The following is a 72089-nucleotide window of genomic DNA, read 5'->3' as shown; positions in this document are numbered from 1 at the left end:
GACAATGCAACTATAACCCGCGACTCGGCGAAGGACCGCCAGCCCACAGTGGCTACCAGTACAACTGCAAGGGCCAAGCGGAGACAGCTGACCTACGAAGAAGTTGCGAGAAGTGTTGGAATTGAAATGCTTCATGAAGAATATAAATGTCCTCCGCAGAACAGTTGAATGCTCCTTATTCAAGGGGAAATATTGGAACACAACTTCAATCAGAGGGATCGATGCTTAAAGGATGGCTTGTACTAGTCTGCCAGGACCAGGATGCAGACTGGCTCAAGGCATAGATCGGTAACATGTCTTTCCCCAATCTGCCAAAACATCGGCTAAGAAGGTTCTGGGTTACATCGAAGGCCAGAACTTCGGGCTGTGGACCAGTGTAGGGCTACTAGAAAAGATGCTGTGGGGATGGGTGTTTTCAAAAATTTTTTTTTTTTTTTTCAATGGTTGATAATTTTTCCGAAATATAATTTTTTGTTTTTTTTTATTGGTGTGAAAAGAAAACTTCCTTTTATTCGGAATAAAATACTTTTTATTTTTCGCTAATATATTTCGTGCGCTACATACGCACTATATCAAAGCTGATTTTCTTCTAATTAAGACAACAAACAATAAAAATTGAAATCTTTTGGGTGTTTTACCGACAATCTCAGTCGATCTTTCGTTCAACAGATTACGGGAGTTGGACCAGACTATAGGCTTCCGCTTTGTGTTGGCTAAACTCCGCCAACAAAGGAGCGGAACGAATTTGCAGCGACGATACAAGGATGAAACTCCTGTAGCTGACATTACAGGTGCACCGAAGGAAGCAGCGGGTTGACTTCCGGTGGCAAGCCTTACGGCGGAGGCTCTTATACCTTCCGAGTCATCGCATGTCACTAAACCCAATGCATGGGCTAAGATGCATCCAGGTAAACCTCATGTGAAAAAAGCTAAAGCAGCATCTAGTAGGAGGTTCACCAAAGACATCCACATCTTTTTCGAGAAAATCAAGGGCCTGTAAGATTTAAAAAGGTAAGTTGGTTTTCTCACATCGATCTGAAATACCGACAATCGCATTGTGGCTTAATAAGTCTATTAAATTTTTCACAATTCCAGAGTTCATTACAAGAGATCTAGTGCCAGTTAAAGTCGATGCTCAGCAAGCCGATGGAAATCAGAGGCTAATCTGTGCCGCAGCGTATTTTCCCGGAGAGCTGAGCCATGCTGAGAGCTAAGCTAAGGATCACGCGATTGGCATTGGAATGTTGAGAAAAAATGATGGTTCTTTTACTGACAATTCTGAAGAGCCGGCAGTGCTTCTCCTTCAGACGCACTGTTCAGACTGCGAGTTGACACAAATGGGATCCCACGGGTGCTGCGAGCTCAGCTCCAAGGGCGGATGAGTGCCGTGCAGCTTGGCTAGGAGCCGAGAAATATCTTTGACAGGCAGAGGATTAGGTGGGCTGTAAGGCTTTTTCAGTCCTACAAGTCTCCGGGTGGTGGTGGTATTCATACTGAAGGCCAATCGCCCTGATATTCACCCGAAGTCATACCAGCCAATGAGCCTGATAGCGTTTCTTTTGAAAGCAATGGAGAAAGTTCTGGAAGTGCACGTGAGGGCCACATTCGAGGGGACCCACAACTGCACAAAAAGCAATTCGCCTTTTGGGTGGGAATGTTTACCGAGATTGCTTTGCATCGCCTAACTCACGATATAGAGAGGATGCTGCAGGCCAACCGAATAGCCTTTGCGGCCCTCCTCGATGTAAAGGGAGCCTTCGAAAATAACTCTTTTGGACCGATAATGAAGCGAGCAAGGGGATTGAGGCGCCCATCTTGAAGTGGAACGAGGCCGTGCTGAGTTCCCAAATCACCACGGCCAAAATCCAATGGCAATCCGGTCATCCTTCTAACCAAATTCAGGGCACCATGAATATCATTGGGGACTGGACGCAGGTTGAGTGCCTTCGCATTAACCCTGGAAGGCAGTCATTGTACCATTTAGTAAGCAGCGGAAGTGTAATTTGCGCCCAGTGTTCCTGGGCCACTAAATAATCGACGTGTAATGCTAAGTGTTTTCTTAAATGGTAGTGGTCAATAATCGGTCATGAATATTTTGTTTTCAAAACAGGGGCAGTTTATACGGTCCCTGATGGCTTTCTGTTTATAATAGGTTAACGCCTATCTATCCAGTTATGGCAGTTATGCCTTTTTGGAAAATCGACGTCTAGAGATCAAATAAACCGAAAAAACTGTTTTGTTTAAATTCAAGGTTAAGATACAACTATTGAGCCTTCCAGGGAGGATTATATGCCTTGGAACAATCCTGGATTAGCGACTTATGGTATATCGCTCAATTTCCTCCTTCATAGCGTAGATGGCCCTGGGCTTGTTGACATAAACCTTAGACTTCAAAAAACCCCAAAAAAAACATCCAACGGCTTTAAATCCCGTTTTTCGATAAGAATGGTCCGATGATGCCTCCAACCCAAAATCCACGCCAAATAGTGACACGTTATATATGCATTTGTTTTTCAACAATTACTTGTGAATTTTCTTAACCCCAAAAGCGAAAATATTTTCGATTAGCAAAACCATCAAGCTGAAAATGAGTCCCATCGCTGAGAATGATTTTTTGAAAAGCATACACTTTTTGCTGTTTCATAATACATTCAACGAACTCTCTTCGCTGTGCGTAGGTTTCAATTCTTGACTTGTAAGACTGTAGAGAGCTTCTCTAAATGTCCAATTCTTAACTACGGTGCCGAATTGATGTTGCTCCACTATATTATGAATTATGTTATTCATATTGTAGAATGAAAGTTAATAAATTGTTGCGAGTGGCAACTGAGCTTTTTAGATTTAGAATATTTGATAGATCAATTTCATATTCATCAATTTCTTAGTTTTCGTAACAACTTTAAAAAAAAAAACTTTGTTTTTATATGTTCTTCGAAAAAATTAATTGGAATACAAATGTTATTTCAATAAAAATTTTGTTCTTTGTTTTAATTCTTCAATAAAAATTCTTTAAATTTGTTTTATATTTGTTTTATTTTCGCATATCTCAATTTTGTTTCAAACGTTTCATAAAAAAATAAGGAACAATTTGATTTTATAAAATTATAATGCATATTATTCATTTATCTTTGAATAAGAAATTCTAATATTTTCTAACTCAAACATTAAATTTTTATTATAAAAAATAATTTCCTTGAAAATATTTATATATTTTTACCTTTTATATGGTAAAAATTTTACATTTATAAAATATTTTTTATTAATCACAACTACTGCCTTGACGAGAATTCAACGAAAGAATTTTATTCTTTTTCTAAAAATTTGAACATGAAAGCTTTGAAAAATCACCGTGAGACCTTCAACTGACCCTCAATTCCACCTCATTCTCACAATTCTATATAATGTGGCAATAACAAATTAAAACTTTTAACGAAAAGTCACTATGACATAAAAGGTACTTTCCTCCAAACTCCAAAATTCCCACACAAAAAAAAAGAAATTGACAAGTGTTAGTGATCATGTTGTAAAATAAAAAAAATTAATATTAATAAAATTAATTAAAATACATAAGGTAAGTTGCTTATTTTTTCTTTTAATATTAATCTAAATTTTATTCGACAATTGAAGAAAAGCCAAGAGCCGCATTGTGGCTTAATAAATCTATAAAATTTCTTCCAGTTCCAGAGTTCATCACAAAAGACCTGGTGGCAGTGGAACTCGAGGCTCAGCAAACAGGTGGGAATCAGAGGCTAATATGTACCACAGCGTACTTTCCTGGAGAGCAGAACAATACCGCCCCCCAGAGGACATACAGAAAATCGTTGCATACTGCAAACGGAAGATCAAGAGGCCCTTCATGGGTACTGGCACGTGTCTGAATGGGTTTCCCTCTCAGATCACAGGCATATTATGTTTGACTTGGCGACCTTCGGGGAGGGCCCTGGGGAATCTAAAAGGAAGACATGGCGAGCCTTCTGTGGGGACATTCAAGAGGTCGTCCCTACAGCCTCTCGTCTGCTTAAAGCGCTTTCTAAAGAACAAACGAATGGCATTGGCATGTTCCAGAAGGACGATAGTTCTTTCATTGACAATGTGGAGGAGACCGCGATGCTTCTCTTTAAAACGCACTTTCCGGACTGCGAGTTGGGGCAAACAGGGAAAAATATTCAAATATTCAGGGCCAACTATTGCTATGGTCACATTCCACAGACTTGGAGAAACAAGACTTAGAAAATAATCTATCTGATATTTTAAGAAGATAAGCCAGGTAAAATAGGAATTTATAGTGTTTTATCTGATAATCAATATAACATTTTACAACAGAAAATAAAGGAACTATTTAATGATATTAAAGGAATTAAATTTGTCAAATGTTCATTTCATGCAAAAGATATGAAAACAGAAGAAGAAGCTTATAAACAAATAAATAAATATCATAGATTAGAAACCGGACATACAGGAATTTTAGAAAATTACGATTTTAGAAAATTTAGAATTTAATATTTAGAAATATTAAATTCACTGAAACTCAAGAAAATATTAAACAAATTGTACATATGGATGTATACACTTATTCCAAATCAAACTTTCTAACTTTCTAAGATAAAATTTCCGAATTCACAACAGCTTACTATTTTAAGGATAAAAATAATCAAACAATAATTGAAAAATTCAGAGAGTATAAATCACAAAGAGGACATTTTAAAAAATTAATGACAGATAACGAATTCCGTAGTATAAATACTTTTTAGGAAATGAAAATATTGAGCTTCATTTAGTCAAACCAAATTCACATATCGGTAATTCTGACATCAAACGATTACATAGTACTCTTAGTGAGAAAATTAGAATGTTAGGAATCGAAAATAAAGACCTTAGTATTAAAGAAAATAAATTTATGAAGCTATAGAATGGTATAATAATATTAATAATAATCAGGAAGATTATGTAGATGCGATGTAAATGTAATTTTTAATAACATTGTTAAAGAAAAACTAGATCTTTAAATAAAAATAATATAGAAAGAAAAGACTACCAAGATCCCTATCATCTTGGCTATATAAAAAATATAAAAGTGTTAGACACAAGGAGCAACCTAAATTCATTATACATAAATTAGATAATATTCATTCCGCCAATATTAAACGAAAAACTAAATTTTCAGGTAAAATTAATATTCAAAATGTTACTGCTGACGATAGTACTAACTTACTGCCAGGGACATCTTACAGTAGAACAGATTAATGCAGACCTTGTTTATTCAGAAATAAAATTAAATAACGTTAAACTAGTTAAAACTTACGACACCATAGTACGTATAATTAATATTAAAGAAATTTTGAGCACTCTAGACACTTTAGAACAAATATAAAATACGCTAATTTAGATGGAAAAGAAAATACTCTACAATTTCAAATAGTAACAATCCGTACAAAAATACAAACATTAATTCCGCATAGACAAAAACGAGGTTTAATCAATTTTGTAGGCACAGTACATAAATGGCTTTATGGGACAACGGACAACACTGACAGATTAGAAATCGAAAATCATCTAAAGTTACAACACAAAATAACCATATGGCAATAACAAACATTAATAAACAAGTAAAAATTAATCAAAATTTTAATGAATCCTTTGTAAAACTTAAGCAAACTATTGAAAAGGACAAAGACATAATTTCAAGAAAATTCAATATGATTAGAGAACACGACAAACAGTTATTTACACAAACTATTTACACTGAATATGCTTTAAAATTGAAAATTCTACAAGACAATATAACAGATCAGAAACATCTAACAAATGAAGAAATTATTGAATACGACATTGACTTTGATAAGCTCCAATACATATAATTAGGAACTTTAACAGATGAGAAAAACAATTTAATTTGCGATATAAATATACCAAAAGAATTTGTAAAATTAACAGATTCACTACTAGTACCAATATACAAATAGAGAATTAAAATTTGCCCCAGAAAATATTATTAAATTCAATAGTAAAACATTTACTTATAGAAGAAATACAGATTTTAAAAATTTAAAACTATCAAGCCATTGCCAAGTTAAAAGAAATTGCAATAAGTCGTTTAACAATGTTTCAGAAATATTTCAAATTCAAGAAGGTTTAGTAATTGCAAAAAACCAATTAAACATAATTTTTTATTACCAAATTTTAAAGACAACATAACAAACATTACAAAATTGAAAACTTCAATAAAATTATAAAAATTAAGTGCAAAAGAAAACCTTATTATACAGGGTGATTCAGAAAGGTATACAATAACATGTACCTTTGGTTAGAGGGTCGAAAATGGGTAAAACTTTTCCGGAGTAGCTGCGAAATCTCAAGGGTTCTCAAGATACAGGGATTTTAACGAATTTTCACGAAATTTCTAGTTATCTAAGTTTTTTTGATCATAACTTCCGTTCCGAAAAAGATAGATTGAAGCCCCTATCCTGAAAAAACAGTTCCTGAAAGGTCTAGTAAAGAGCTTAAAATAAACCCTTTATTTGACTATGTATTTTGTGTACTTTCGGAATACCAATCATTCGAACTTTAGCAAAATTCAATTTTTTCTCTTTTTTATTTTTTTAGTTTTTTCTAACCAGGTAATTTTGTTCGAAATTTTTTTTACAGAATTTTGGCCACTTTCTCAAACCTTAATTTTAGTCACTAAATGTGGAAAAATATTTTATGGTACAGAAGATATAGCACGAAAACCATTTCTATGTCAAGATTTTAAGGGCCCCAGTAAAATGTAAAAAACCAAAAAATTGTCATTATTTTTGATTTTTATTGATTTCAAAAGCTGTATTTATCACCTACTATTGATTTATGACATTTATTTTTGCAATTACTATTTTAATTATAATTGCAATATTTGCCTGGAAACATAAAATTTTTAAAATTAAGATTATTATGGCGACTTAGGATTGTTTTCACACAAGGGAAGGAGGTTAACTTAAATGAAGTTAAATCGAAGGACGATACTTCATTTCCGTCGTCTTTCTTTTATAAAGCTTAATAAAATTTTTGGTTAATAAAATTATTTCCCATAAATTTCGAAATTCTAAATTTTTTTCTTTGTATTTTTTTTTTCATACTAAAATACAATAACAAATAACTCAAAATAAACAGATCGTATCAATGCAATTTAATACTTAAAATAATTACTGCTGACTAAATAACTTTATGTTTCTAAGTAATTGATATTAATAAAATAATTTCAAGTTCAATACATATATGATTATTATTAAGTTTGCTTTCAAAAAAAAGAAAAGTTCATTTACTGTTACTCTTAAGATTAAAGTAAATTGAAATAAATAAAATAACTAACTTAATACTAAGATTAAAGAAAGTTTGAATAAATAAGTAACTAAAATTTGAATTTTGGTGTTTTTTTTTTATTACGGAAAAATAAAATGAACGTAATTCACGCATCTCTATTGTATTCATTACACTACTTGTTTTAGCTGTATCAACCCTTGTTTCTATCGCTAACGTTAATGTCGGTCTGACACATGTTTATAAATGCGGACTTTGCTATTGATGCTCGTTGTTCTGTTTCTCCATATCACATCTTTTAGATACCCAGATATATAGGCGGCTTTCCTGGCTTGCGGTGTCACTTCTTAGTTTAGGTCCCGAGATGATGTTATTGTCGAACCTAAGTAATTAAACTCCGTTACTTGATCAAAACTTTTATTGTAAACAGCAAGGTTGCATCAAAGTTGAGTTTTTGAGAAAGTCATTGATTTTGTTTTTTCTACAGAGATTTTCGTATTAAATTTTCGTGCTACTTTTTCAAATGCATAAAGCATTCGCTGTAGGTTGTTTTCCTCATTAACAATAAGTACTGTAATAATCAGCGAAATATATAATTTTATATCTTCGTTGCCTATGTAACCACTACCAGCGTCCTTGACAGTTTTAATTATTTCGTCCATAACGATGTTGAATAATATTGGACTGAGATTGTCACCTTGTCTGATACCATTAGTTATTGTTACCGGAGAAACTACGTCATTGGCTTTAACAGAAGTTTTGTTGTTGCTGTTTAATTCTTCTATTACATCCACTATGTTGTATTGCACATTTCTTCTCCTTAAAAGGTTGATCATATCATGCAATTCGACTCTGTCAAAAGCTTTTGTTAAATCGGCAAAGCACATGATGGCAAGCGAGTTGTATTCGATTGATTTTTCTGATATTTGTCCCAATATGAAAATAGCGTCTGAGATTAGTTCTTTGAGAATTTTAGTTCTTTGAGATTTGTTGGTGGTTTAATTTTTTTGATGGCTTCGACCTGTTGATCAGGTTTCCCAAGAACTCTAATTCTGTCTTGAAAAAATTTGTTTTTCCAAATTAACTCTGAGATTTGCCTTCCTCAGAGGTTCTCCCTCTGTTTCTCCGAAAATGATAACATCATCTACGTAAACGTAACAGTGCCTCCAGATGTGTTTGTTTAGCACGCCACCTAATGGAACCCGGATGTGAGATCAATAGTTGTAAAATATCTAACTTTTCCCAAACTTGAAAGCGTGTTTGTAATGTCGGGAATCGGATAAGTGTCTGGAATAGTCACAGCGTTTAACTTTTTTAAATCAATCACGATTCTATCTTTCTTTTCTTCCGAGGCATGTGGTTTCTTTGGAACAAATAGGAGAGTTACACGGACTCTTTGAAGGCCGAATGATTCCATCTTTTAATAAGTTCCTTATTTGCTTTTCGACCTCCCTTCTCATATTGACCGGACACGGGTATTGTTAAGCGTAAATTGATTCTTTGTTGGTTGTTTTAATTTCCAATCCTACTTTCGTGTCTATAATTTCCCTGTCATTGATCAGTCCAAACTTTGTTGTTTTTCTGACACCTCTGAGTTTAGCTTTCTTCCTGTTGTAAGTTAAATATCCGTTGCTTTGATTCAGCGCCGTTGTTTTTCGCCGTTGTTTGTTCATGTAGCTGACCTTTTTGCTGTGTAATGTTGGGTCCACATCCATTGGTGTAGGTGGTTTGGGATATAACGGTCTTAGGGGTCCATTTTACACTTTGAGGTTTACAATTTTTAAACCTTTAAATTTAATGATCTTTTTTGCTAAGGTGGTAGCCTTTTTTGGGTTTTAAATCTTAAGTTTTAATTTAGGCTTTGTTTTTTTATCTCATTTTTTTCTTTTTGAAATGTTCTTCCAATCTAAGATTGACATCTCCGAAACCGTTCTTAGGTATTTTTCTGTACCTTACGTTGGTATTTTAGCACAAATTCAAATTTAATTTTTTGTTTGAGAAATTTACATGCTTCTTGTAATTTTTTGTCGATTCTTCAAAATTAGGTCCTACTGCCAATATTACTGTACCGTCGCCAAATGCAGCCACAGTTACATTCTCCAACTCTGAAAAATCAATTGCAAAAAGTACGTATAATATAGGTAAAGTACATAAAAGTACGTATAATAACCTAAATACTCCCCTACACCTCGACCTCTTAAATTCTAAAAAGTCTTTCAGTTAAATATGATTTAAGTAGCTACAGAAATTTTAAAGATATCAATCTCTTAAGTTTAAATAACAAGCTTTCGAAATAAACTTTATCAAATACCTGGATCACGTTCAGAAATATTGTTGAACATTTTTTGCCTTTCTTCTAACACTTTGTTTATAATTTCTAACACTTTTTGTCTAAAACGAAACTGATGATTTGGAGTTATTTTTGATTTTCTGTTATCGACATAACAGAAAATCAAAGGGTTTCTACTCGTACCACAATAATTTGCACTACATCAATACCTTTCTCTCTTACTATCTTAGCAATTATGAGATCAAAACCTGGGGCCTTATTTGATTTAAACGGTTTTACTGATTGGCAAATTTTCCTTTGTGTAAATGAAACTGTAGTCCTCCCATCCATTACAAGATCGCCTACTACACAAGTATCAGAAATCATTTCATTTGGCTGAAAATTTTTTTAAATAGTCTGTAAAAAACTCAGCCTTACCTTAATTTTCTGTTTTTTTTTTAAAAAGAGAGATTCGTTTTATGGGCTTCTTAGTACACTTGCTCGCTTTCCACAACAAATAATTATTTTTGCTGGTTACCCCATGTAACATAAATACGATGCCGATTCAAATATTTCAATTTTTCTTTTTAGTGTTTATGAAAACCTATTTACAATAGTTTTATGGCCTGTATGACGTGACTCTTGCAATTTTCGTCTCGCCCTCCTTTTTTGTACTAATAAATCAATTATTATAGGATAATTATTTAGTACAGGCTTGAATATAGAGGATCTAGTATTTTTCCAGACGCCGTCCTGTATCAATGTAATAAAACCTTTCACTTTGGAGTTTAATTGATCTGTAGTCTATTACCCATTCAATTTTAAATTTCTAGTAATATCATGTTTGAAGCACACCATTCGTTTTTTTATCCTCGGGGCCAATGGAAACCATGTTCTGCTGTCTCAATAATCTTAAAAAATATTAAATTTTCTGCCTAAAGATTATAGATTTCATTCCTCAGGTTTTTTCACAAGTTTTCCAAATCGGTTATACGCGAAAAACCATTGGTTTACTTCTCTATGTAACGGACTTTTTATATTATCTTTAGAGATTTTAGTTTTGTTGTATTCTTTAGACTTTCTGTCTTTATAACCTTTTCTTTTAACCTTTTAAAGGTTTTCTTTATTGGAAACCTTGTAACCCTTCAGCTCTTGCCAAGTCGGTTCATTACTTTCGCTAAGTTTTCTTTTTGTTACTGCCTTACTCAACCAAGCCCTCACCGACAGCCGACAAGGTCTCACCTTGTCATTCATCCGAGGTCTCACCGGCACTTTGGTAGATATCCCCACCGCATTTATATTCGAAATTATTGGAAATTTCATTTTTTTGTTTACAATATATATACATATGATTATTAACCAAGCCAAGTTTCGTTATGGCAGTGCAATATCTGAATCAAATGCGCCTGAATTTTTCTACTCTCAACTCACTTAGAAATTTTCAGAGGAACTTGATGCATTTTTTTGTTATAGAGGAGGTGCTAGTAATCCTGATTGACTGATTTACCTACATAATATTTTAATGACCTACGTACGTACATATCGATTTATAAACATAATATTTTCTGTATATTTTCTTAAACATAATTCTGTATAATATTTTCTTTATGTTCGTTTGTGTAATATAATTTAAAACGCATCTTTATAATAATTATAAAATTATAAAAGCAATATAATAATTACAAAACTTAAAATCTGACAAATGTCGTCATTAATCAAATTTTGTGACGCCTGGAGGAGGAGGGCTACAAGATGATGACGCTTATGCTGACGACCAGGTGGTGGCTGTCTCAGACCTAATGCGAATTACCGATCAATCCTCAGAAGACGAAACTGGTCGTTTACAGTAGGAAGTACAAAGTGGCAAATGTGGTTCCACCAACACTTGGTGAGGTGAGGCTTAGCTTGAGAATTCCTGAGTCTTATTTTAGATTCTAAGCTAAACTCTAAGCCCGACATTGCAGAAAAAGTATGAAAGGCAATCGCTGCACTTTGCTCGTGTAGCAGCGCCCTCGGCAGGCGGTGTGGTTTGGAACCACGCATTTTTCACTGGCTTTGAGCTGCGTTGGTCACTCCCGTGCTTCTGAACGGAGTTTTGGAGTGTTGGCCTGCACTAAATACGTCCGCCAATTTAAAACTGATAAGCAAAGTTCAAAAGATGGCAATGATGTACGTGGGGGAGGTTGTTGCAATAGGCGAAGTTATGCGTTGGCTGGTCGTGAACGTGATATCTTGAAGGGGAAAACGTGACCGATAGCCAGGCAGCAACAAGAGCTTTGGAATCAGAAACATCTACTTCTAGAACGGTCCCAGACTGCAGGTTCGACGAGTTGGCGGATCAGTTCGAGGTTAACATACAGGAATCCAAAGAAACTGCAATGCAGGGAAGCTCGCGAGGCATAGGACCACTCTTGAGGTTCTACCTAGAAAGGAGAACATTAGGAAGCCTCTGCTAGGCTGCGGTTACGCAACACGGCAATTGAGCCAGCCAACTAAAGATGTACCTGCGGAACCACGTGCAACGCAACCAGGAAACTGTGGCCAAGACTGCATCGCACCAAAAATCTGATATCTCTGCGCCGGAGAAATTTTGTTTCTGCGATAGGATAGGGCCGACCTGCGAACGATCTCTGCAGGAGCTGCCGTGAGAAGGAGGAGGAGGAGATGGTGGGCCATCTCCTTTGCTCATGTCCGGATTCAACAGGAAGGAGGCGGAGATTCCTTGGGTCATTTTTCTTTTTGCGGACTAGGGTCCTTAGCCCGTTTCTGAAAAGGTTGGTCTGGTTCTGGTGAAGGTGGGAGATTTTGTGGATCCGGCGGTATCACAACGAACCTTACTGGAATATGTGTACCTTGCGGTAGCCATGTCGACCTAACCTAACCAAAAAAAGGAAGATTCATGCATTAATATTTTTGTTATGTCAAGACCTTGAAATAACAAAAATATTGTTTCAGTCTTGACATAACAAAAATATGAACATTTATGTTTCAGCCTCCACATAAAAAAATTCAGGCCTAAACCCATACAGATAGTGACAGTTTACAGCTAACGATAAATGAATTTACAAGTATTCTTATGGAAGCTATACAAGGCCCTTTTTAAGATCATAATATTCCCACAAGATCAACTTTTTTCATTTTTAGTTTAAAATAGTTAAAATTCAATATTTTTTCTATTTTACTGTCGCTAACATTTCTATAATTCTGCTCATATAAAAAGATTGGATATCTTTAGGATAACTGCATTGGGTAACAACGTGTTTAAAGTAAACACTGAAAGTCCATCCAGTTACCGCAGCTTAGTCAAAAAGTTAGAGGAAGACAAGATTCAGTGGTTTTCCTATGAAGACAAAAAAGATAGACCGATAAAAGATATGGCCAGAGGATTACTTTAGTCATCCCAAAAAGCTGACATAATCAACGATCTCCAACACCAAGGCTTCGAAATAAAAGATGCCACTAATATAATGAAAAAAGAAAGGACACAAAAGAATAGAGGAGACATCGTCGTCCACAACAAAAACTTATCCATGTTTGTGCTAACATTTGATAAAAAATCCGGACACTCAAAAAAATATAACATCCAATCGATCCTAAACCTAAGTCAAAATTGAGACAGTAAAGAAAAAAGACAAAAGTTATACCACAGTGTACATGATGGCAGGAATTCAACCATACTAAGTCATATTCAAAAAGGATCCAAGGTGCGTAAAATGTGGCGCACATCATTTCACTTCTGCTTGCAATAAAAGTCGAAACGTTCCTCCAAAATGTTCTAACTGTAATGGAGCTCACCCTACCAATTATAGGGGATGCGAGGTTGCGAGGCAACCTCAACGTAGAAGGAACATGGCAATAAGTGAACGGCACAAAACTACAGCTCCTTCAAGAGTTCCATTGGTGACTCAGGTTCAAGAGGAGGTGTCGGGGCGCCCTTGACACCCAAAATAATTGAGAGAATGGCAGTTCCAATGGCAAAATCAAAGACTGACGCTCAAGTTGCTGCAAAACCTACAACAGACGAAATTCTAGAGCTTATACTAAAAAAACTTGACGACCAAAAAACTGCTGAAAAACAATTCAATGATAGATTTGCTAGACTAGAAAATAAAATAAATAAAGGACTAAATAAAAGATGACACAAACTCTTAGAATTATGACATGGAATGCTGATGGTTTTCCGCAACATATGCATGAACTTGAAATCTTTCTCAACAGAGAAAAAATTGACGCTTGCTTGGTTACAGAAACCCATTTTGCCAAAGAAAGTAACCTAAAAGTCAATGGTTATAAATGCTACAGTGCAATACATCCTAATAATAAAGCTAAAGGCGGCTCGTCAATCTTTATCAAAATAACATTAAGCATCAATGACAGGTTAGTGTTGAAAAACAAACAATGCAAATTGCTTCGGTCAAAGTTAACGATAAAAATAAGGAACTAGTGATTGCTTCAATTTACTATCCCCCACGCTATAATTTAAAAGTAGCTGATTATAAATGAATGCTTGATCATATGGGTAAAGACTTCCTGATCGGTGGCGACTTCAATGCAAAAAATACTTTCTGGGGGTCCAGACTCACGACTCCGAAAGCTAGGGCTCTTTACGAAGCAGCAGCTGAAATCTGTTGTAAATTTCACTCCACCAGAAAGCCAACTTATTGGCCAACAGAATTCCAGACCTATTGGACTTTTTCATAACTAGAGGAATTTCCGACAATTATGCATATATAACCGAAAATTACGATTTAAACTCTGACCACTGTCCAATTATATTAACGGTCTCGGAAGCAGTGATACTCAAAAGTGACATCTGCAAACTAACCAACCGGACAGCCCAATGAGGCTTATTTAAAAACATACTTGAGAACAACACAGTGTTAAATGTACCACTAAGAGCTAAATACCAACTTGAAGATGAGCTTGATCTATTCATAACAAATGTACAGGGCGCAGCCTGGAGTAGTTGCTCGGAAGTTAAAAAAAGGGAAAAACAAATGTGACGTATCCTCTAGAAGTAAGGAACCTGATCGCTGAGAAAAGGATAGCACGCAAAGTATGGCAAATTTCGCGGTTCTCACAGGATAAAACGCGTGTGAATCAACTGGGGAATAAACTAAAGAAACTTCTAAAAGAGATAAAAAATACATCTATAGCCAACTATTTAGATAACTTATCGGCTGACAAGGACCACAATTACTCCTTGTGGAAAGCTGTTAAAAATATTACGAAACCTAAGTATTAAGTTCCCTCTATTAGAAAGGATGATGGTTCCTGGATAGAAAGCGATGCAGAAAAGGCGAACAACTTTGCAGACTATCTCGAGGGTATCTTTTTAATACTCCCAAGACAAACCTCAAAAGAAAATTTAACTTCAGCGAACAGAATTGACGCAGTACGAATTCCGAAAATTAAAATGACTGAACTCAAGGCTGTAATCAAGCTCGTAAAAAATAACAAGGCCCCTAGGTTACGACTTGATAACAGCTGAAATAGTGAAAAAGCTGCCAGAAATTGCTGTAAAAAAGGTGTTTTTTCTGTTCAATGCGTCTCTGAGGCTTGATCATGTCCCAGCTCAGTGGAAAGTCGCAGAAATCATCATGGTACCCAAGCCTGAAAAACCTGCCAATGAGATGAAGTCGTATAGACCTATATCACTCCTACCGGTCTTGTCGAAGCTATTTGAAAGGGTTTTATTGAATCGCCTGAAACCAATAATAGAAAATAGAGGTCTCATCCCCGACTACCAGTTTGGGTTTCGGTCTAGATATTCCACTATCGACCAAGTACACAGGTTAACGAACGTCATTGAAAATTTTTTTTTTTTTTTTTTTTTTTTTTGTATATTATAAAACTGAAACTGGTCTTTACAGACCAACCATCAATATAATTCTAAAAATCCTAAATCTAGATTCGCCTAAACTTTTGGTCTCCCAGTGGATCCCCAAAATCAAATCTGTTGGGTAGGTATTGTTGTAGGTAATCGCTCATAATTTGATGTCTGCTAGATTAACTGCTGACCAGGTCCAACGGTTTTTTACGCTTCAACCTCCTTGTACTAGGAGCAACATTTAGAAGACGTTGAGCCTCTTCATTAACATGATTCTGCAGTCTAGTTTTGTGCTTGTTGGCGGCTAACACAATTTCGTCCTTAACAAGATTTATCCCCAAATCCCTATGTATGTCGTAGTTACGAACATACCAAGGTGCATTTACCATGTTCCTTAATACTTTATTTTGAAAACGCTGTATTTTCTGAATGTGGCTTTGACTAGCGCATCCCCAAATTTGGATGCCGTATAACCATATCGGTTTTAATATTTGGTTGTAAATTAGAATTTTGTTCTTAAGTGAAACTTTCGATGTTCTGCCCAATAACCAGTAAAGCTTGTTATATTTCAGATTTAGCTCAACCACCTTTATTTTCACGTGCTCTTTCCACCTCAGCTTAGTGTCAAGCGTCATCCCCAGATATTTAGCCGTTGATTCTATTGGTACAATCGTGTTGTTTAAATATATGGGCTGAAACTGTCCAACATGTCTATTTGTAAAATTGATGTGTGTCGATTTGAGTTCATTTAGTTTAATATTCCACTCTTTTGTCCAATCGTGCACAATATTACTGGCTCTTTGAAGCCCGCTCACTGCTTCGGCTGGGTCGGATTCAACGACCAGTAGCGCTGTGTCATCAGCGAAGGTTGCTGTAACAACATTTTCCACTACAGGTAAGTCGCTCGTATATAGCAAGTAGAGGACAGGTCCCAATATGCTACCCTGAGGAACCCCAGCTTCTATAACCTTCAACTCCGAGAATTCGTCCTCCACCTTTATTCTGAAGAGCCTGTCGGTAAGATATGAAGCCAACAGCTCGACATACCGCCTTGGTAAGATCGTATTAAGTTTTTGCAACAGGCCCTCGTGCCACACTTTGTCAAAGGCCTGAGATACATCTAGGAATAAAGCAGAGCAAACTTTCTTTTCTTCCAGGCACTGCTCGATTACGTCAGTGATACGATGAATCTGGTCAATTGTAGAATGCTTATCCCTGAAGCCAAACTGGTGGCTAGGGATGACCCCTTTGTCTTCAATAATCGGCTTCAATCTCCTTAATAAGATCCTTTCAAATAATTTACCGATAATTGGTAAAAGTGAAATTGGCCTGTATGAATTTGCCTCGTTTGGCGGCTTACCTGGTTTTTGCAGCATTATTACTTCTGCAACCTTCCACATACCCGGGACATGTTTTAAGCGGAAGGCAGCATTAATCAGGAAAGTCAACAATGTTATGGCTTTTTTGGGCAGGTTTTTTAATATTTCATTGGTTACAAGGTCAAATCCAGGAGCTTTTTTTGTGTTACAGCTGATTTTTATTTCTCTGCTGACTTCTGCTTGCGAAACTATAGTAATTTCTTGATTTTCCGAACTTGTATCAGTTATAGTTACGTGATTTGTGTTGAAATTATTTGGCCTGAAAGTTTCAGCTAGGTGTTCAGCAAATACGTTAGCCTTTTCCACACTATCTCTTGCCCAGGACCCATCGTTTTTCCTGATAGGAGGAATCTGTGATACTGGTTTTTTCAAGAATTTCGTAGCCTTCCATAAAGAGTATTCATTTTTGTCATTTGGAGATAATTTTTCAAGGTAACTCTGAGTAGATATTTCTTTCCATTTAAGTATTTCCCTTTTCAGTTGTTGCGTTTTTCGGTTGAGAGTATTTTTGTCTATCGGGTCTCGAGATTGTTGCCACCGTTTCCTTGCTCTTCTTTTTTCAGCGACTAAAATTCTGATTTCAGCTGGGTAGTTAACACCTACAGTCTTTGTGGATAATTCTTTACTGCTATTCCAAGCAGCAAGTTGGATCGCATTAGTAAAGTTTTCTACTTCCTCCTCAAGCTGTTGTACAGTGCGAAGTTTGATTTTCAAATTAATAGAATTTGTTAACTCCTCCTTGAATCTACACCAGTCCGTTGTTCTATTCGTCAGCATAGGTTTTAATGGCTTTGAGATCATGTTTTCGCTAAGCGTGAGAATGACTGCTGAATGATCCGAGCTTAGATCATAACTATCCTTTAAGTTGACGAAATTTGCACAAATTCTTTTTGATATGAAAAAATCCAATAAATCTGGAATTTTGTTTGGATCGGATGGCCAGTATGTTGGTTTACCTGTGCTGTGAAAGTTACAGCCAAGCTCTAGTGTTGCATCCCTTAGCTCTTTGCCCTTTGTTGTGGTTAATCTGGAGCCCCAGTCAACATGTTTGGCATTGAAGTCGCCGCCGATTAAAAATCTGTCACCCATCATTTCCAGAATTTTTTTGTAGTCCGGTTTCTTGAGGTTAAATTTAGGTGGACAATAGATCGCGCCGATAGAAAGTTTTTGCTGCATACTTTTAACCTGTATTATTGTTAATTGTGTTTCTTCACTTTTGATGTAATTTTCTTTGAGAATTTTGATGTTATTTTTTATTACAATTGCGCTTCCTGCCTTAGCCTGGTTATTTGGATGGTTTGCATAAAACGTTTCATAGCCCTTGAATTTCTGGATGTTATCAGTTGTCCAGTGAGTTTCTGATAGCAAGCAGATATCAATGTTTTGTGTATTTAAAAATAATTCCAATTCGTGACATTTTTCCTTAATTCCGTTTGCATTCCAGGTAGCTATTCTGACGTCCCTGCTGGTCATAAGGCTGGTTGGCGGGATAATAACTTTGTCGGATTTGCTTCGATGGCACCAAGCCTAATTGATAAATTATTTATCATGCTCACGAGATTATTGAACATGGCAGGAATGTTCATGTCATGATTCTGGCTTGTTTGACTATGTGATGCAACATCGGCGAAAGATTTTTCCCGTGACACTTTCTCTGTTGTGTACGATCTAGGCTGGTTGTAATGCTCTGTTGTGTACGATCTAGGCTGATTAATTTTATCTCTATTGTACATTTTATTTAGCCTCCTTTTTTGAAGCTCCTTGGCAACTATGCAACCCCTATAGTTAGCTGGGTGAGGTTGACCGCAATTTGCGCATTTTGGTGGAGTATTTTTGGGCTTATCGCACTTAATTGTTGGATGGTTACCAGCGCATCTAACGCAAATGTGGTTTCTTTGGCAGTATCTTTGTGTGTGTCCATGTCTTTGGCAACGTTTGCATTGCGGAATTTGTTTGTTAGACCTAACGGCTTCGATCCTGACCCTCAAACGATTTAAATACTGAATGCTGTAGATTTTTTTTATGTCTTCAGTATTTTCGAAGGTTAACATGAACAAAGGCAGTTTGACCATTTCTACACTCCCATCCTCGAGCCTCTTCTTCATGAATTTATTGGTGACCTCAATAACCTTGAAACCCTCGCTTAAAAGCTCACTTTTTATGTTTTCAGGGTCACAAGATTGGTGTAAATTTCTTGCCATGACTCTAATTGGTCTTGTTTGCTTATTTTCATAAGTGTGCCATTCAATTTTTTCATCGTTTGCAAATTTGGTCAGACTCCTGTAATCATCTGAGGAATTTACATTAATTTTGATTTGATTATTGTTCATAAGGCTGGCCTGGAACTTAATGCCCCTTGCTTTTAAAGTTTCTTTCATTTCCCCATAGTTATTTAAATTACTAATGATTACAGGGGGTGGTTTTAATTCTTTGGCTGTGACTTGGTTTGTTTCCGTGTTTTTAAGAACGCTTTCCTGCGACGTTAAATTTGGTGTTGAAGTTTTAGTTTTCTTTTTAAGCTGTTGAGGAGTTGCTGGGTTACCTTTCACCTTTATATTTGAAGACACGGTAACTCTCTTTTTATTCTTTTGGAGTATCCAGGCAGTTTCCTTTGCTACAAGGTTTTCTTCAGTATTGTTGTTTTCATCTACCTCAATTATAGGCATCCTTTCTTTAGTTGGTTCTCTAATTGCTTGATTTTTAAGCATATTTATAGTGCGTTTGAGCTCCTCTATTTCAGCCATGGCGTTACTAAGCTGAGTTTGTAATAGCTCTATTGTCATATTTTTAGCCTCTTGATTGTTTCTGATAGGTGAGCTGAACCCTTCGAAAACCCCATCCGGGCTTATTGGTGGTGAAATCCCTCTTTTCTTACTCGGAGGTTGCTGCCCCTTTGGTTGTGAGGAATGGCTCCTTAAGTCAGCCAAAGATTGACTTCTTATTTTTATAGGCGATCGAAGTAGTTTGTTGCCCGACTTAAACGGATTAGCCTCCGTTCCTGAACGTGCCGCGGTTGATCCAGTAACTTTATCCAGCATCCCGGCCTGGTGATCCACCAAGGATGCAGAGCGGTCGCATGATGACGGTCCGTGGGAGCCCACTCGTTCGCCCCCTACACGTACCGGTTCTGGGGCTCCGAACCCCTGTCCCGTAACTATTTTATTTTTGTTTAATGACATTTTTGTTGTTGTTTGTTGCATTTTATACCTACTGCCAGGTAAAATAAAACTGCCACCCCTCTGGGGTCAGACGCAGACCAGAAAGCCGCCCATTCTGGGACAGACGCTTCTGGATTTTTGGCAGTTGCTTCGAAGTGCGGAAATGGACGCAGAAGTCTAGATAGCTATGCTATCGGTTCTACTGAACATGACCACACCCTACTCCCTGCACGGACTACCCATTAGCCTGATAACAGTTACCAAGGAGAACCACTGGGAGGTTGGTAGAGCCGATTTACTCTCCTCCTCCTAGTCATTGAAAATGCACTTGAAAACAAATATTGCTCAACTGTCTTCTTGGACTTAGCCCAGGCATTTGATAGGGTTTGGCACAAGGGCCTCAACTTCAAAATAAGGGAGTTTCTGCCGGAGTCATTTTCAAAAATATTGAAGTCCTACCTCTCTGACAGAATATTCAGGGTAAAATTTGAGAAAGAGTACTCCATCTTTAAAAATTTGAGGGCTGGTGTGCCTCAGGGAAGTTGACTGGGATCTCTTTTGTACTTGCTTTAGACCAGAGATATCCCGCAAAGCGAAGAAACTTTCTTAGCAACTTTTGCAGACGATATGGCAATATTAGCGACCGGTAAAACTGTTGAGGAAGCTACGAATAAATTGCAAGTCTCATTGAACGAAGTGCCTACTTGGACGAAAAAGTGGAGGTTCAAACTCAACGAAGCTAAATCAGTACACGTAACCTACACCAACAGAAGGGGCGATCCAATTGGTGTCTTACTTAATGGGGCAACTAAATACGACACTGGATGCTAAATTAAAATCGAAAGAGCATGTTAAAAAAAAAAAAAATGAGCTGAACATTAAATTGAGAAACATGTATTGGCTTCTTGGAAGACATTCTGAGCTTAATACACACTGTGGGGCTGTACCAATGAATCCAATTTGAGAATTATCCAAACTTTCCAAAACAAGGTCATCCGAATCATTGTAAATGCACCATGGTACGTAAGTAATGATAGTCTACCTCGAGATCTAAACGTGGCGACAGTCAGGGATGAAATAAAGAAGTATGCAATCAATCATCAATCAAGGTTACTCCAGTATGACAAGCCCAAGATGCTGCAACTTTTGGATGTTGATCAAGAACATAGATGACTAAAAAGGGTTAGACCGCTTGAACTCATTGGCTAGACAAATATAATGTACAGGGAACTCATCAGTGGATGGTACACCCATAACCCCCATATAGAGCCAGAATATTTGCTAGATAGGAATTATTTTCTTAGTTGCAATATCGCTTAAAAAAAAAAAAACCATACATACTTCATAATTCGTATGTGTGGCGTATTTTACCGAAAATGATGCAGTCTTGATAACAAATAAATCGGTTGAAACTTATGAGAGCAAAAAAATTCACAAGAAAAAGTCAGTCGAGCAACTGACCTAGAGAATGACAATTTACGGCAACTGTCACGCGTCTATTTAAAAAAAATAAAGAAAACCTAGTTTGGCACTATCTCGAAAGCAATTGCAACCTCGATCTATTGCATGCTAATTTAACCTTCTACACTTTCTTGTTTTGTTTTCTGACCTTTTTTGATTATTTTTATTTCACTGCACATTGTATTAATAAAATAAGCATTTGTATTATTTTAGTTATGGTTTTTTATTATAAATTAAATAAAATGTTAAAATATGTACATTAATTAATTTTATTTTTATTCTTTCTCATTAACTTTAAAAATTTCTTGCTTTTAAAAGCGGTAAATATATTTTGATGTAACATATTCTAACAATCTTAATTAATAAATTATTTCTGCAATTTCACAATAAAAAAAATCGATTGGAGAACTTTGTGTACATAACTTAATTATGTTAGATGTATTAATGTGTATTAGAAAATCTTCAAAATATTAAAGAATTCAAAATACCTCTACAAAACTTCAAGAAATGAAAAGTATATTCTCGTTTTAATATTTTGTAACACATTTAAATTTTTATTACTTTCTTTCTGTCTTAAAAATAAATTAAGACTTGTTAAATGACATTAATGCTATTGTAAAAGGTAATAGTCAAGTACTTATTTTTGCTAAATTTAAACTAAGGCTTAAAATCAATTCAAGAGTTAATGTTATTTAAATTTTTTGCAAATGTTATCATAAAGCTCTATTCGTTAGCAACCATTAACATCTTTTCGAATTTTATTTTAGAATTCATTCTTTAGGTATTCGTGACCGATGTGAACAAGTTGATAAATTACGAAAAATTAAATTTCAACTAAAAGCCGCTTCACACTTTATCACTTACTCACATTCTCTTAAACGCATCACATAATAATATCATAGTTCGTTTCAAATAATAGTTCGTTTAGTCGATACGTCTAAGATAATATGGGTGTTTAGTTATAATAAACAATTATAATTTCTATACAAATTTACATTATTTTTTATAAGAAAAAAATATAAGCAATTTTTCTTATCCTAACTAAAAATCCCAAATAAAATTACTAATCGAAAAATAATAAAAATGTAAAAATTTAAAATAGCTAAAGTATAACTCAATATATTATAAGTCTGATATTGCAAAAATTATTAAAGATGCAACAAAAAAAAATAACAATACAAAAACTTACATAATTTTATCAACCAATCCACAATCCTTTAAAATTTAATCAGATTGTCGTTTCCTTTACTGATTGAGTATCAATAAAAGAAGTGACAATTGTAATACAATATGACGTCTGTAATTGTTCTTTTGGTAGTTTCTTTTTTACACTAAGATATAAAGCCAAGAAAATTTATATATCCAAATAGTTTTATAATACTTTTTGAAATATTTTTATACATTTATGTTTTAATGATAATGTACCTCATTAAATATTTGAAAATAAAAATATTTGCATAAGTTTTACAAATATATATTACATTATATACATTATTTCAACTATATGCATTTTATTTCAAACCAAATTATAATGTTGATTTAATTGAATTCCTAAATTGTATCTAAAAACCGTCGTTTTTAAAGTTATTGAACTGATAAGAAATATTTGAAAATTAATATTAAAGTTTTTTTTGTTACATATTTAAAATTTGATTCTGTTAGCAATTAAAATATTTATTCTTAAATTTTTGAAGCTTGCTTAGTGGTTTTACAAATCTGCAGTCTTTTGTTCATCTTTAGATTCGTTTATATGATTTTCACTTGGTGGTTGATCAAAGTTTTTTATTTTATCTTCTCTAAAAAGACGAGCATAAGGAAATCGGTTTCGACATACTTTTTTATATGATATTAAAATATCATCAATATCGTGCCCAAAGTGTCCATCACGTACGCTTTCAAAAACCTTTGTACAGTCCTTAAAGTTGAAATACAGAAAAAAGTGCATTAATTGTTTTAATAAATAAAAAAAAAGTAAAAATAAAAGTGTAAAAAAAAACTTAAGTCAAATAACACAGAGCATTTAAATAACCACCAAACATACCTGCAAACTCATTTTATTAGTATCAAAATTTGTTAATAACTTAATCGCTTCCTCTTTTTTACTAGGCTGTAAAGCATACATGATTTTAGCACCTTCAATTAAATGCAATATAGAGGTTCGATTTTTTTCAATAAATGCTTGATTAATTATTGCAGGCGTGCTATCACCAATCAATTCCTTGCTTGATTTGTCAACAACAACTTTGACACTGGGATTTAAATCAGTGAATAGTTGTAAAGCTTTTGTTAGTTTCATTATACAACCATGTACAATCGGATGGTTAGCATCAATTTTGCGAGCACGATTTATTGATTGAATCATCAGCAAAATTTTTTGCTTTCTCAAATAAACTTCAAATGCTAATAAATATGTCTCAATTCGATCTTTGGCTAGCAGTTGCAATGGTTTTAAAAATTCTATCGCTTTTTCCAAAGGATCATCAGGCCTCTCTAATTTTTCTGGTATTAATTCATCTAACTGCGGCGCATCGGGATCTGTGTCTTGGGGATTTTGTTGTTTTGATTTCTGATGTTGTTCTTTTTTGACCGCTGCTTGAGCAGCCTGTGCACTTTCAAGTTCGGCCTTCTTTTTCGCCTTCCTTTGTTTATTTCGCAACTTTTTCAACTCTGAGGGTGGTAAGTTTTCTAATAAAATTAAAACAAGATAATTTCATTCACTAGCACTTTTAAGCAAATTTTTACAAACCTAGATCTATTTCTTCTACCGCTACCTCATTTTTTAAAGGTTTGTCATGCAGTCTTATATACACCTAAAAACAAAATACAAATTTGAAAAATAAAAAAGTTTCGTACTCCAAATTTAATAATGGAAGAAAAATAATGATCGAAGGTAAATATTAGTAAATATCTTAATTTGTTTTTAATTTTTTGTGACCTAAATTATATATTTACCTCAATCGCGCACTTAGCTGCTTTGAAATAAAATGGATGTTTCCTTAAAATATCTTCTAAACGCAGCAAACCTACATATGCTCTTAACGTCATCTTTCTCATGCAATAAGTGTGAAAATCGAATTGATCCTCAATTATTTCAGCAAAATGTCTATCGACTTCATGACATTTTTTTAGTGCTTCGCCCCATTTTCCAAGACGCTGATATGCCAAAGCACATTCTGTTTGAAACCACATACACTGCATTTCGTTAAGATTTTCCATGGCAGAAACACCTTCTCTAGTGAATTTTGAACAAACTGTTTCAGCTTCTTTTACCATATTAGCTCGCAACATGTATTTTGCACATTTGGAGTTTATATAACGATCAGCAGTATCTAAACTTTGTGCTTCATCTAACCAGATATACGCTTCGATCGTATCACCAGCATGTTTATAAATTCGACCTTTGGCCACAAAAAGTTCTATCAATGTAGGCGTATGTTCTATAGCTATATTAATATAATTAAGTGCCTTCTCAGTATCTCTTAAGTAGTCATAGTGTTGGGCCAAAAATAAAGTAGTCCATAACAAAGCTGAAACAGGCTCTTTAGGCTTATTATGTTCGAAATCAATTCGTGAAAAGTGCCCCGACATATTTAAATTTTTAAAGTACTCCTCAACTAGCGCCGCTATTATATTAATTTTTACATCATCTTTATATAAGGAACGTACATTATTAAAAAGTGGTGGCACACCTTTTCGTAAACCTTTACGTAAATATCGATCAACAATTTCGCGAAAATTATCACCATTAGCCATATCTAATGGAAGACGCTTAGGGCACAATGCATACGGATAAGTTTCTTGGAATTTGTCATATCGCTCAAGAATTTTGTCCACATCTGTCATATTGGTTGCTTCGAAGTATTTTTTATAATATTCAACGTTCTCAGGATTTCGTTTTATTAATTCTTCATAAATAGTAATTGCTTTATTGTTTTTCCCTAATTTTATATAGAGATTCCCTATAGTTTCTTTAACAGCTAATTTATCAACTATTTGATTTTCAAAAGCCAGTAAATGTTGAAGAGCCTTATCATAATTTCCAGATTCAATTAATATTTGATTTTGATACAGTAAAAGTTCACTATGACGATAATCATGGGTTTCCTACGAAAAAAGTAGAAAAATTAATTTCTCTCAATAAAAAGTTTCTACAAACAAACTATCAATGCTTGTGATTGCCTGAATGTCTCCAAAATACTATTCGCAGTTTCAAAGTCTCCCAACAAATGATAACTCATTGCAAATCCAATCCAAGAAGCATGTTGAGACGGTCGAAGTTTAAATAATTGATGCCGGGTTTCTTTATATCCCTCAAGATCTCTCATTTGTATTTGTAAAAGAGAAAGATCTTTGAGAATTTGTAAGTTATCCTTTTCCCACTTCAAAGCATTTCTATAACATTTGATAGCTTCATCATACTTTTTATCAGAACGCTGCAACAAACCATAAACATGCCAGCACACATGGGATTTTAAATCATTCCTTAAACCTTGTCGTACGTATTTGTATGCTTCTTCTCGACGCCCTAAACCATTCAGTGTCAATCCTTTCATAGCTAATGTTTCCCCATGTTCAGTATACTTCGGATTTGAGAGAATCTGTTTGGCCAATTTCAAACCATTCTTATATTGTTTCATTTCATAACATTTCTGAAAAGGAAGTATTGAAAAATGGTAGATTTATTTGAATCGTACAAAAGCCATTTTGAGGTTAAAATGGATTTAAGATAAATATTCGGATAGTGAAAAAATTATAAGCAAACTTCTTACAAATTTTGAAGATTGTATATTTTAAAACAGCACATTTTAATTTATTTTTTATGAGTTATTATGTTTTTTATTTTAATTATACTATTTTACCAGAAGTTTTCGAAAAAGAGCACTTTCTTTTGGCGGCAATGGATCGCTGGAAGGCATCTTGGTAAATCTCTGTATTTATCTAAACTTACTAAATACAATTTAAAGCAAATTTCAAAATCTCCTTTTAAAGTTTAGTAAATTATATTTGTAAAAAATTTAGATCGCGGAATTTAAACCACGAGCAGCAATTTTAACACGGGCGCACGAATTTAATTGACAATAAATGACATTCAATTGGTATAACAAATGACTTTTATCCTATTTATTGGGACAAGAACATAACTTACATAACCATGAAACTAACCGTGAAATTCTCTTCACTCAAAAAAAAAAAACATAACCATTGACAGAACAATGAGATATTTAGACAATGAGATATTAAGACAAACTTTTTCTGATTCGAAAGTATGCTCAGCATTTACTTTGTACTCACTAGTGCAGCGAATTAGAAATACTAAAGGAAGAAGCATCTTGAAAAAATAATGAAGCCAAATATCTCTTGTTGTTTTTTTCTTTGCTCCGAGTATTGTCCAGGTCGTAACAGCAGCTCTACTATAAAATATGTATTATATATTATATTCTTGTTTGGCATCTACTTTAAAATATGTGTAATTTGTAAGAAGGATAGTTAAAAAAAAAATTTTTAAAGTAAAAATTAAAAAACATTTCAAAATATTTTTTCATTTAGATATCTGTGAAAAAAAATTTATATTGATGCAAATATTTATAAGTATTTTAATATCATAATATTTTATGACCCTCGAAAATGAACATACATATTTTGTTAAAGAATTTCTTATATTATCAGTTTTGTTTGACAATTTCACTGAACAACTCCAAACAATATTAATAACAATAAAAACAAATACATATAAACTTTAATAAGACAGTATAATTTTTAACAAATTTTAATTAATATGGTGGTTATTACTCACTGAAGTAGATGATATCTTGTCATATTCGTCTTTAACCATTAATTGAGCTTTACATACTAATTCATTCTAAACCAAAATATTTTATAAATAATTCACCCTAATATTTTATTTTACTCACTGAATTCAACGGGATCGGGTCGTCTTCATATATTTTTGTGGTGACCAAATCTTCATTTTATAAAGGGAAATACTTTTCATTTCATCATTTCATTTCATAATTTAAAATATTTGTTTCTATGCTTCATTTAATCTAACACAAACTCATTTGTTTAAAAAAATCCGGTCCTGGTAAAATTATGTCACCCGAAGTAATTTTAATTTAAAACAAAAGGAAAATAAATGATATCTTTGCAAAATTAAAAATTTAATAAAATTACAAATAAGCACTTTCGAATATTTCGTTTAATTGTAGGTTTGTAGACTTAAAGGGAACCGAGTGGGGCAGGAGTAACCCCCCAAGCCACCGCAACCATTCTTGACTTATAGCCTCCCCACGTTCCCACCTATAATACCCCCGTCCCACCCACAAAGCCGGAGCTTAGGGATCTTCTTAGGAAGTTGGACAACAGTTCCCGAACACTTAGGAACCCATGTCCAAGACAATTGCGGCGCCGAACAGCCAGTGCCGGACAGTCGCAGAGAATGTGCACGGCGGTCTCATCACCGCCCCAACAAAATCTGCACAGGAAGGAGCCCGACTTCCCCAGCCTATGCAGGTGGTACTTCACTGGGCAGTGCTCCGTGAAGAAATTCACAATAGTGCGAACCCGGCTCCTGTTCATCTCCAGCAACTCTGCGGTAAAAACGCTGGAGCACGCCGAAAGAAACACTTTCGCATGACGGTACCCTGTCGTGTCCCGCAAGCCTGGCCCCCACGGCGGAAGAAGGCAGACCGCAGAAAGGCAGCGGCTGCACAAAGTCAGCCCCAGATCCCCTCCACGTCAGCTCATCTGCAATTTCGTTGCCCACAATGCCAATTCCACAAGTGCAGCAAGGCAGCTTGGATGTAACCTGAGCTGAATGAAGCGCCAAGAGTGCAGCCGTGCTGTCCGAGAACACATAGATGGTGTGGTTTCTGTACCCCATTTCTAAATTGATTCTCAGACTGATCTCTATTTCATATATTTCGGCTTGGAACACCGTGCAATATGGGTCAAGGGTTGCATATATATGCGTATCCGGGCGGACACCGTATACACCCGAACTCACACCCGACTCCGTCTTGAATCCGTCTGCATACCACACGTTCGAACCCGACTCAAATACTGGGCCAACTCAATCCCACGTCCATCGCTCGGGAAACAGAACCCTCTACTTGCGGTCGAAGTTGTACAGCGACAGACAGGCATCCGACATGGTTATTCTTAGAAACGGATCGCTCTCAATGAAGTCTCTGTGAGGCCTGTGGGCCAACTTTAGCCCCACCCTGTCCTCGCCAGAGAGAAATCGGTAAGTCATTAGCCGAGCTTCCTTCAATATATAGAGGTGCAGTGGCGACAACTCGATCATCACCTCCAATGCAGCGGTAGAAGCCGTCTGCATTGCTTTCATTTAATTATTGAAATAAATAATATTCACATATATGTATATGGTATGATAAAAGTATTTGTTGTTTTCAAACGGGAATAACAATTTAGAACTACATTTAAGTCTTTTTTTATGCGGTAGATGTGTTCCCAAGAAAAACGTATTAAAAAAAATCGTTCTTTAATATGAAAAAAACCCCGTATAACTAGAAAACAGCGTTAAAATTTTTTCAAAATTTGCATAAAAAATCGTAAAACTGCTATGTACATAGTATACCTATAGAATTTATATACTAAATAGAATTTTTTTGAATGTTTTTTAAACTTTTTATTGTTTATAAAAATTTATTCAAATTTCATTTCATTGTTTTTAATCATCATCACTTGAAAGTAGTGTGTCTATCATATCCTTAATATCATCTTCATTATTAGAAAAATCACAAAATCGTGGAATTAGTATCAATTTCTGTAGAAAAATCACAATCAGAGGAACTAGTAACAATTTCTGCCTCGTTATTTGCTGTATTCTTGCTGTTTTGCTGAATCTTTATGAAGTTCACGATATCCAGACATACATTTTTGTAGTTCTCTTTGAAACTTATATGCTCTTTGAGAATTTGGATCATTAGTTAGAAAATGATTTTCTAATTGATCACAAAGTAGAAGATTTTCTTTAATAATTTTTGAAGTAAAATTTCCAGATCCTGTTTCAGAATTATCATTCTGTATGTTTTCTAAATTTTTAACAGGATCCAAAATAATGTCAATAACGTCGGCATCATTTAAAGGTTCATCAATAAGCAACTCTTCGGTATCATTTTCATTAAAAGTATCAAAACCTTCTCCACCAATATTCTGAGCCAAAGTAAAACTTTCATTTGATAATTGTGATACTTGAATAGCTTCATTTCTGCAAGGCTACTATGCCAAAAATAGAAAACTGTTTCCAGGCCTCAATTAAAGTTAATGATTTATGTTCTAGTTTTTCTAACATAAATTTAAAAATGCGCTAGATATAATATTTTTTAAAAGTGGAAATTATTCCCTGGTAAAACGGTTGAATAATTTTTGTCGTATTAGGTGGGAAATGTTTGCTTTTATATTTTCGTGTTCTAAACGGAGATGTCCTGGCGTATTGTTCAGGCACAAAACAATTATTGAATCAATTAGTAAATATTACTGCTATAGCCCAAACTTTTGAGTTAGCTATCCAGTGCACAGGCAGTCCCTGATTTGGCTATATAAGTTCGATCAAGCATTTTTTTTTTAAAATAGTCCGGTCTTATCGGCCTTAAACACTTGGTCAGATAAATCACCACAGTCTTCGATGATTTTGGCTGAGCCCCCAGAGAAATCTTTTACAGCTTCTGTATCTGCCGATGCAACTTCGCCCGTTATTTTTACGTTGTGCGGCGCACTTCTTAAAAATCCAGTCGGCCATCCTTTGCTGGCTGAAAAATTTTTGTCTATCTGAGAAGAAGAACTAGAACGCTCCAATTTCTTTATGCTTTCATAATATTGAAGAGCTTTACGTTGGATTAAAAATCCGCTTAAAAGAATTCTTCTTCGCGATAACTCCTCGATCCAGACTAAAAGTGTTTTTTCCATTTTTTGCTAGTAAATTATTTCTTGAATATCTTGACAGTTTTTTTATTTACTTCTGTATAAGTATTGCTGATTTTGGTATGACCTCATTAGTTTTAATTCCTCTTACTGTAAATCATATATTTTTCCAATACCCGTTATTTTTTTACTTATCCAAAATTTTATTCCAAAAGAAAAGCCGTTTCTTGAACCGTTTTTGCTCCATTACGATACTTCTATATTCGTACATATGTATGTATAATAATTTAAATAAGATTTTATTATAAAACTAGCCGTGTTTTTAAAAAATCGGGGTATCGTATGTATGTATATATGTATGCCGTGCTATCGTACTTACGTTGTTGTCAAAATGAATATCAAAACCACTTTATTAAAGTTTTTATATAAAACAAAATTTTTAAACACTATTATCATAAAAATTTGCGAACAATAATTTTATTTTAAACAAATTTCAAGAAGTAATTTTTCATATACATACTTACATACATACGTTAATGTGTGTAACAGAAAAACTTTAAGTATGTGTGTAATTGAAATAAAATTGGAAATCCCCTTATACTTAAAAATTTAACAGAAACTTAAATTCAAAAATCGCATCTAAAAAATTCGCATAAAAAAAATTGAGAGAAATAAAAACCGCATAGCTTTAAAATCGCATAAAAAGAAACCGCATAAAAAACGACTTGAGACACCTTTTTCTTTTTCAATAAATTTTTTTTTCCACTTGTTATAATTTTTTTAAAAGTTTTTGTAAAATAATATTCATTTTTTAACACTTATTAATAAATATTTTATGATTTTTTATTTATAAACTGCACTCATTTTATAAATAACAGAATTTTCTTTGTTTACTTTTTATATCAGCGCCCGTACTTTTTTAATCAAAAACAACAACATTTTGCATTTTATGTTAATTTCAGTTTGCCAATGCTTAGAGCGAAGAGAGAGATCTACCTGAAATTTTTGACTTCACCACGTTTTTTTTTCAAGATACGATTTTTCAGGGAGTGTAAGCGAGATAGAACCAAAGGTGCTTCTTCGTTTAGTTTTTCTAATTCGTTGCTCCTTGCTTTAGTATTTCTAATTCGTTGGGCTATACTATGTTTTTTTAAGATATTTTATGGTGCAAGCGAGATAGAAATAAAGGATACTCCTTCCTTCAGTATTTCTAGTTCACTGGTCTGTTAACTATTTACCTAGTTTATAGTGCGTCTATTGCTTTGACGCTTTCGTTTGATACTGTCATGCTTTTGTCCTGCAGTTGTATGAAGAAATTTCGGTTATTTATTTTAATGCAACCACCACGACCTTATTTGAAATATCCAAGTGTGCAAGAAACACAGGATTCAAGATATAGCGGTTAAAAGAAAAATTAAAAAAAAAAAATAATATTAAATTTGTCTATTGCATATTGCATGTTATTTTATTGTTATAGTATGTATATAAATAACATATAAATTTGAATTATGTGTGAAGTATTTTTTTATTACGAAAATCTCGTTTTTCCTTTTGAAATATTATTTATGCTTGCTTAAATAGTATTTTGCATGGTACTAACTTCTATTTCTGCAAATACCAAAATCGATTTACATAATAAGGTCCGAGATAAAATGAAAAAATAATCAAGACCACACAAAGCTTAAGGAAAATTGTTCTGTATGGGAAGATGAAATAAAAACAATTCCAAATGAAGAGGTATTTGTTTTTATAAAATAAAAAAAATGTTCTAGATAAAGTTTTGCACAAAAAGTGTAAATTTTAAAGACAAATCAGTTTCTAGTTTCAAGAAAAACAGGATTTATTTCAGATAAAAAAAAAATTCATGATGAAAAGCTGTCGAGATTGAGAAATTCGTTTACATTACAATAAAAATTTCCGACCCCATCTGCAAACTACGTCTTCGTTATTTAGCTCAGAGGTATGCCTCTAATCAAATTCAGAGGTGTCTTGTTCTGATCAAATTAAAAATATTTTAAATTAAGAGATCTGATCTCAAATATCAACATGATTATTATTCAAATAATTAATAAATAACATATAAAATTTGAAGTATCAAAATAGTATTTGAGTTCTGTGAATTATGAAAAAAAATTTGAGCATGCAAAACATAATCTGAATATTAGGTTTGTTTGGTATAAGAAAATTTTTAAAAACAAAAATGAGGGAAAATGATGACATTCTCATTTTCTCAAGGTTTAAAGTTTTTTCAAGTTTTGTAATTAAAATTTTTAAAATCTGACAAAAAATCGAAGCCTCTGGTTCCTGCTTTTTTTGTGAATGGATTTGTAAAATTGCATATGTATTTTTGCCGAAATGACATTTTTGAAGAATCATTTTTTTTTTACTGTTTTTTTGGAAAATTGATGATTTTGGCACATTTTCATTTCAAGTTTTCTATACGAAAATTTGACTAAAAGCTACAAATTTTTATACTTAAATGAAATTTAGAGTTTTTTGAACAACATATCCAAAATTCAAATTTCAACTCAAAATTTTTACTACAATATTGATTAAATATATTTTCGAGTTTTTTCCGCATTTTTTTGTATTGCACTGTCAGACAACATATTTGAGAGAATTGAGAGTAAAAAATGATAATACAGTGAATAAAAAAAATTTGGTGCTATATTTTTTAGTCTAGAATACATGACTTAAAATAAAGTTAATAAAAATTTTATTAGATTTTAATTTAAGTTTGTAGTTATTTGATTTTAAGTCTTTTAAATATGAAAGTTTTAAAATTTTATAATCTTAATTTCAAGTTGTCCCCTATAAAAAAAAACAAACACGATAAAAAAATTATAAAGAAACTTGTATAAGTTTTAATGTTTCTGATGCGGTAGTTTAGGTAAATCAATGAATTAGCCCTACTAACAATGTGAAAATATTTCCTAATAAAACCAAAATCACATAGTATGTACATACCTAAAAAGAAATATATGGATTTTTAATATGAAAAGAATGCAACAATTTTTATGAACTATGAAGCATATTATGAATAAATTTAATTAATGTAATATACACATGAAAAATATGTATGTGATTATATTAAAAGTATGCATTTTGGAAAACATATCATACAAAATTAGTAAATCGTTAATATCATATGTACAGTTTCTCAAATTTGAAAAATTCAACAACTCAAAAAAATTGGATTTTTTTTCTTGTAATGTAGCATTTATTGAAATGCTTAAAAAAATGAACGGAACCTGGAAGGTTTTCTTTTAAATCAATTTTTTAATGTTTTAATAACGCAAAACTTTAAGAATGTAAGCATTAGTAAAGTAGAAAAAGATTGAATTTTAACTTTTTCTCATTAAAATCTGAAAAAAGTTGACCTTGTGGGAGATTTATGATGTTAAAAAGGGCCCTCTATAGATCCCATAAGAATACGTGTAAATTCGTCAGCTGTGAACTGTCACTCTCTCTTTTAAGGTCCAGGCCTGTATTTCTGTCAGCCGTGGGTATAATCAAAAAATATTTGTTTATGTTCGATAAATACTTTGAAATGTGACGTTTATCACATATAAAATTTTTAAATGTTTTTCCAAGTTTTCTGTCCGGTTAATTTTTTTTTTTAAGTAAGAATTCTTTTTCCTTTTTGAGGAAAACCTCGCTATTGTTTCTCTTTTTAAAGTTTTTGCAACTTTTATCCCAGGCAGACCTGCAAGCAGAGCTGTATCGTTGGCAAAGGTAGCAGGAAGACCCCTTGCAAAGGTAGCAGGAAAACCGCTGCATGTATTTCTTTTAATTCTGAATAATCTTCTCCCATTCTTATTCTAAATAATCAGCGTTAAGGTACGATTGTATTAATGTGACAAATTCAGATGATAGAAAGTTTTGTAATTTATAGGCTAACCCCTCGTGCCACACACGGTCAAACACCTCTTTCTCTTCTATAGCCTTTTCTATGGCGTCAGTAATTCGATGGATTTGCTCTACTGTTGAGTGTTTTTCCCTGAAACCAAATTGTTGGTTGGGAACTACGTTTTCTTTTCTTCTATCAACATTTTTAACTTTCTCAGGAACAGTTTCTGAAGGAGCACGCGGAGAAGAAAAATGGGTCGATATGACTTGACCTCATTTTGCGGCTTGCTAGGTTTGGCCAACATGATGATTTCAGCTACTTTCCAAAACATAGATGAGTACTTTAATTTTACCAGCCTTCGCTGTCAGATTTTTCAGCACTTCAAATGTTATTAAATTGAACCCAGGAGATTTCATCACTTTAAGACTCTTCTTGGTTTAGTGTGACACTTCTTCATCTGGTACTAAGCCTATATCCTGACCAAAATAATTATAAGGAGATATGACGGTAACACTCAAATTAATCTCATTTGGCGTAAGTATTTCTGCAGGATGATTTGCAAATGCCACTGTATTTTCTACTGCATCGGGCTTACGAATCGGTCTTCCACAATGAATTCTCTGATTTGTCTTTGGGTGGTGAACTTTTTGTATAATTGTTATATGACTGTTCTTTAATTATTTTCATTTCCTTTATCAAGTTTTCAGTTAATCTATTCAGCATGAATTTTTGTGCCCAATCTCTGGTTTCCTGCCACCGCATTCTTGCTCGTTTCTTTTCTAAAACCAAGGTTCTAATTTCCAAATTTAATATAATGGAAAAATCAATTTAATCAGTGGAGTTATTAGTAAGCAAGAGTTTGACTTGGCTTCCTGGTGAAGTGATAGCTACAGCTAGCTGTGGCAATTGCTTTGAGCTCGCTACTTTTTTTGTTGATCAACGAGGACCCCCAGCCAGTGTGCTTTGCATTGCAGTCACCGGAGGGGAGCACCTTGTAAATGTTGTACTCCTTGATACCGATGTGCGAGTGTCTTGTAAGATGAGTTTCTGAGATCAAATTTACGTTGGTCCGTTGGTCCGTTCATATTTCATATATGTATATATTAGCTATTTTGAAATCATATCAGGCCATTGTGATTTTGATGGATCGTTAAACCTGATAAATGTATCAATTTTGTTAATCCTCAAAGTAAGACCTTGAATCATGTTGCAATATTTTGCAGCATGATCAATACATATTCTTTGCTAATTAATCATAAATAAGATTGTGTGAGCTGGTTGTCTTTGGAATGTTATTTTAAACGATATTTGCAAAACACATCGTACCAAAAACTGTTTTCTGGTAATGATTCCTTTGATCAGGCTTAGCTGATTTGGATTGAATTGAATTAGTTCTTCTTTTTTGTAATTCCTTAGTAACAGCACTTTCCCACAGTTGGGTGATGATTGTTTCCACAATTTAAGCATTTTGCGATGGTATTTTTTGGTTTACTTCATGATGATGAGTAGTGTTTTTCTGCACATTTAACGCAATTTGGTTCTTTTTGCCAAAGTACTACGCTTGTACTGCGGTATCAAACCTTTTCCCTTAAGGATTCAATCCTAACTTTAATATGACATAATTCACTAATTTTATAAATTTTCTTAATATCTTTACAGTTGAACAAAGGAAGATTGATTGTGTACTTTTTTCGGTTAACTATTGATTTGCTTATTTTATTCGTAGCATAAAAAATTTTGAACCCGTTTTCTTCCAGTTCCATTTTGATATCTTCGGGGTTGCAAGAGGAGTGAAGATTTCTGGGCATTACTCCGAAGGTCTTGTTTATTTGCTTTCATAGATGCGCCACTTTAGTTGAATATCATAAAAGAAACCAGTTGGTGTTATATTTGACATTTGTAGATTTCAAGTTTTCCTCGATTTTTGTGTAGTTTGCTATGTTGTTAATTATTATTGGTGGTGGAATTGGCTTTTAAGTAATTTGATGCTTCTCTCGTTCTAGTTGATTAAATGAGCCAAAATGCGACATACAACTTGTGCTAGAGGGCTTTGTAAGGAACCGCTAAATTATTTTACGCTGCAATTTCAGGTTTTTACTGTGTAAAGTACCAGGAGTGGAGAGAGCGGAGGTCATCTCAAAGAGCCAAATATATTTTTTAACGATGTATTTAAAAAATTGATTGCTGTAATATTGAATTGCCTTGAGTTGTTGTTCAACATTTTCGAAATAGGGATTTTATTGTTATTTTTAACAAACTTTTATGTTGTTATTGTTATTTCCATTTTTGTGCTGCAATTTGTTTTCGCTACACCTAGGGTTGCTGTGGCAACAATTAGTATTCTGAAACTTCCCTTTACAGTATTTGTATTTAGGCTTATCTCCGGTTAAGATTTAGTTTTCCGCTTCTTTGCAGTTCTTCTGGTGGTGATGGACCGCGCTGACCCGTTTGTGTTAAAATCTGAAAAATCATCTCCGTTGGAAAAATTTTTATCAGAGTTTTTTTTACATGTTTTTTGGTTTCTTGACATTTTTGGTTCAATTTCTTGCTTCGAGGCGGCTTTCATATTGAGTTTTCTATTTTAGATTCGATATACTTATAAAAAGAAATTTTTTGCAATAATTTGAACCGAGTGGGGCAGGAGCAACCCCCTGAGTCACCGCAGTCATTCTTGACTTCCAGCCATTCTTGACTTCCAGCCATTGTAGCCCCCTCGCTCTCACACTTATAATATCCCCGTCCCAACTATAAACCTGGAAATATCCCCAAGGGTATTGGATAGAGGGTTCCCGAACGCTTGGGAATCCCTGTCCAAAACAATTGCGACGCCGGTTTTTCGTGTTTCACTTTCTAAATTGACTCTCAGACTTTCTAAATTGACTCTATTGCATGTATTTCGGTTTTGAATACCGTGCAATATGGGTCCAGGGTCGTATACATACACGTGTACGTGCGGACACCGTATACACCCAAACCCACACCCGACTCGGTTTTAGACCGGTCTGCCATCCCGATCCCACGTCCATCGATCGGGAAACAGAACCCCTGGCAGACAGGCATCCGACATGGTTATTTTTAGAATCGGATCGTTCTCAATGAAATCTCTGTGAATCCTGTGGGCCAACATTCGCCCTGCTCTGTCTGTAATGCATTTAATATTGTTCTAAAACATTTCAATTTTATCTCTTAAAAATTTCTCAATAACATTTTAAACTTCACATATAATTTGTTTAGTTTAAAGAACATCTTCAATTTCTAATTGCATTATACAATCCTAAATAAACCGTCATAAATTTACATCCAAAAATAATCAATGCAAAATTGGGCATTTCCATAATCCAAAATAGTATGACATAAATATATCAAATATCATAACCCGAAATATATGGTCATAAATATATTACCTGTAAAATAAATGTAATAAGAATCTTATGTAAGTACTAACCTGAATATAAGTTTAAAATGCAAAAAAGAAGAATGGTAAAAATATATCTATAAATAGTATTAAATAAAAGAAGATCAGTACAGTTGTACGAGTCGATTTAAGTAAGTAACACTGGTTGTTTTATGTAAAAGTTAATACGGATGTTACATCTGTACGGATCTGTATGCATTATAACAATACATTATATCTCCTCATCAGAAGTCGACAAGTCATTAGCCGAGCTTCCTTCACATATGTAGGTGCAGTGGTGGCAATCCAATTATCACCTCCAATGCAGCGGCAGGAGCCATCCGCATTGACCCGGTCACTCCTAGGCAACCCAATTTCTGCAGCTTTTCCAGCTTGGCCCGCACACGCGCTTGCTGACCCTTACGGCATGATACAATTGAAACGTAGAGGACGATGGGCCTAGCAAGGGCCGTATATAGCCTCAGTGCTATCCTGGGACTGATCTCCCAGGGCCCACCGATAAAGCTCCTATGCGTCCATGAGGGCACTTTCACCCTCCCGATCACTCTATCTTTACGGGTATTCCAGGAGAGCCGATCTATTCAGAGTTATCCCCAGATACTTCACCTCCCTGGAGTAACTAAGTTAATTTATCTCTGCGTCTGGTGAAGGCAACCAAAGTGCTCTTGCTGGAATTTATATTTAACTCAACGCATTCGCACGCCCTTTCAACAGCTAAATTTTGCTGTAGAAAAGCAGAAATAGTGCACTCAAATTTGCCTCGTATGACGAAGACCACATCATCGGCGTAACCTCGTAGATCATTTACTACAACGGACAACAGAAGGGGCGAAAGAACACATCGGAGATGAAGAGTGTACCATCAGCTATGGTGAACTTAATAATCCTATCCTGTAGCATCTAATTAACCCATCTTACCACCTTATTTGTGCAATGACCCACAGATGGTGTGATATAGAGTGTTGTCAAAAGGAGGCCCATCAATATCAAGAAAGCAGCCAACTGCCACCTCCCGAACTTCCAATGTCTCTTAAGTACTCTAGACTCTGCAGAGCGAGTGCAGTAGACCTTCCTGATTGATAGACGTACTGAGACTCATGCAAGGGATTGTTTCCCAGTGCATCGTCCCGTATGAATGTATCCATTACCTTTTTCATTGCTTTCAATACGAGTAGAAAAGATGTAAGGTTGAAGGGATGGAAAGACCTTGGGCGGCTGCTTGGTCGTTTACCTGCCTTCGGAATATACGTCACTTCAGCCACCCTCCATGCCTGGGGATTGTAACCTCACATAGCTGGCACGAAAAATTTCCAACAGCACCCTGGCGATATGTTGGAAACCCCTCTGATCATCATCCGGAGAATTGAAGTCATCTCTTCTGGGCCAGGATGCCCTTGGTTCATCGACCGCACTTGAATGATTCCGAAGAATCTCCGAGTCAGGAAAATGCGTTAAGGCCATTAGTTTCAACGTCTGCCTTTCGTTTTCAGTCATGGAGCCATCAGGCTATTCCATTAGGCCCAACCCGCTAGCATACTTTTTGGAAAGTACCCTGTGAAGGGGCGCACTGCTAGAGAGTTCATCAATGCCCTTTCAGAACGACCTCCACGAACTACATCGCTTTCCTAATTTCTTTACTACGTTTAGTGAGTGAATCTTTGTACTCTTCCCACGAGCCCGGCGCCTTGGCCTTGTTGAATAGCTTTCTGGTCTTAGTATAAGCTTTGAAAGCCCCTCATTCTACCACGGGCACTTTCTATTGCTCCGCTAGGCAGTAGTAATAGCCAGCATCAGGGCCTCGCTAGCCAGTTCAATATCCATTAGCGTTCTGATAAAAGTAGAAATGGATCCAAACCCATCCACGAGGAGCGTTTCGAATTGACTCCAATCTGTGGATTGGCGCACGTGATATGTTTCTTCTGCTAGGACCCCGGAAACCATGGTATCAAAACTTAATCTGATGCGGTAGCATGCTGTAGATTTCTTTGATTGCACCTCGCAGCCATATTATTTTCCCCGGCTCTCGTCTATGGGCTTTGGTCCTTTAGACAAAAGCTTTAAATGGGCCTTTTTTTCTTTTGTCACCTTCTTACGCATTTTGGTGGGCGTCTGCCCTTACACAGCCTCTTTTGCCGTCCTAGGTACCGCACTAGCCCCTCCAACGACAAATCCTGAAGCAGATCCGGGTTTCCCAATATCATATACGTCAACATATGTGTATTTTGTTTCATTTTTATAAAAGTGGAGTAGATATATTTTTTATAAAGTCCGAAGTAAGACCGATATATTTATTCTACAATGAATTGCTTTCTTTTTCTAGTAACACTATTATAAATGGTTTGTGAGAGTTTTGTATACCAAAACTAGTATGAGAGTTATATTCTTTAAAAACTCTTTTAATGGAGCTTAACTCTCATTACAAGAATTAATAACTCTAGTAATTGCGCTCTTTTGCTCTTAGCAAGATTTCATTAGGGTCTTTTAGTGTTTTACAAGACTGAAATTATAAGAGTAATATTCTTAAAGAATTCTTAATATAGCTCTACAAGAGTCTTGTGAGATAAAAATTGTTACTTGGGTTGTCATCCATGGCAGAGCTCGGCATACCATGGGAAGGCTTGTTTAAACTGGAGGTCGCTTGGTATCCAGAGCCCTGCATTTTGACGACTAAGTCCCCCCTTATCCACGCAGTCATTGGCTATGCTGTTCCACCTTTACAGGGGACGTCTGTCGATAGCTGACGTATAGATCTAGGGCTGAAACTCATAAAGCAAGGGATTCGTCGCGAGACATGACCACAACATAAACGTAACGTTTATCGTTTCAATCACCCCTTTATCCTCCGCCCTTACCGGGATTCACCCCTAGGAGGTGGCAGTGCGGTTTTGGACGCATCATTGTATCCGAATTTCAACAATTGCATTGAAGAATGTTTTGCTAACATCATCGTCAGCAACAAAAAATCCATTACAAGTAACAGTAGAAAATATCAAAAGAAAAATATATTTAGTTCAAGGCTTGTAAGATGTAATACATATAAAAATACGTATATTTAATTTTAATTTATAAAATAAATTTATTCAAAGAAAAAAAAAAGTTATCGAGTTTTGTTTAAATTTAATTTTGTTTTACAGGTAGGTATTTCAAATAAAATTAATATTTTAAAATATTTTTTAGTTTTGCTTTAAAATAAGTTTTGAATTTATTTTTCTTACACATGCCACATATTTTATAGCGGAAATCAGGCAAACAAATAAAATAAATACGCTCCTGTTCCAAATTTAATATAATGGAAAAATCAATTTAATCAGTGGAGTTATTAGTAAGCAAGAGTTTGACTTGGCTTCCTGGTGAAGTGATAGCTACAGCTAGCTGTGGCAATTGCTTTGAGCTCGCTACTTTTTTTGTTGATCAACGAGGACCCCCAGCCAGTGTGCTTTGCATTGCAGTCACCGGAGGGGAGCACCTTGTAAATGTTGTACTCCTTGATACCGATGTGCGAGTGTCTTGTAAGATGAGTTTCTGAGATCAAATTTACGTTGGTCCGTTGGTCCGTTCACATTCCATATATGTATATATTAGCTATTTTGAAATCATATCAGGCCATTGTGATTTTGATGGATCGTTAAACCTGATAAATGTATCAATTTTGTTAATCCTCAAAGTAAGACCTTGAATCATGTTGCAATATTTTGCAGCATGATCAATACATATTCTTTGCTAAGGAATCATAAATAAGATTGTGTGAGCTGGTTGTCTTTGGAATGTTATTTTAAACGATATTTGCAAAACACATCGTACCAAAAACTGTTTTCTGGTAATGATTCCTTTGATCAGGCTTAGCTGATTTGGATTGAATTGAATTAGTTCTTCTTTTTTGTAATTCCTTAGTAACAGCACTTTCCCACAGTTGGGTGATGATTGTTTCCACAATTTAAGCATTTTGCGATGGTGTTTTTTGGTTTACTTCATGAGGATGAGTAGTGTTTTTCTGCACATTTAACGCAATTTGGTTCTTTTTGCCAAAGTACTACGCTTGTACTGCGGTATCAAACCTTTTGCCCTTAAGGATTCAATCCTAACTTTAATATGACATAATTCACTAATTTTATAAATTTTCTTAATATCTTTACAGTTGAACAAAGGAAGATTGATTGTGTACTTTTTTCGGTTAACTATTGATTTGCTTATTTTATTCGTAGCATAAAAAATTTTGAACCCGTTTTCTTCCAGTTCCATTTTGATATCTTCGGGGTTGCAAGAGGAGTGAAGATTTCTGCGCATTACTCCGAAGGTCTTGTTTATTTGCTTTCATAGATGCGCCACTTTAGTTGAATATCATAAAAGAAACCAGTTGGTGTTATATTTGACATTTGTAGATTTCAAGTTTTCCTCGATTTTTGTGTAGTTTGCTATGTTGTTAATTATTATTGGTGGTGGAATTGGCTTTTAAGTAATTTGATGCTTCTCTCGTTCTAGTTGATTAAATGAGCCAAAATGCGACATACAACTTGTGCTAGAGGGCTGGGTTAGGAACCGCTAAATTATTTTACGCTGCAATTTCAGGTTTTTACTGTGTAAAGTACCAGGAGTGGAGAGAGCGGAGGTCATCTCAAAGAGCCAAATATATTTTTTAACGATGTATTTAAAAAATTGATTGCTGTAATATTGAATTGCCTTGAGTTGTTGTTCAACATTTTCGAAATAGGGATTTTATTGTTATTTTTAACAAACTGTTATGTTGTTATTGTTATTTCCATTTTTGTGCTGCAATTTGTTTTCGCTACACCTAGGGTTGCTGTGGCAACAATTAGTATTCTGAAACTTCCCTTTACAGTATTTGTATTTAGGCTTATCTCCGGTTAAGATTTAGTTTTCCGCTTCTTTGCAGTTCTTCTGGTAGTGATGGACCGCGCTGACCCGTTTGTGTTAAAATCTGAAAAATCATCTCCGTTGGAAAAATTTTTATCAGAGTTTTTTTACATGTTTTTTGGTTTCTTGACATTTTTGGTTCAATTTCTTGCTTCGAGGCGGCTTTCATATTGAGTTTTCTATTTTAGATTCGATATACTTATAAAAAGAAATTTTTTGCAATAATTTGAACCAAGTGGGGCAGGAGCAACCCCCTGAGTCACCGCAGTCATCCTTGACTTCCAGCCATTCTTGACTTCCAGCCATTGTAGCCCCCTCGCTCTCCCACTTATAATGTCCCCGTCCCAACTATAAACCTGGAAATATCCCCAAGGGTATTGGATAGAGGGTTCCCGAACGCTTGGGAATCCCTGTCCAAAACAATTGCGACGCCGGTTTTTCGTGTTTCACTTTCTAAATTGACTCTCAGACTTTCTAAATTGACTCTATTGCATGTATTTCGGTTTTGAATACCGTGCAATATGGGTCCAGGGTCGTATACATACACGTGTACGTGCGGACACCGTATACACCCAAACCCACACCCGACTCGGTTTTAGACCGGTCTGCCATCCCGATCCCACGTCCATCGATCGGGAAACAGAACCCCTGGCAGACAGGCATCCGACATGGTTATTTTTAGAATCGGATCGTTCTCAATGAAATCTCTGTGAATCCTGTGGGCCCACTTTCGCCCTGCTCTGTCTGTAATGCATTTAATATTGTTCTAAAACATTTCAATTTTATCTCTTAAAAATTTCTCAATAACATTTTAAACTTCACATATAATTTGTTTAGTTTAAAGAACATCTTCAATTTCTAATTGCATTATACAATCCTAAATAAACCTTCATAAATTTACATCCAAAAATAATCAATGCAAAATTGGGCATTTCCATAATCCAAAATAGTATGACATAAATATATCAAATATCATAACCCGAAATATATGGTCATAAATATATTACCTGTAAAATAAATGTAATAAGAATCTTATGTAAGTACTAACCTGAATATAAGTTTAAAATGCAAAAAAGAAGAATGGTAAAAATATATCTATAAATAGTATTAAATAAAAGAAGATCAGTACAGTTGTACGAGTCGATTTAAGTAAGTAACACTGGTTGTTTTATGTAAAAGTTAATACGGATGTTACATCTGTACGGATCTGTATACATTATAACAATACATTATATCTCCTCATCAGAAGTCGACAAGTCATTAGCCGAGCTTCCTTCACATATGTAGGTGCAGTGGTGGCAATCCAATTATCACCTCCAATGCAGCGGCAGGAGCCATCCGCATTGACCCGGTCAATCCTAGGCAACCCAATTTCTGCAGCTTTTCCAGCTTGGCCCGCACACGCGCTTGCTGACCCTTACGGCATGATACAATTGAAGCGTAGAGGACGATGGGCCTAGCAAGGGCCGTATATAGCCTCAGTGCTATCCTGGGACTGATCTCCCAGGGCCGACCGATAAAGCTCCTATGCGTCCATGAGGGCGCTTTCACCCTCCCGATCACTCTATCTTTATGGGTATTCCAGGAGAGCCGATCTATTCAGAGTTATCCCCAGATACTTCACCTCCCTGGAGTAACTAAGTTAATTTATCTCTGCGTCTGGTGAAGGCAACCAAAGTGCTCTTGCTGGAATTTATATTTAACCCAACGCATTCGCACGCCCTTTCAACAGCTAAATTTTGCTGTAGAAAAGCAGAAATAGTGCACTCAAATTTGCCTCGTATGACGAAGACCACATCATCGGCGTAACCTCGTAGATCATTTACTACAACGGACAACAGAAGGGGGCGAATCTTACCACCTTATTTGTGCAATGACCCACAGATGGTGTGATATAGAGTGTTGTCAAAAGGAGGCCCATCAATATCAAGAAAGCAGCCAGCTGCCACCTCCCGAACTTCCAATGTCTCTTAAGTACTCTAGACTCTGCAGAGCGAGTGCAGTAGACCTTCCTGATTGATAGACGTACTGAGACTCATGCAAGGGATTGTTTCCCAGTGCATCGTCCCGTATGAATGTATCCATTACCTTTTTCATTGCTTTCAATACGAGTAGAAAAGATGTAAGGTTGAAGGGATGGAAAGACCTTGGGCGGCTGCTTGGTCGTTTACCTGCCTTCGGAATATACGTCACTTCAGCCACCCTCCATGCCTGGGGATTGTAACCTCACATAGCTGGCACGAAAAATTTCCAACAGCACCCTGGCGATATGTTGGAAACCCCTCTGATCATCATCCGGAGAATTGAAGTCATCTCTTCTGGGCCAGGATGCCCTTGGTTCATCGACCGCACTTGAATGATTCCGAAGAATCTCCGAGTCAGGAAAATGCGTTAAGGCCATTAGCTTCAACGTCTGCCTTTCGTTTTCAGTCATGGAGCCATCAGGCTATTCCATTAGGCCCAACCCGCTAGCATACTTTTTGGAAAGTACCCTGTGAAGGGGCGCACTGCTAGAGAGTTCATCAATGCCCTTTCAGAACGACCTCCACGAACTACATCGCTTTCCTAATTTCTTTACTACGTTTAGTGAGTGAATCTTTGTACTCTTCCCACGAGCCCGGCGCCTTGGCCTTGTTGAATAGCTTCTGGTCTTAGTATAAGCTTTGAAAGCCCCTCATTCTACCACGGGCACTTTCTATTGCTTCGCTAGGCAGTAGTAATAGCCAGCATCATGGCCTCGGTAGCCAGTTCAATATCCATTAGCGTTCTGATAAAAGTAGGAATGGATCCAAACCCATCCACGAGGAGCGTTTCGAATTGACTCCAATCTGTGGATTGGCGCACGTGATATGTTTCTTCTGCTAGGACCCCGGAAACCATGGTATCAAAACTTAATCTGATGCGGTAGCATGCTGTAGATTTCTTTGATTGCACCTCGCAGCCATATTATTTTCCCCGGCTCTTGTCTATGGGCTTTGGTCCTTTAGACAAAAGCTTTAAATGGGCCTTTTTTTCTTTTGTCACCTTCTTACGCATTTTGGTGGGCGTCTGCCCTTACACAGCCTCTTTTGCCGTCCTAGGTACCGCACTAGCCCCTCCAACGACAAATCCTGAAGCAGATCCGGGTTTCCCAATATCATATACGTCAACATATGTGTATTTTGTTTCATTTTTATAAAAGTGATATATTTTTTATAAAGTCCGAAGTAAGACCGATATATTTATTCTACAATGAATTGCTTTCTTTTTCTAGTAACACTATTATAAATGGTTTGTGAGAGTTTTGTATACTAAAACTAGTATGAGAGTTATATTCTTTAAAAACTCTTTTAATGGAGCTTAACTCTCATTACAAGAATTAATAACTCTAGTAATTGCGCTCTTTTGCTCTTAGCAAGATTTCATTAGGGTCTTTTAGTGTTTTACAAGACTGAAATTATAAGAGTAATATTCTTAAAGAATTCTTAATATAGCTCTACAAGAGTCTTGTGAGATAAAAATTGTTACTTGGGTTGTCATCCATGGCAGAGCTCGGCATACCATGGGAAGGCTTGTTTAAACTGGAGGTCGCTTGGTATCCAGAGCCCCGCATTTTGACGACTAAGTCCCCCCTTATCCACGCAGTCATTGGCTATGCTGTTCCACCTTTACAGGGGACGCCTGTCGATAGCTGACGTATAGATCTAGGGCTGAAACTCATAAAGCAAGGGATAAAGCAAGTAACAGCAGAAAATATCAAAAGAAAAATATATTTAGTTCAAGGCTTGTAAGATGTAATACATATAAAAATACGTATATTTAATTTTAATTTATAAAATAAATTTATTCAAAGAAAAAAAAAGTTATCGAGTTTTGTTTAAATTTAATTTTATTTTACAGGTAGGTATTTCAAATAAAATTAATATTTTAAAATATTTTTTAGTTTTGCTTTAAAATAAGTTTTGAACTTATTTTTCTTACACATGCCACATATTTTATAGCGGAAATCAGGCAAACAAATAAAATAAATACGCTCCTGTTACGACTTTAACAATGCTGGAACAGTGTTGTTAATTTTACTACAATTGTAATATTTTGCTATACTACTATACTACTACAAAGCTATTTTTACTACATTCTTGTTCGTTTCTTTTCTAAAACCAAGGTTCTAATTTCCAAATTTAATATAATGGAAAAATCAATTTAATCAGTGGAGTTATTAGTAAGCAAGAGTTTGACTTGGCTTCCTGGTGAAGTGATAGCTACAGCTAGCTGTGGCAATTGCTTTGAGCTCGCTACTTTTTTTGTTGATCAACGAGGACCCCCAGCCAGTGTGCTTTGCATTGCAGTCACCGGAGAGGAGCACCTTGTAAATGTTGTACTCCTTGATACCGATGTGCGAGTGTCTTGTAAGATGAGTTTCTGAGATCAAATTTACGTTGGTCCGTTGGTCCGTTCACATTCCATATATGTATATATTAGCTATTTTGAAATCATATCAGGTATCAAACCTTTTGCCCTTAAGGATTCAATCCTAACTTTAATATGACATAATTCACTAATTTTATAAATTTTCTTAATATCTTTACAGTTGAACAAAGGAAGATTGATTGTGTACTTTTTTCGGTTAACTATTGATTTGCTTATTTTATTCGTAGCATAAAAAATTTTGAACCCGTTTTCTTTCAGTTCCATTTTGATATCTTCGGGGTTGCAAGAGGAGTGAAGATTTCTGGGCATTACTCCGAAGGTCTTGTTTATTTGCTTTCATAGATGCGCCACTTTAGTTGAATATCATAAAAGAAACCAGTTGGTGTTATATTTGACATTTGTAGATTTCAAGTTTTCCTCGATTTTTGTGTAGTTTGCTATGTTGTTAATTATTATTGGTTGTGGAATTGGCTTTTAAGTAATTTGATGCTTCTCTCGTTCTAGTTGATTAAATGAGCCAAAATGCGACATACAACTTGTGCTAGAGGGCTGGGTTAGGAACCGCTAAATTATTTTACGCTGCAATTTCAGGTTTTTACTGTGTAAAGTACCAGGAGTGGAGAGAGCGGAGGTCATCTCAAAGAGCCAATATATTTTTTAACGATGTATTTAAAAAATTGATTGCTGTAATATTGAATTGCCTTGAGTTGTTGTTCAACATTTTCGAAATAGGGATTTTATTGTTATTTTTAACAAACTGTTATGTTGTTATTGTTATTTCCATTTTTGTGCTGCAATTTGTTTTCGCTACACCTAGGGTTGCTGTGGCAACAATTAGTATTCTGAAACTTCCCTTTACAGTATTATTGTATTTAGGCTTATCTCCGGTTAAGATTTAGTTTTCCGCTTCTCTGCAGTTCTTCTGGTAGTGATGGACCGCGCTGACCCGTTTGTGTTAAAATCTGAAAAATCATCTCCGTTGGAAAAATTTTTATCAGAGTTTTTTTACATGTTTTTTGGTTTCTTGACATTTTTGGTTCAATTTCTTGCTTCGAGGCGGCTTTCATATTGAGTTTTCTATTTTAGATTCGATATACTTATAAAAAGAAATTTTTTGCAATAATTTGAACCGAGTGGGGCAGGAGCAACCCCCTGAGTCACCGCAGTCATTCTTCACTTCCAGCCATTCTTGACTTCCAGCCATTGTAGCCCCCTCGCTCTCCCACTTATAATATCCCTGTCCCAACTATAAACCTGGAAATATCCCCAAGGGTATTGGATAGAGGGTTCCCGAACGCTTGGGAATCCCTGTCCAAAACAATTGCAACGCCGGTTTTTCGTGTTTCACTTTCTAAATTGACTCTCAGACTTTCTAAATTGACTCTATTGCATGTATTTCGGTTTTGAATACCGTGCAATATGGGTCCAGGGTCGTATACATACACGTGTACGTGCGGACACCGTATACACCCAAACCCACACCCGACTCGGTTTTAGACCGGTCTGCCATCCCGATCCCACGTCCATCGATCGGGAAACAGAACCCCTGGCAGACAGGCATCCGACATGGTTATTTTTAGAATCGGATCGTTCTCAATGAAATCTCTGTGAATCCTGTGGGCCCACTTTCGCCCTGCTCTGTCTGTAATGCATTTAATATTGTTCTAAAACATTTCAATTTTATCCCTTAAAAATTTCTCAATAACATTTTAAACTTCACATATAATTTGTTTAGTTTAAAGAACATCTTCAATTTCTAATTGCATTATACAATCCTAAATAAACCTTCATAAATTTACATCCAAAAATAATCAATGCAAAATTGGGCATTTCCATAATCCAAAATAGTATGACATAAATATATCAAATATCATAACCCGAAATATATGGTCATAAATATATTACCTGTAAAATAAATGTAATAAGAATCTTATGTAAGTACTAACCTGAATATAAGTTTAAAATGCAAAAAAGAAGAATGGTAAAAATATATCTATAAATAGTATTAAATAAAAGAAGATCAGTACAGTTGTACGAGTCGATTTAAGTAAGTAACACTGGTTGTTTTATGTAAAAGTTAATACGGATGTTACATCTGTACGGATCTGTATGCATTATAACAATACATTATATCTCCTCATCAGAAGTCGACAAGTCATTAGCCGAGCTTCCTTCACATATGTAGGTGCAGTGGTGGCAATCCAATTATCACCTCCAATGCAGCGGCAGGAGCCATCCGCATTGACCCGGTCACTCCTAGGCAACCCAATTTCTGCAGCTTTTCCAGCTTGGCCCGCACACGCGCTTGCTGACCCTTACGGCATGATACAATTGAAACGTAGAGGACGATGGGCTTAGCAAGGGCCGTATATAGCCTCAGTGCTATCCTGGGACTGATCTCCCAGGGCCCACCGATAAAGCTCCTATGCGTCCATGAGGGCGCTTTCACCCTCCCGATCACTCTATCTTTACGGGTATTCCAGGAGAGCCGATTTATTCAGAGTTATCCCCAGATACTTCACCTCCCTGGAGTAACTAAGTTAATTTATCTCTGCGTCTGGTGAAGGCAACCAAAGTGCTCTTGCTGGAATTTATATTTAACCCAAAGCATTCGCACGCCCTTTCAACAGCTAAATTTTGCTGTAGAAAAGCAGAAATAGTGCACTCAAATTTGCCTCGTATGACGAAGACCACATCATCGGCGTAACCTCGTAGATCATTTACTACAACGGACAACAGAAGGGGCGAAAGAACACAGCGGAGATGAAGAGTGTACCATCAGCTATGGTGAACTTAATAATCCTATCCTGTAGCATCTGATTAACCCATCTTACCACCTTATTTGTGCAATGACCCACAGATGGTGTGATATAGAATGTTGTCAAAAGGAGGCCCATCAATATCAAGAAAGCAGCCAGCTGCCACCTCCCGAACTTCCAATGTCTCTTAAGTACTCTAGACTCTGCAGAGCGAGTGCAGTAGACCTTCCTGATTGATAGACGTACTGAGACTCATGCAAGGGATTGTTTCCCAGTGCATCGTCCCGTATGAATGTATCCATTACCTTTTTCATTGCTTTCAATACGAGTAGAAAAGATGTAAGGTTGAAGGGATGGAAAGACCTTGGGCGGCTGCTTGGTCGTTTACCTGCCTTCGGAATATACGTCACTTCAGCCACCCTCCATGCCTGGGGATTGTAACCTCACATAGCTGGCACGAAAAATTTCCAACAGCACCCTGGCGATATGTTGGAAACCCCTCTGATCATCATCCGGAGAATTGAAGTCATCTCTTCTGGGCCAGGATGCCCTTGGTTCATCGACCGCACTTGAATGATTCCGAAGAATCTCCGAGTCAGGAAAATGCGTTAAGGCCATTAGCTTCAACGTCTGCCTTTCGTTTTCAGTCATGGAGCCATCAGGCTATTCCATTAGGCCCAACCCGCTAGCATACTTTTTGGAAAGTACCCTGTGAAGGGGCGCACTGCTAGAGAGTTCATCAATGCCCTTTCAGAACGACCTCCACGAACTACATCGCTTTCCTAATTTCTTTACTACGTTTAGTGAGTGAATCTTTGTACTCTTCCCACGAGCCCGGCGCCTTGGCCTTGTTGAATAGCTTTCTGGTCTTAGTATAAGCTTTGAAAGCCCCTCATTCTACCACGGGCACTTTCTATTGCTCCGCTAGGCAGTAGTAATAGCCAGCATCAGGGCCTCGCTAGCCAGTTCAATATCCATTAGCGTTCTGATAAAAGTAGGAATGGATCCAAACCCATCCACGAGGAGCGTTTCGAATTGACTCCAATCTGTGGATTGGCGCACGTGATATGTTTCTTCTGCTAGGACCCCGGAAACCATGGTATCAAAACTTAATCTGATGCGGTAGCATGCTGTAGATTTCTTTGATTGCACCTCGCAGCCATATTATTTTCCCCGGCTCTTGTCTATGGGCTTTGGTCCTTTAGACAAAAGCTTTAAATGGGCCTTTTTTTCTTTTGTCACCTTCTTACGCATTTTGGTGGGCGTCTGCCCTTACACAGCCTCTTTTGCCGTCCTAGGTACCGCACTAGCCCCTCCAACGACAAATCCTGAAGCAGATCCGTTTTTCCCAATATCATATACGTCAACATATGTGTATTTTGTTTCATTTTTATAAAAGTGGAGTAGATATATTTTTTATAAAGTCCGAAGTAAGACCGATATATTTATTCTACAATGAATTGCTTTCTTTTTCTAGTAACACTATTATAAATGGTTTGTGAGAGTTTTGTATACCAAAACTAGTATGAGAGTTATATTCTTTAAAAACTCTTTTAATGGAGCTTAACTCTCATTACAAGAATTAATAACTCTAGTAATTGCGCTCTTTTGCTCTTAGCAAGATTTCATTAGGGTCTTTTAGTGTTTTACAAGACTGAAATTATAAGAGTAATATTCTTAAAGAATTCTTAATATAGCTCTACAAGAGTCTTGTGAGATAAAAATTGTTACTTGGGTTGTCATCCATGGCAGAGCTCGGCATACCATGGGAAGGCTTGTTTAAACTGGAGGTCGCTTGGTATCCAGAGCCCCGCATTTTGACGACTAAGTCCCCCCTTATCCACGCAGTCATTGGCTATGCTGTTCCACCTTTACAGGGGACGCCTGTCGATAGCTGACGTATAGATCTAGGGCTGAAACTCATAGAGCAAGGGATTCGTCGCGAGACATGACCACAACATAAACGTAACGTTTATCGTTTCAATCACCCCTTTATCCTCCGCCCTTACCGGCATTCACCCCTAGGAGGTGGCAGTGCGGTTTTGGACGCATCATTGTATCCGAATTTCAACTATTGCATTGAAGAATGTTTTGCTAACATCATCGTCAGCAACAAAAAATCCATTACAAGTAACAGTAGAAAATATCAAAAGAAAAATATATTTAGTTCAAGGCTTGTAAGATGTAATACATATAAAAATACGTATATTTAATTTTAATTTATAAAATAAATTTATTCAAAGAAAAAAAGAGTTATCGAGTTTTGTTTAAATTTAATTTTATTTTACAGGTAGGTATTTCAAATAAAATTAATATTTTAAAATATTTTTTAGTTTTGCTTTAAAATAAGTTTTGAACTTATTTTTCTTACACATGCCACATATTTTATAGCGGAAATCAGGCAAACAAATAAAATAAATACGCTCCTGTTACGACTTTAACAATGCTGGAACAGTGTTGTTAATTTTACTACAATTGTAATATTTTGCTATACTACTATACTACTACAAAGCTATTTTTACTACTTTTTTCCCTTTATATTAAAATGTCGTTATTTGCATTGGTTTATGAAAATGCCATAATTGTATTGTTGAAAAAACCACTTGCATATAAAATTTTTGTTTTTCTAAAATTAAAAATTATTTTCCAAAAAAAAGTTTATATTGTTAATGTAGATCAATATGTAGATTGACAGTAACCAGATCAATTTGACATTAAAAGAAGAGCAATCAAAAGGCAGAAACAATGTACCTACCGTTGCCAAAATCGAAAATATCAATACGTTGCGTAGGCGCGTAACTCATTTGGGTGACTTGATTTTACATGTACGAATATAAAAACATTTTTACGCAAGCTCTTCATGCTGCGCATCGATTTAGTCACATACCTTACTATTTGTTTGGTGTTAATGATAACTCCAAATTACTATACGCTAAAACTCTCCATACTACTTTTTTCAAGACAAAATGCTACTGAGAAACTGGTTAAAATTAACAACATTGTGCCGGGAACAAAAATTATATTCAATGGAATTCACATTTAAACTGACATTTCTTGAACGTTTGATGGGTATATTTATGCAAACCAGACCACAGCTATTATATTTTTGTTATATCAAGATTTGACAAAACTTTGACTTATAACTTACAAATGAAATGCAGCAGTGATGGTTCCCTTTTTATTTAAAAAAAAAATACAGTTGCCTTAACAATTACAAATTAATAAAAATTATACTTTGTTTGAGGACTTTTTTTATGAAATCATGTCGGCTATTACAATTTCTGCAAAAAAATTATTTGAAGCGTACAAAACTTGGGTTAGCGAGAATCCTCAAACCGTTGGCGATTTTGAGACGACTTTTAAATGGGCTTCATACTTTTTGGCTGGTAAGTAAACTTAAAAAAAAAAAAAAAACATTTTCAAAAAATTATTTTAGGAAGAATTTCAAATTCATCAATCACAACTGAATTAATTTACTCATTATCAAATTTGCTGGCATTACTAAACGACAGAATAATCGAAAAAGCAATGTGTGTAAATCCTTTAGTCAACGATGTGGTCTATAAAATGAAATTGATGTTGACTACTTTGGAGTTTTGTGAAGTTTTTATAGAAATTACAGCAAACAAATTATGGGGACAAAAAGGACGCTGGTTTTTTATTACCATTATCCAAATAACAAAGTTTGTACATTAAAAAAATGCTTGGAAAAAAATATCAATTTTTTTTTTGAAAATTACTTTAAGATCAATTGGAAGATTTTACTTGCTTCAAAAATCCAGGAACTGTATTATAACAACACCTCCTATATCAGCTTTAGACCGAAAGAACGTTAATAAATCTATTGAAGAAAATGATCAAGTTGGTGAAATTGAAGGCTCAAAATTTTTTAAACTCCGATCTGGAAAGGTTATTCGAAGAATAAATGGCGCACCTCCACCAAATGAAAGAGATTTTACTACGCCTGTATATTTTGATCCACATAGAAAGAAAAAAATTTTATCTAAGGCTGAGAGTTTGTTTATTGCGAAGCCAATTTTACACCTTGGTACTATTGGCTTATTTGGTTACAAGTCATGGAAGAGTTATGGTGTAGCATTAATTCTGGATATAGCTAGGTAAAATTAGAATATAATTTGAAGTTAATTACTAAATCAAAATTTTTATAGCATTCGTATTTATTACGAAAACAGACATTTGCTTACAGATAAACAAAAGTTAATACTAAGCAGAAGATGTGTCAATCTACTTTTATATTTAGTTAAATCTCCTTTTTATGAAAGTAAAGCACAGTATTGTATAAATAAAATTTTGAAAGGCGCCGCACATTCAATTCCATTTGCCAAATCTATTTGCACTCCGATATTGCAATACATTCCACATTGGCAAGAAACATACTTTTACATGTGGTCAACATAATTTATCAGTTTTATAATCATTTTATTTCACGTTTTTATATGTAATGGGTTGGTTTTTACATTGTTTTACATTTTCGTTGGACAGACAAATGTTTTTGATAAATCATGTAAATTAACATTAAAATTAAATTTTATGTTAAATTTCATTTTAAAAAGTATAAAATAAATTTTCTCATTAAAATTAAGATTTATCAAAATAAAAAATCGTTGAAATTTTAATAACTTTAAAAAAATTTTAACTTTAAAAAAAAACTTTCTCATTATAATTGAAGCAATCAAAGTTGCTAAGAGTATTGGAAAAAAATCAGTATAATCTTGAACTAATATCATGTCCTTCGTTATCTACTGATAATAAATAGAGTAAAGAATCCGTAAATCCATTTGAAAAATCAACCAAGTTATTCTAATAGTGGAAGTATTTGTTTTTAAAGCTTGCTATTATTCCTAAAAACCTTACTTCTAAGTTATCTAGTCATCCAAAACGATTCCCAAAAACCTTAATTCTTTGAATAATTTATTTTAAATATTTATATAATTCATATTATTTATAGCATATGCTTTTGATAGTGTGTACTCGTTAAATGAGAAACGTGAATGATTACGTATACCATATATTTTTATTATGTAATTTTCGAGTAACAAGAATTTTCCCGTATTACATAATATATAAATATTGACAAACTGATATTTAATCAAAATTGGATATTTGAAAATTCCGCTTTTAAAGTTAATAAATTTTAAAAATAAAAACGCAACTTCAGTTTCTACATTATTTGATAAAGCTTGTAACTGAAGAAGAGTAAACGTTCGTAATTAAGGTTTGGGGATTTTTGATGGTTCTGTTCTAACTTAGATTTTAATATAAAACATGTTAGCTAAATTCAAACTGCAAAAGTAGCATGTTCGAAAACAGCAGTTGTTTAAGTTCGAAAGGAATTTAATGATTTTTTATAGCTACTGCAAAAATATTTTAAATTAAAAGAGCAAAGTAGAAAAATGTTGGATATTTTACTCAAATACGATACAAATGTGCAAAGTAAAATATGCAGTCTAAATTATTGAAAATCCACTGTTAATTGCCTTAAAACATAAAAATTTAAGTAATGTTACCAATTAGTTTTATGATATTAAAATAAATTGTTGTAGCAAGTCTTTTATATCTCACAGATTATTATAATTGAGCCATTTCTTCGCAATGTGAATTCAAAACACATTGACTAAAGCTTAATGCCAGATCTTCTAAATTATTGCCAGGGAAGCTTAAGATATTTTCCAAATTCAGATACGCACTTAATCCTTTACGGGCCCAAGCCCTAAATAGCTGAAAATATATAGTTTTTTTTCTAAAATATGAATTATTAGACTATTTTTATTTAAAAATAAAAGTTTCATAAATTTTGAATATTTGGAAGATCTAAATTTTTTGCTGGTACTTAAAAGTATCGTTGGGTTGCACGAACCTGCCGTTGAAATAAATAATAAGTAGATATTGTTTCTAGTTTTAAAAATTGAATATTTCAAATTATTTATTTATTTTAATCGCAATAGAAAATAGCTAATCAACTCCAAATTCAAAAATACGTACATATAACCAAATATAAACTGCGAAATAAAAAAGTTTTTACAATAGAACATAATAAAAAAACATCAATGTTCAGACAGCGTACCACAAGAAGAAATAGATGGTACTTATGAGTCTCGTTGTTTTAAAAATACAAAACAATTTTTAATTGCGCCAATGATAGATTTTTCTCTAAAATTTTTTGTATTTCAATAAAATACTTAAAAGTTCATTTTTTACCAAAACAAGAGTTCTTAAAAATGTCAATTGCTTTTCAAAGTAACTATTGTCGTCAAAAATTATTAATAATTTATAATTACGGCACTTAGAATCAATAAAAAACAAGATTAGTGACAATATTTTGATTTTTTAAATTTCATTAGGGCCCTTAAAATCTTAACATAAAAGTGGTTTTTATTCTATATTTCCTGTAACATAAAAGATTTATCGTTGGACTTGAATTAAAACTTATGAAGGTGGCCAAAATTTTCCCCTCTATTATGTATATCGGTATCGGCCGATAAACGATAATTTATCGGCAAAATTTTGTGTTTGTATTACCAACATTGTTTATCGGTAAATTTTATCGGAGTCGGGAAAGCTTTTTTTCCCTGTATAGGAAACGTATTAGCTGGTATTATGAAAACGATAAATTGTCGGGTTTTCACCGATTTAAAAGCGGGTACAAATTTTTAGACGACAGATTTTTTTTTTGTAAAATCTTCATTTTATCAAGGAAACTGGTGTAATTAATTGCTTTTTTAAAATGTAAGCATTTTTTCTAAATTATTTTCTTTCAAAATGTTATTCATATATTTTATTTAGGAGTAAAATCGTAAGCAACAAAAACCAAATTGCGCGGTTAGTAGAAAAAATGGAAGAGGACTTAAACCTGGCAAGGAATGATAATCTGAAATTCTGGATAAACCTAAAAAATGTGTACATATTATATAAATAATAAAATAAAATAGGTACATAAACATACATTTTGTTGTCTAAATCCAATGGATTAGTTGAATCTCTTATATGTCGTCTTTGAATAGCTTGCGTTTCTTCACTTACTACCGTTTCTTCACTTTCAAAATATAATGCACGTGACATTTTCCCGATATATGTATACTTTTATTTTACAAATTTAACAGAAAATAATTTTCTTACTACAACTTTTTAGCACATCAAAACCAAATTCAAAATAGTTTTAAAAATTTTTTGAAAATAACTTTTGAAAGAAAACAAATGTCATTAGAAAAAAAAACATTTTCTCCAATTTACAAAAACAAAAATTTGTATGAAAAAGCTTCTTTTAATCGGTTGAAATATTTTTATCGGTATCGGTTCATAATACAGAAGAAACCCAAAACCGATGAGAACTGCCGATAATATATCGGCCGATACCGATGTTCATAATAGAGGGGTTTGTAACAAAAAACTTTCGTTTCTGAAACTCTCATGAAAAATTGTAGGGATAAAAAGAAATTGTGTTTTCCCAAAGTTCGAAAGCAGGGTATTCCGAAAGTACATAAAATACAAAATCAAGTAATATTTTGCTTTCAAGCCCTTTAGTAGTCGTTTCAGAAACTCTTCATTTGAGGCCCCTATCTTTTTCGGAAGGGAAGTTTTAAGTAAAAAAGCTTAGACAAAAAAAAACTTTACATTTTCGATGCCCTAACCAATGATATATAATACTGTTATCTTTACTGAATCTCCCTGTAGAATAGAAAAAATAATGAGAATAATTCACTACCAACATATTCTTAGCGACTATATAAATTAAAACTTAAAACGAATTGCGCTATAAATGCCAAATCGTATTTGCTATTATAAATGTATTTCATTATCAACATTTTGAGTACAATTTTGAGAATAAAAACTGCTTGTTTCCTTTCAACATTTATTTTATTTTCGTATAAATATATATTATGCAACGCTAGTTTCATATGTATATAATAAAGTATACAAAAATAAGAGATTTAAAAATGGTATTCTTTATTTTTAAAATCTATTTCATATAAGCTTAAATGTTCTCCTATTTTTGCTCTAAGGTTACAAATAAGTGAAAATTAGAATAATAAAATTTGTTAGGATAAAATCGCTTTTGTAAACTAAAAAAAAAAAAAAACGAAACAAAAAAATTGTAAGGTGGGTAGAAGTATTTTATCGTACACTTCCATGTTACATGAAAAGATAGACGAAATGAATTTTAATATATTTTTCGAAATGTTTGTTGTTTTTTCCATTAAATTTAATCATTTACTGTTGATTTGGACCTACATTCTGTGGTCCACTTCTTCTTGGGCCTCCTCGTCTTCTAAAATTCCTTCTGAATCCTCCACCACCTCTTCCCCTTGGAGGACCACCTCTTGATTGTGGAGATGGACCACCTGCTTGTTGAAATCCTCCCCCACTATTTTGTCTAAAATTATTATTTCTTGGGAAAAAGCGTCGTGGACCTCCTCCACGTTGTCCATTACCACCACGTTGCCTTGGTGGACCACTATTTTGTTGCGGGGGCGGTTGTTGTCCACCATTCATACTCCCATCATTATTCTCAGATCTTTCCATACGTCTTCCAAAATTTTTATAACCTAAACCAAAACCTCTACCGCGTCCACCACCCCTACCGCGACCTCTTCCAAAACCTCTTCCAAAACCACCACGATTACTTCCACGTTGTCTTAATGGCCCCCTTTGTTGACCATCGTAACCTGAACCATCTGGACCTTCATTACCCGATTGACTCCCACTGCCACCTCCTCCCCTCTGAACACTTGATCGACCGCGACCTTTTTTAAACGAACGGCGGAACCGATGTTTATCAGCAGCAAATTGACTACCTTTTACATTTTCTCCATTTGGACCTGTTACATTTGCAGCCTCATATCCTTGTTTTCCTGAAAAATAAACAGTTTTATTAAACATTACAAATCTTCAAACTAAAAAAAATGTACATATATTGGATTTATTGTGAAATTTGTGAAAAAGTAAATACCAAATGTAATGCAAGACATGTCAAGAAATTAACATTTCGCATGGAGTCAAAAGAAATATGGCTTTCAATAAACCAATTTTTTAGAATTTTTTCAATTTTATTTATGTACTTATCTATTTAGTTTCTGTATAACTTGTTTTCTTTCCAGATCGTGGAATATGTACGTTTTTTGATTAGGTTCGTATTTTTTTTTTTTGATCCAAAGATATCAAGGATTTCTTCCAAATAGGAGCATGTTTAATAAATAAAGTTTTGAAATTCTTCTTAATTCCTATTTGGGTTCTTACCGGTTATATACTAAGCATACTTATTAATTTATTTAAAAATACGTTCGAAATATATAGCTGTAAGTACTTATGCTTTCAAATATACTGTACTCGTTTGTTTATAATACATATTTTGTTCTTTTCACCTTTTCCTCGACATTTAAGAAAATGCTTTGGAAATTTAGGAAAACTGACATTTTCAAAAAACAGAATATATATTTCGGTTTCTGGATTGTAAAATGGTCGTTCACAAAAAAAAAAAAAAAAATCTCATGACTTCCAAAGAGAAAATGTAAACATGTAAAATATAGAAAACAAGGAGTTAAAACCTGTAATCCAAAATAAATTGTTATATTTTTTTGCTAAAAATATAAAAAGAAAAGTATTTTTTTTTTTAAACAAGTAAAATTACCCAGGTTTCACAAGCAAAAGACAAGATATTAATAAGTAGGTTAAAAATTGAAAAACTGATTTAGACGGTATTGTTCAACTTCGTGTAGCAAAAAATTTGTTTAGAAAACTGAAATATTTTGAAGCTGAAATAACCCACATTGAGGCTAATATCTAATAACCCACTTACTTGAGGCTAATAACCCACATACAACTTTTGTGATTTTATTTGTGATAAGTTAATTTTTTTAAAATGGTTGACATACAGTTAGCGTACGTTCGGCACTACTTTTAATGAAAACTTAGTTATCCACGTCCACAAAAGAAATGTTTAACATAAATGTTTTAAATCAGATAGCTTAAGATTCTTAAATTTAAAGTATTTCATCCAAATAATGTGGAATTTTGATGTTTTAATTTTTATTTTGTATTTTTTTTTGCGGTCAAGTGGAGATGACATCAAAGCTTAAATTGGAGCGTGTGTTTCTATAATTGGCGGCTCCAGATGGGCGTCTATTTTGCAGTAAGCGGCGTGCTTTATAAATGTGCATCCAAACTCTACAACTTTAAAAATATGTAATGTCGAAAAAAAGGGATTTGTAACGCCAGGTGGAAGACCAATTGATCTAGAAAATCCACTCTCTTCGGAGATCGACCCCATGGATTCCGGGAGGGGGCAGGGGGGGGGGGGGGGCAACATTGCTTTCCTATAATATTTCCTGCCGGAGTAATTTAACACCAAGAACTCTTAACAACAAGTTACGGGCGCGTATCGGACTCAGCCAACAATATTGAAAACGGGGCTAATGCAACAATCTCGCCCATTTCGAATCTGAACCTAGATACTTTAAAGAGGTCCAGAAATCTACTTGAGGAAGAAAATAAAAAGCGTCGCCAAAAAATAATTTTACGGAGCAAATTCTTCTTACTGTGAGAAAAGAAATAAGCGAAATCAAGATTCAGAAATGGAAGAGAAAACACCATGTAAAAAGAGAAAAACTAAATCATCCCCTGAAGTGGTTACTGTTCAGCAACCAATTGCAAAGTATCAACCAAATGTACCTAGTTTGCTATTGGATACCCGTTCACAGACCACCTCCTGTTAATATTGTGGGGATTACTGATTACTTCAAGCTGGGCAAATTGCTGATAATTGTCACAACAAACTATAAGATAACTGTATCGGCTAACAACGTATTCAAAGTTAACACTGAAAGCCCTCTAAGTTATCGCACTTTAGTTAAAAAGCTAGAAGAACTTAAGTTAGGAAGTTTCATATGAAGATAAAAATGATAGACCGATTAAAGTCTATTAAAGTGTATGGGATTACATTGGTCGTATGCAGAAAATGATATATCAATGATCTTCTTCAACAAGGTTTTGAAGTCAAACATCCAACTAATATCATAAAAAGGAGAGGTCAGAAAATGACATGGGAGAAATTGTCGTCCACAACAAAAAAATTATCCTTGTTCATGCTAACAGTCGATAAAAAATCCGGATACTCAAAAAATATATAACATCCAATCGATCCTAAACCTAAAAGTGAAAATTGAGACAGTAAAGGAAAAAGACAAAAGTTATACCACAGTGTACAAGATGCCAGGAATTCAATCACACCAAATCCTACTGCAAAAAAAATCCCAGGAGTTGTAAAATGTTGTGCAAATCATCTTACTTTTGCATGCAACAAAAGCCGAAATACTCCACCAAAATGTTCCAACTGTAATGGAGATCATCCTGCCTACTATAGAGGATGTGAAATTACTAAGGAACACCAACGCAGAAGGACACCAAATTCAAGACAAAAATCTTTAACTCCTTCTGGAGCTTTTCCCATATCCAAGGCTAGACCAAAGAATACGAATGCGCCTGTGACACCTCAAATAATTGAGAAAAAAACAGTTACAGAAACCCACTTTACAAAAAAAAAATCACGTAGAAATAAAAGATTATAAGTGTTATAACGCAGTTCGCCCAAATAATAAAGCTAAGGCAAGTCAATTCTTGTCAAAAGTAATACATCAGACGTGTAAGTGTTGAAAAGCAAACGAAGCAAGTGAATTCGGTCAAAATTAATATTAATAAAATAAAAAATTGAGGATCTCCTCCGCCTACTGTCCCCCAAGAAACAATTTAAAAATAGGTGACTATAGATCAATGCTGAAGGACATGGGTGAAAAGCAATTTTAATGCTAAAAATACTTTCTGGGGATCAAGACTCACCACTCCCAAAGGTAGGGCCTTATATGAAGCAGCAGCTGGATTGGGTTGTGCTTTCCACTCTACGGGTAAGCTTACCTATTAGCCGACCGACAGAAATAGAATTTCAGATCTTTTAAATTTTCTCATAAGAAGATGAGTGTCCGAGAATTACATACACGACAATGAAAGTTTCAGTTTAAACTCTGACCACTCTTCAATTATTGTTACGATCTCTGAACAAACAGATCAACCAACTGGGATTTATTTAAAAGTATACTCGAAAATGGCACCCTTGTTAACATACCTTTTAGAAATGAACACCAACTCGAGAATGAAGTCGATATATTCATTACAAACGCACAAAATTCTGCTTGTGTTATATTAAAGCTTACTTCTACTTCTTGCCCTTACTTCTAAAGGGTAAGAAATCTTCAAAAGAAAAGCACGTAAAATATGGCAAATCACAAGCTTACTACAGAACAAAAGCCGTGTTAATCAACTGGGAAATCTATAGCCAACTACATAAGAAATTTATTTGCCGATAAGGCACATGATTACTCTTTGTCGAAGGCTTCTAAAAATGTCAAAAGACCCAAATATCAAGTGGCCCAAATTAGAAAAGACGATGGGTCTTGGATAGTGAATGATGCAGATAAAGCAAATGATTTTGCATATTAAAAATTATTTTTGCATTTAAAAATCTTTGTGCTGCTACCCAAACATCAGAAGAAAACTTAACTGCAGTAAACCTAATTGCCCTATCCAAATTGCGAATATCAACATGGGCGAATTAAGAGCTGAGATCAAAATCCTAAGAAATGAAGGGTCCCCAGGACACGATTTAATAAAAGCTGAAACTGTAAAGAAATAGCAAAATGGATATTCCAGCTCGATGAATCTTAATCGTTTCATTCAAATTATACCAACAAAATGGACGAACTGATTGGGGTCCTACTTAATGGTATAGAAGTTCCATAGGCCAACGAAGCGAAGTATGCAAAATTAATGAAAGGAGCATAAAAAAGAAAAAAGCAAAATTGAAACCAAACTCAGAAAGATGTATTGGTTCCTAGGAAAACACTATGAGCTCAATATACATAATAAATTCTTGCTTTACAACCAGGTTCCTAAGCCAATACGGATTTATGGTATACAACTCTGGGACGGCACTAAAGACGGCAATATTAAAATTATTCAAACCTTTCAAAATAAAGTCTAGAGAATCATTGCTAATGCGCCATGGTACATAAGTAACGACACTACATCGAGATGCACCTATAACCCACATATCAACCCAGGAAAAAATTGCTAGATGGGAATTACTTTCTTAGTTGCAATATAAACTTTATAATAAAAAATCTGATGTGGTCAGCACATAACCGACGGCATTGTGTATTGTCTAGTTAAATGAAAGTGTTACAGAATATTATAAAAGTGTCTGTTAAATACCTCTTTCCAATTTTTAGGACATTAGGAAGCTTATAGTTAACATACCTAGAAAAATGTAAATTTGGCTCTTAGCAGAGTTTCGCTTTGTGCTACCCGAATTCCCTGAAATGCTCTCCAGTTAGTTTCGGTAACAACCAGAACTCAAATATCAAATTTCAAGAAATTCCATCAATTCGTTCTGTGGATATGGTGAAAAATGTAAAATCGGCCCGCAGATCAGTTTTCCAGCCCTGATCTTTCCAAAAAATTTATATGTTCATTGTTTTAATACGAGGAGTTCATATATTAAATTTCAATGAAATCGGTTGATTATTTCTCTTTATATACACAAAAATGTATATTTGGCCCGTAGTAAACGTCTAGTTGCCGATGCCTGATTTCTTCCGAACCATACGAATTTTTGCTGACGGTCGAACTGAGCTTATATATAAAATTTCAACTAAATCGGTTGAATATTTTCTTCAAAATGTTCAAAAATGTAAAACAGGCCCGCTAAAAAGTGCAGTTCCCGAGGCCTGATATATACCAAAAGTTGATCGATCCGTGCCATGGTGGAAACAAACTTACATATAAAATTTCATCAAAATCGGTTCAGCCGAACTTGAGATACACGCGTGCACACACAGACCGACAGACCGACAGACGGACAGACCGACAGACCGACAGGTTGCTAAAAATAGTTTATTTACACTTCCCTACTATGGAGAAGTACGTTCCCACCGAAAACTCGATATGCAAAATTTGTTGCCATCACATAACCTACCTATTGTTTACACAATACGGTTGGTAAAAATAAAGAAAGGAAATTAAAAATACAAAAACTGCAATGGTTAATTGGTCACCACTCCAAACTCAACATCAATAACAAACTCCTGATATACAAGCAAATTATCAAGCCAATTTAGACATATGGATTACAGCTGTGGGGTTGTACTAAAAAAACGAATTCTTCGTCAATACAAAATACTGCAAAACAAAGTATTAAGAAACATCGCGGGAGCATCGTGGTATGTAAGAAATGACACCATACATCGCAATTTGAAGGTGAATACCGTACATGAGGAAATTACAATTCAAGCGTAAGGAAATTACAATTCAAACGGAAACGGAGTTAAGAGAAAATGTCACGAATTAGACTTATTTTTAAACACACAAAACATTGGCATCTGTTTATTAACAGAAACTCACTGATAATATCAATAAATTCAAAGACTAGGAAACGTATTTATGCGATTCATCCAAAAAAATCAGGCTAAGGCAGGAAGGAAAGGACTATAGAAAATACAGGAAGAAAAGGACTTTTCTGGACTATAGAAAAGTTCTGGAAATGACGGTGGACTTTTAAATGGCTGTGACTTCAATTCCAAAGATGTTGGCTGGGGTTCCAGATTAATCACAACAAAGGGCAAAGAGCTAAGAGCTGCAACATTAGAGCTTGGCTGTAACTTTTATATCCAAAAAAAATTAAAGATTTATTGGATTTTTTCATATCAAAAAGAATTTGTGCAAATCTTGTCAACTTAATTCCATTCCATTCATTTTTCGGACCATTCAGCAGTCATTCTCACTCTTAACAAAAACATAATTTCAAAGCCATCAAAACCAATGTTGTCGAATAGAACAACGGACTGGTGTAGATTTAAGGAAGCGTTAACAAATTCTATTAACTTGAAAATTAAACTTCGCCCAGTAGAACAATCGGAGAAAGTAGAAAACTTTACTAATGCGATCCAACTGGCTGCTTGGAATAGCAGTAAAGAACTATCCACAAAAACTGTAGCTGATATTAGAATTTTAGTTGCTGAAAAAAGAAGAGCAAGAAAATGGTAGCAACAATCTCGAGACCCGGTAGACAAAAATACATAAATGGAAAGAAGAACCTACACAGAGTTACCTCGAAAAATTGTCCCCAAATGATAAATGAAGCAAAATCATATAGGCCTATTTTACTTATACAAATTATCGGTAAATTGTTTGGAAAAATTCTATTAAGGAGATCGAAGTCGATCATTGAAAGCAGGAAACGTTGTTCCTAACCACCAGTTTGGCTTTAGAGAAAAACATTCTACCATTGACCAGATTAGAGATCACCGTATCACAGATGTAATCGAGCAGTGCCTTGAAGAAAAGAAAATATTTCTGCTTATTTCTAGATGTATCTCAGGCCTTTGACAAGGTTTGACACGGGGGTCTGCTGCAAAAACTTAATAGTTACCTGCCAAAGCAGTATGTCAATCTTTTGGCTTCATTTTTTACCGACAAACTCTTCAAAATAAAGGTTGAGGATAAATTTTCAGAGTTGAAGAATATCGAAGCAGGCGTTTCACAAGGTAGCATCCTGGGACCTGTCCTTTACTTGCTATATACAAACAACTTACCTGCACTAGAAAATGTAGTTACAGCACCCTTAGCTGATAACATAGCGCTATTAGCTGTTGATTCTGACGCAACCGAAGCAGTAAACAAATTACAAAGAGCCAGTAATATTGTGCATGATTGGACCAAAAAGTGGAACATTAAATTAAATGAGCTCAAATCGACACATATTAATTTTAGAAATAAACATGTGAACCAATTTCAACCCATATATAATAACAATACAATTGTACTAATACAATCAACAGCAAAATATCTGGGGATGACATTAGACACAAAGCAGAGGTGGAAAGAGCACGTGAAAATAAAGAAGGTTGAGCTAAACTTAAAATAAGCTAACTTTACTGGTTATTAGGCAGACCATCCAAACTTTCACAAAAACGAAAAATACTAATATATAACCAAATGTTAAAGCCGGTATGACTATACGGCATCCAACTAGGCAAGGCCATATACAGAAAATACGTTTTCAAAATAAAGTATTAAGAGACATTGTAAATGCATTTTGATATGTTCGCAATTGCGACATACATAGAGATTTAGAGATCTTGTTAAGGACGAAATTGTATTAGCAGCAAACATCATAAAACTAGACTGCAGAATCATGTAAATGAAGAGGCTCAACGTCTTCTTGGTGATGCGCCTATTATAACGAGATTGAAGAAGGTACGAAACCGATGGACCTCGTACGCAGTTAATTTAGTAGATAATGAGAATATGTAGCGGGTACCTACATTTACACATATTAAACGAATTCGTTTTGGGAAACCACTTGGTGTGACCAAAATGTATAAAGAAACTAGATTTAAGATTTTCAAAGTTATATTGATGATTGGTTTGTAAGGACCAGTTTAAGTTTTAAAAAAAAATAAAAAAAAAGAATATCCCACAAGAAGTTTAAGTACAGAAGAAACAATACAAAACTTCGAAATTATAGCAAACTTTTGGACAAGTGAACAAGTAGTTGCAGATAAGACAGGTGCATTCACGGCGCAGACTTTTCAAGACTATTGTAAAGAACAGAACATCAAGTTGCACTTTATTAAAGCTGGTGAACCACGTGGTAACAGGCAAATTGAAACACAATTGAAACCGTAACATTGTTGACAAAACTTGTATTAGAAGACTTAGATAGATGGTATAATTATGTTAAACCAGTACAACGAGTTATAAATTCTACATACCACCGTACAATAAAAACGGCACCATTTGAATTACTTGCAGGATGTGAGATGAAAACTCATTTGGTACTGGCTAGAAAATCAGGCTTAAATTTTTATGTCCGTACCGTATCATCGCAATTAAAGAGTTCGATAGATATCAAGTACAGAAAGAAGATCATGAGTGTCCCAACATAATTGATACAAGTGCAGACAAAATGAAAATGTGGTGTAATTTAGACACAAATGATGACGAATCTTACAACGACGACGAAGAAGAACCCCAAGATGTATTAGCAGCTCAAAGGGAAGAAGAACCTCATGAAATATTATGTTCAGAAGCTGAAAATTTTCTAGGTTGGCCGAATGAGATGGCAACTCAATAGATCATAAATATTTGCTAATTCAATAGATCATAAATATTCTTTCATTTTTTATACTCATATATTCATTTCTTATACTCACTCCCTCATTTCAAGTTTATCAGTGGCCGTAAAGAAACTTAAAATTCATAAAAGTTTGTTTCTGAAATTTAAAAGTAGTATTTTGCGAATTATTCTAACTTTGTTAACAAACAAATATAGTATTTTTTAATTGGATTAACTTAGATATTTTACAAAATTTATTAAATATATTTTACGAAAATATATATTATACTCGTATATAACGTGTAATAAAATTAAAACCTATAAAATTTGTCTTCTTTATTACCACATACATACTTGAAAAATAATATGTACTATTTTAAATAACTTAACACGCTTAACTTTAAAAAGAACACTAAAATGTTATTTTAGTAACCCGTATAATGTTATTTTATAAACCCGTATTAGATATTAATAAAATTACATTACAAAAAAATCACAATTACTAATGCCCTTAGAGATGTTGTAGAAATAATATGTACTAAGGTGGAATTCTTTGAATTTTGATTTTGAATAACGACATTTTATTGCAATAATTACGATTTTTGTTAATTAATTTAGCTTTTACAATTTTACGATTAATTCAAAGTTATGCCTAGACCACTGCTTTTCTTAATATATTAAAATATTCCTTTTAATATATTGAGAGCATTCAAAGGTTTCTATTCTTTGGAAGATTAGCTTTATTTGCTGATAACTATAGTAGATTTTATGCCGAAAACGGAGTGAATCTCCTCAAAAACGACATTTATACAATTCAACTTTTTTCGAAAAACAAGAATCTCAAATTGTAAACTTTATATTGAAGAATTTAAATTTGTTCGAATGTAAGGTATTTAGAATTTAGATATTGATGCATTGATGCAAAGTCGTAATTAAGTGCTACAAATAAAATACATATTGTTCAAATAAAGACGTGGGCTATCGACAAAAGTAAAAATTAATATTTACAAATTTTGTTCTTCAAGATTCAATATTCTCACAACGTTGCCAAACTTTAAGTTTTAAGAAACTATAAGAAACTATAAACTTTAAGTGTTAAGAAACTATGTCAAATTTTTCCATACCATATCAAAACAGAACATAAATCCACATGCCCGTCAAAAGTTCAGATTTCACAACAATCATTAAACATTCAAATGACTTTAAATGATTTTGGTAATTCTATGTTGCAGTAAGAGATATAACATAATTTTATTTAAAGAACCTGGAGTTATACATAGGGAATCGAGCATTAAAGAATATCGAAAGTTTCCTATTTTTCAATAGATAGTATTACCTATTAACCAACGATGTTTTAACACGATAACAAGTTTTTTTCACTAAAATTTTATTTATATTTATTGAATCCAATTTAAAACATAATTTGATTTAGTACATATGTATGTATATTGATTTTTAAATTTTATCAGCCGTTTTATCAGTCGAAGTTAAATTGTCATCTAGAAAGGTGTACAACAAGATATTGTATTGGTTAGGGGTCGAAAATAGGAAAACTTTTGCTCTGCCAAACTTGAAGGGTTTTGTGTTTAGAGGAATTTTAACAAATTTTCACACAAGTTCAAAACTTATAACTTCCGTTCCGGAAAAAAATAGGACTTTCAAACAAACAATTTCTGAAAGGTCTAGTAAAGGACTTAAAATCAACAAGTTACTTGATTTTGTATTTTATGTACTTTCGGAATACTATTCGAGCTTTAAGAAAAATCAAATGTTCCCTTCTTTATTTCTTCAGTTTTCTCTTACCCAATAATTTCAAATGGCTATTTCAATCAAAATTAAAAATAATTGATAATTATAACGCTTAAAACAGTGCTCGAAGTGAGGAGGGATGGAGTGGGATGCCATCCCAGTACTTTTAAATAATTGGAAATCCATCCACTTAATAGGAGAGAAAAATGCGTTCCGGAACATGTTTTTCAAATTTAAGAAAATTTTCTAATGAATTTTAAAAAATTTTTTAACAAAAACTTAAATATATGTAATTTTAAATAAGACCAATTTCAAATAGTAACGTATAATTTTTTTCTATTAATGAAATTTTCGTTACTACATAGTAGTATATGCATTTCTTTGGTAACAATTTGCACAGTTTTTGATTCAATTTTTAGTTGATTTAATTTTGAATATAAATATTCTCGTTAGTTTACTTCCAAAGTTTGGTTAATTTTGTTGAGTTATTTTTTTAAAAAATAATAATAAATAATAATACTTTTTTTTTTTATTTTTTTTTTTTTTACCATCCCACCACTTTGAGTATCCCACTTCGACCACTGGCTTAAAATTAAAACAGATTTACATAAACACAATACTGCAAAACAATAACGTGAAACATACGCAATAGGCCTTTTCATAAACTCAGCATATCGCGATATATAGCGAGAACTGCGCTATATTTGTGTTCATAAACAAATGTTGCTGATCAAGTTTGTTAATAAACATTGCTAAACTATCTCAAAATTATTTTAATTTAACAATGTTTATAAACAAACTTGATTAGCAAAATTTGTTTATGAACACAATATAGCGCAATTCTCGCTATATTTCGCGATATACTGTGTATATGAAAAGCCCTAATAAAAGTAAAAATAGTGATAATTTTTTGAGATTTTACATTTCACAAATCTTGACACAGAAATTTTTTTTTCCTGAAGACTCAATTAAAACTAAAGCAGCTGTACAGAATTTCTGTAAAAACAATTTAAAGCTTCAAGAAATTCACTACATTATCGCTCTAGAGAAGACTAAAAAAAAAATTAAAAAAGAGAAAAATTTGATTAATGAAATCTATGAAATTTGAATTTTTCACATGTTTTTTAAACACATTTAACATGTTTTACTGGCAAAAGCATGAGAGATAGAGAAAAATATTATATGGGTTGACTTTTAAATCTCATTGTGATGCATTGAAAAAAAAAATAATAGCAGAAACTTTCAAGAAATTTTGAGTTTTAAAAAAAAAAAAATTCTAAATTGTGACGACTATGGCAGAGATAAATTGATTGTAAGACTAACAAGTAAAAACTTTTCGGTATAAACCGATTAAATTATACCCTACACCTTTCGTTATTGTGTAGCAATTACTCGAACTTGTGAAATCATTCTATAGAAATTTCGCGGATATATCTGACCTATAATTGGATATCCGACTGCCAAGTTTCATGAATCTGATTTTATTATTTTGCCGAATATAAAGAATTTGCTGTTGGAGTTGTATGGTATTTTATAATTGGACACATGTATACAAAATTTTATATTTAAAACTTTATTAGTTTTTGAAATATTTAAAATAAACTCTTTGAGTTGTATGGCAACTCCCGATCCCGTTGTCCGAATTAGTCCAATAACAATAGGGTTCGTCCTTGGCACAAAAGAAAAAACTCGTGAAAGTTTGGTGTCGATTGCATTATTCGTTTTTGAGTTATCGTGCGATCGGACGGACAGACGGACATGTCTAAATCGACGCAGAATTTTACACTGTGCAAGAATATATATGTAGTTATAAACTCCATACCAAAGTTAATATACCCTTCACGAAGTGCAGGGTATAAAAATAAGGAGCAATCAATTACCTGTAAGTGTACCCGATGACTGCTCTGTTGCACGTTTCCGAAGTTAGAAGCATTTATTTATATAGGGAAAAATTTGGTACCTTTTTTTCAACAGGTTGTAGCTCAAAAACAAGTGTGTCTGCACCCCTCCCCTCTTACACAATATTTTACTGGAAATTGATCAAAGAATCATCCCTGAAATAATTTACCACCTTATGCAAAATACCCTGCATACATCCATACATACATACATATGTGTGTATATAACATTATTCTTGTTTGGATTTAATTTAGCTATGTAGGTACTTTAATATAAAATATATAACTAATTTTATAAGGTGCAGTAATTAAAATCTAATAATTTATTATAAAGGCCATATTATTAAAAATTAAAGTACTCCCTAATTCATTATTAGATAATTAAAAAAATTTTTGGCATACAGTTTTCGCTAACCTGCTAACATTAACCACAAAACTATAATCCTAACCTCAAATATTATACATACATATATTCGATTTTTTCACTTAAAAATTAATAAACTATGAATGTAAAAATATTTTGAATGAAATATTGGCTATTGAAAAAAAAAATTTTTGAAAAATTCAAGTGCTGAAGTTTTTTTTAATTCCTCCAGAATATATGTGAATATACTTTTTTCTTGGTATACATATGTATTTAAATACACGAGTGAACGAAAAAAATATGCAAACCTTAATTTTAATTCTTTAAAAAATAAATCTATAGGTTTTCCACAGAAAATATTTTTCTCATTTTGACATAAAAATACATCCAAACATACATACATATATACATGTATATATGTATCTATAAATATGTATGTAAACTTACTTATGCATACATATATCAAAATTGTTTATAAAATTACAATAATTAAAGCTTTCAAAACTTTGAAACTTACCAACAACTACGTCAAATTCTACTGCCTCACCATCGCCTACCGAACGAACTGCCTTTTTCGGATTATTTTTGATAATAGCCGTTTGGTGAACAAATATATCTTCTTTTGTATCATTACGATTTATAAATCCGTAACCGCTTTTAACATTAAACCATTTAACGTTTCCACATATTTTAGTAGCTATTACCTCCTTAGGTTGATCATCATGATTTACTTGAGTTGGGCCCATTTGAGCCTCATGGTCTGGTGCATTTTCAGCCATTTTTATTTTACTAATTACTGTGGCGTATATATTCCTATGTTCAAATTTTTTTATTATTTATTTATTGATGTTTTTTTTGAGTGATTTTGATGGTATTTCACTCCCTATTTTAAATTTTTCGACAATATGATGTTAAAAAGAAAAAAAATTGTCTGATGGCTTCTTTTTCAGAACATCCTTAATATTGAAGACATTCGTATAAAAACGCAGTTGTACATAACCTTACACTTTCTGACAGACGCGCGCAGTATTGTTGAAAAAAGTGTTGCCAAACCAAAATAAATTACATAGGTTTAGAAATGTATTAATTGGTTCGTCGGTTTTGAGTTGCGATATTTCAAGTCGAAATATTTTTTCCCTTGATTGAGTGAATCCAGCTTAAAAATATCTCGATAACAAACTTATTAAGGCTAAGGCTGGCGGTGAAAAAAAAAAAATTCCGTACATTTTTAGATTCTCCTGTATTTTGTTATCAGTAGTGTTTTGCGAAAATAAAAATTTATATAAATTACTGTTGAAATATACGATATTTACTATG

The 72089-nt window shown here is 34.2% G+C and overlaps 3 protein-coding genes across 3 annotated transcripts; 1 reads left to right on the top strand and 2 right to left on the bottom strand.

The window, feature by feature from the left end:
• Positions 1-21705: 21705 nt before the first annotated feature.
• Positions 21706-26495, bottom strand: LOC129618677 (N-alpha-acetyltransferase 15, NatA auxiliary subunit). The gene is made up of 6 exons (XM_055533576.1): positions 26250-26495; positions 25551-26039; positions 24343-25494; positions 24137-24200; positions 23432-24075; positions 21706-23305 (listed from the first exon to the last, which is right to left on the bottom strand). Exons 1-6 carry the CDS (start codon positions 26304-26306, stop codon positions 23099-23101), a joined length of 2613 nt encoding a protein of 870 aa, XP_055389551.1. The 5' UTR covers positions 26307-26495; the 3' UTR covers positions 21706-23098.
• A 26067-nt stretch (positions 26496-52562) lies between these two features.
• LOC129618662 (peroxisomal membrane protein PEX16) lies at positions 52563-54201 on the top strand. Its single transcript, XM_055533552.1, has 4 exons — positions 52563-52965; positions 53016-53262; positions 53326-53697; positions 53749-54201. Exons 1-4 carry the CDS (start codon positions 52842-52844, stop codon positions 53996-53998), a joined length of 993 nt encoding a protein of 330 aa, XP_055389527.1. The 5' UTR covers positions 52563-52841; the 3' UTR covers positions 53999-54201.
• Positions 54202-57448: 3247 nt separating this feature from the next.
• LOC129618663 (Y-box factor homolog) lies at positions 57449-71768 on the bottom strand. Its single transcript, XM_055533553.1, has 2 exons — positions 71290-71768; positions 57449-58449 (listed from the first exon to the last, which is right to left on the bottom strand). Exons 1-2 carry the CDS (start codon positions 71549-71551, stop codon positions 57809-57811), a joined length of 903 nt encoding a protein of 300 aa, XP_055389528.1. The 5' UTR covers positions 71552-71768; the 3' UTR covers positions 57449-57808.
• Positions 71769-72089: the final 321 nt, after the last annotated feature.

This window comes from Condylostylus longicornis, unplaced genomic scaffold, assembly GCF_029603195.1.
Source record: "Condylostylus longicornis isolate FDR11 unplaced genomic scaffold, ASM2960319v2 ptg000010l, whole genome shotgun sequence".
NCBI classification, from domain to species: Eukaryota; Metazoa; Arthropoda; class Insecta; order Diptera; family Dolichopodidae; genus Condylostylus; species Condylostylus longicornis.
This window is presented reverse-complemented; position numbering and strand designations above follow the sequence as displayed.

Coding starts and splice junctions, on each gene's coding strand:
- LOC129618677 (XM_055533576.1), bottom strand. CDS start 26,306: ATGCCTTCCAGCGATCCATTGCCGCCAAAAGAAAGTGCTCTTTTTCGA. Junction 25,495..25,550: donor GGCAATCACAAGCATTGATA/GTTTGTTTGTAG, acceptor CTTTTTTCGTAG/GAAACCCATGATTATCGTCA. Junction 24,076..24,136: donor GGTAGAAGAAATAGATCTAG/GTTTGTAAAAAT, acceptor TAATTTTATTAG/AAAACTTACCACCCTCAGAG.
- LOC129618663 (XM_055533553.1), bottom strand. CDS start 71,551: ATGGCTGAAAATGCACCAGACCATGAGGCTCAAATGGGCCCAACTCAA. Junction 58,450..71,289: donor AGAATTTGACGTAGTTGTTG/GTAAGTTTCAAA, acceptor TTTATTTTTCAG/GAAAACAAGGATATGAGGCT.
- LOC129618662 (XM_055533552.1), top strand. CDS start 52,842: ATGTCGGCTATTACAATTTCTGCAAAAAAATTATTTGAAGCGTACAAA. Junction 52,966..53,015: donor GGCTTCATACTTTTTGGCTG/GTAAGTAAACTT, acceptor AAATTATTTTAG/GAAGAATTTCAAATTCATCA. Junction 53,263..53,325: donor ACCATTATCCAAATAACAAA/GTTTGTACATTA, acceptor AATTACTTTAAG/ATCAATTGGAAGATTTTACT.